Raw genomic sequence first — 56,755 nt, 5'->3', positions numbered from 1 at the left:
TGTAACATCGAACCCACCGGTTAAGAACCACTGGTATAGTTGTAACATTTATGTGACCAACCACAATGATTCTTTCGACTTCACTTTGTCTTGTACACACATGGTTGTGTGTTTCTGTATGTAATAAAGTGTTTGTAATGAAGTGACGAATAAAAACACAACGAACTTATAATAGTACAGGGAGAGTTTTGAACTTATTTTTTAGTGGCATTTAAAACTTCGATGCTGCCGGATTAATTGCTATGTGAGCTTTATTATGTGTGTGTGCGTGTGTGTGTGTGTGCGTTCCTCCCATCCCGCAGCTCTTTCTTTACGGGGTTCGAACCCAGGACACTCCTGGGGACGAATCCCGATCAAGGTCTTTTTTATGTCTGTATGTGGGTCAGGCGCGCCAGACCATTCGGCCAATTGGCCGAGTTTTTTTTTTTTTTTTTTTTCACGGGGTTCGAACCCAGGACTCTCCCGGGGACGAATCCCGATCAGGTTTTTTTATGTCTGTATATGTCTGTAGTTCCAGCAGCGCAAAATCGCAATTGTTTGCATAGACACCATGCGGATGTACCACTTGTCGCATGGTGGGGTTGTGAGTAACCAAGCAATACTGGTTGATTTACATGGTTTGGAATTCATTTTATGTTTATTAAGCAATGTCATTGTCCTTTCCAAGCTCCCTAAGGAAGAGAAAAATGTGACTAGTAACTGCATTGACATTTTCTTCTATTTTTGTCGAGGCTTTTTGCTTGCTTACAAAAAGAAAGCGTAGCTAGAAGCTACCTCAATGTTTTTACGCTTTTGTGGTTACACCTATTCTTTATTTCAGTGTGCCTTTTTGGTTTCGTGTACCCCTTAGAACTGATTCTATGATTCCATACAGCCTTGTTGTTGATTTAACCGACGTTTACGGCTGACTTTTCAAAAATGTTATGTACGAAAAAATTTGAATACAAGGTGACATTTTGTTTAAACATGAAACACATTAAAATGTAGATAAACGAGAGTCGTTTTTTAAGCGGCAGTGGTGTATTGTAGGTTTATAAGCGCAAACAAACTTTAAAATTTGCTGTTTGCAAAAAGTGTTACGCAGTTTTGTGAATTTTTAGTTGAAATATTGTACTATGACCTTGGGGTTGTGAAAAACTATCCTATATTACATATTTAACACTTTTACAAGGCAAGTACAATTAAACTGTTTCAAATTCCATTTTAGTTGGTAAATATATAAATAGACTACATACCATTCGACACAGCCAACAATAGCCAAAGAGGCTTTTGTCATGTGTATTTTTGAGTAGGAAAGACCATGAAACGCACGCCAAAAGCAAATTAATTGCACGGAACCGATACTCGTGATAATACGCTATTATGACGGAGTTTTTACGCGCTTGAACTTTAACACTTACTTAAGATACACAGTGTTTCGGTTAACGTTGAACGTAGAGCCTATGACGTACCCGAAACCTGGTGCTTTTGTTTTATATCTTTAATGTATTTCTACGGTAGGAACTTGAAAATAATTTTTAATCTTTGGTTCATTAAACATGTGCAGAACTTGTTGGAAACATTGTGTTGTTAATGGTAGTTTCCATAAGTGCTAATATACGCTTCATAGTCCACAAGCATTTTGGAATTGTAATTCGTTATCTGTGTGTTCAGAAAACGTAAGTATCGTTGTTTTAATTCTAAATACTGACTAGGCCTACATGAAACTTAATCTAAAAGAACACTGACTAGGCCTACATGAAACTTAATCTAAAAGAACAACATGATAGTTATGAAGTATTTTAATTTAACTTATATTTACTGATATAAACCGGGCAATGAAGTTTAGATTTGCTTTAGAACCTAGTTAATGTATTTGTCGTTACGAACCCTTAAAAACTAGCAAATATATATTAAAGTGCTATTTCCCAACTATAAGATAACAATGCGTACCTAGCCAAATGAGTCAACTTTTTGAAATTCAAGGAGAAAAGTTTGAAACAATCGCTTGCCATATGTGCAATGAGTAATTTGACCAAGCAGTTTCGGTTTGAACCAAACTCATGTCCATCCGTCTTTTTGGCAGGCAGTTAAAGTTTTAAACCTCCAGCTAGTGCCAAGGGTTAAAAATAACCTTTTAAATAAACAAAACACCAGTTGACATGACGGATCAAACCTCTAAAACAATGCTCAGTCTAATCCCAAATGGCTTATAACAGGGGTGGCCAGACCTGCTTCACGCTCGAGCCGCGTATCACATAACTTAGTTTTTTGAAAGAGCCGCAACACAAAAAAAATCAAAAAACGAATTTATTCACTCACAACGAAGTGTATGTTATCAAATAATGATTATTGTTGTGTGGTAATACTGTGAGTCTCCACCTGGGCTGCAAGGTGTTTGAAATTAGGCTTATATGATGGGAAAGTTGTGTGTTTAGCTTCGTAATGACGTTTCAAGTTAATAGTTTTGCAATGATTGAGCGAAGCTTGACAGATAAGACACACAGGTTCAAACTTTGCAGTTATTGCTAGTAGAAGCTGCAATACAAATGTAAAATGCATTTAATTTCAGCACTGACTTACAGCTTAAATCTAAAAATATATTTGACTACAATGCACAATCTAGCACGCTTCTGTACAATAATGTTCTTTTCGGTTGGTTTTCGGAATGTACATTTGTTATTACAAACAGTCAGTCTATTGTTAATACGTGATAGAATGCATTGTTTTATCATCTGGTTTAAACAACTGCAAGATGGGGAATGCATGTACAGCATCAAAGAGCCGCAACCAAAGGCTCAATGAACCGCATGCGGCTCGGGAGCCGCAGTTCGGCCACCCCTGGTCTATAATGTCATTTAACAAATTTATACTGTTAGATTGCATGGTGTATCTAGTTTGTAAGAAACGGTGCTTTATATTTTACGTCAACGGCAGTGTCCGCTTTTTACAAGAACTGCCTGCATATATCTGCTTGAAGTGGTGGCTACAGAAACAGGCACAGTTACGAATTAATTTAAAAAACTGATCTTAACAAGGTCAGTGTAAAATTAAACTAACAAATAAGGTACATAGCTCAACAGTATTAATACAATTTATACAACCCTTAAGAATTGGCCGTGCACTATCGCTTGTGAAACCCTGTTTTGAAATTCTATTGTCACACACTTATGGTCTTTCACAAAGGTAACTGCAGCACTTTCGCCAATGTTAAGTGTATTTCCCCTTATTCACACAACAAGATGAAATCAATTGAAAGTAACTTTTTGAACAACCGTAAATGAAAAAGTAAAAAAATATGCGAAATACTGAAGTGGGTTCTACTGTTTGATGACCGTAGTAATGATAATTTAAGAAGTATACATTTGTCGGTAACAAGACTTCTAAGTTACAAGTTGGTGAACAGATGTCAATATATGAATTTGGTTCTCGAGTTCTGAACTAGTGGGTATTTTCCAAAATACACACAAATACGTCAAAGTCTTTATTTTTAAAAACATAAATTTATGTTCGTTTTGCGTGTTTTTTCAAGTTCAAAGTTTTTCCCATTCAATGTTGGTCACGTAGTAATGGAAGGTAACAATCAAATACACGAAATTTCAAAAACACTTTGCAAATCCGATACTGGTTATAATTTGTACACAGTGTATGCTGCAGATTGCCGCAAATGCTGCTTCAAATGTTCAAAAATGAAATTGCACTTGGGCCCGAACGAGTTGGGGCAATACTGCAAACTGTTGACATGATAGGGTTAACATACAGTGACAAACAAATTTCAAGTGGTAAATATAAAAACATACTGATGATGTGAAACAGTGAACGAGGTTAATTCATAAAACTCGTTAGCCTGTCATTAGTATGCTTAACTGAAATAAATACAAATGGTGTGTATTGACTAGACACCGTGGTCAGCTTCCTTAAATGGGTTTTGGGGCAATATTAGTGCGGTCAACCAAATATAACAAAGTTTCCGGCATTCCATTTGGCATTAAAAAAATGTTTTGTGTTTTTTTTTACTTACAATTACTTGCAGGAATTCGTTTCGAAATTTACCTTGTGCAACACGTGGAATTTACCCCGCATATAATCATCAGTTAATATGAAATGTCTTTCAGATTTATGTGTGCCGTTCGTGCTGACCAATTGGTTCAGATTAAATCACATAAAATTTAATCTCTACTTCAATCAATACATGACCAGAATCGATATCAGAACAAACAAGGCAGATCAGATTGACAGAAGACAAATACAAATACCAAACATGTTTCACTTCTTTGGATGATGATTAACGTTGTTTCGTTTTGAACATCCTTAATGCAATTTAAAGGACTGAGGTACGAAGTGATATATGCGAATTTAAAGGCCCATTTAGTAAAATAATGGATATCACCAGTGGTACAGGATCCAATTTTTTTTGTCAGCCCGTTCTATTACAAAAGTCATATTTCTCAGCCGGTTTTCTTACAAAAAGTCCATTGGCAGTAACCAGTAATGCTAACCGGTTCGCTGATCTCATAAAATTTCGTTAGACGGTTCTATAGAACCGGTGCGAACCGGCTGGATCCCACCACTGGATATTACTCTTTTGTTATCATTTTTCCAACATTCTTGCCCAAAAAATCGCGCCAAAATAGAAACATTTGCTTGTTAAACGAGATCTTCATTGAAGTCAAAAATTTAAAACAAACAGGCAAATACACTGGGAGCTAGCAAAGTATAATCGATGATTGGAACTTTACAAATGAAAAAGAGAAATGCTAATATAATTTACAGTAAAAAAACAGTCTTAATTTTAAGTGCTTTGTACGTAATTCCTGGGCACCAAGCCCGTTTGCTTTGTTCTTAAGTTCAACCCAGTCATCCATCCGTCGTCCACAGACGCGCTGGACACATACTTGATGCTATCTCCCGCTTGCAGTGCTATTTCATCTGTGGAGTTTGGGGTGTAATCGTACATTACCTTAAACATGCCTCCTCCTGCGCTAAGAGGGACTTGGTCCGCATCATAATGGTGCCCTCCATTTGAAAGTGGCTTGTGGGTCTCTAAATGCGAAGCGTTCGATTCGTTGCTGCCGAAGGACACGTACTCCACAGGCAGAAGAGGTGATATACAGGTCGATTTTTGCGCTATGAACTCGCGAATGTCAGCAACCTCATCGCATTGTTCGGTGACTGCTCGAATTCTTTCCCGGCTGTCGTCCAACCTACAGCATAAATCCGATACGAGGTTGGTAAAGACCCATACTGTGTTGCGCACGAACTGAATTCTCTCTTCCTCTAGTTTTTGTAAGACATCGCATGATTCCGTGTGGTCACGAACCTGCAATACGTTAAAACAGTTTGTTAATGTTTGTTATTGTAAGGAATGGCTGATCAGCCTGTTACTCAAAACAAACTGGAGTACCGTATTACGACTACAGCAGTAGTACTAATACGAACTTCTACGTCGAAACAGTGTACATGTCAGCGGCTTTCTTATCATGTAATGGATCCATGCTTTCATATTTTTTGTAAGTGTTACTTTTGCATTGGTACTTTTTAAGGAGGCATGCTACCTTGAAAAACAACTACAATGTTTCACTCGACAAAGATAATAATGTATTGGTGCCAGGGTGATTCTTTCAATTTGTGAAAAAATATATGCGCAGGTTAACTCTAGTCTAGAATATAACGTAGAATCTCCACTACTCGTTTATTTTGACATGGAATATATCATATTTTTTAATCATTTTAGCGGCAATACTTTTATATGAGTCCCAATTTTGCAGCGGTGCTTACAAACCGTCTACAAAAACCTACTAGCAGTTACTTTTCAGTAGCAACTCAAGTGTAGATTTTGATCTCTTGCATTAACGCTTTGAGGATTGTGAACTAAAATAGTCTACAGGACTTATGTGGGCGCACGTACAGTAGCATATTTGGCCACTTAACCTGTGCCTACATGCCAGCTTTGCGTGGGACCACGGAAGTGCTGAGGTTATGGGTTTCAATGCTTTAGCTGTCATACACTTTGTCTTGTGCCTAATCATATTTTGTGTTGAAGACATTTTAGGTATTTATGTAGTACAAACCATCAAAGGGTTGCAAGTGGGTCCAGTAAGTGCTAAACCCAAAAGCGACAAAACAAGATTTTCCACTCTGTGTCAGTATTTTTTTGAATAAATTTAACTAGCTAAGTAGCTAGTTCCTGACCTGACCAAATGCCAAACAGCCCTAAAACACCTTGTGCAAGACCAATTGTCTACTGTGTTTGTTGTCTTGGTCTTACTGTGAGGCTTTAATGTATACTTTCGGGCCAAAACGGGCTTCTCAAAAACGATTCGGGTTCGGGCCGGGTTTAGGGCTTGTACTTTCGGGTTTGGGCCGGGTTCGGGCTCCAATTTCAGGCCCGTTTACAACTCTGAGCCAGAAACCTGTCTGAACCCGAATACCTCTTCAAAGCCCCAAAGCTTTACGACAACACACTTAAAAATTAAAGCACGATGTATATTCAAAGTTGAAATAGGACTCGTATTTGACAAAGTTATGTCAAAAACCTAAACCCGAAAACCTAGGCCCCGCTTACATTTTTGAAACATTCATAAAACGACATGCATTAGTTCGAATTAGTGTTGCTTGGTGCAGAAACTACAAGTTGAATTGTCTCCATTTAAAAAATACACCTCGTTGTATACATCGTAAAAAACATGCCATAAACAGCTTTTCAGGTTTAAATAAACATACCTTTGTCTTACGATAAGGTATGATAGGCAACGCATCCTGAATTGCTTGCATGTTTTGTGCGTATGAAGTGTTTGCAGAGTTTGCAGCTTTGCTAGGAACTATTGTTACGCTTCCGTGTGCAAACCAAGCTTTAATACGTAACAAAGTGCGTCACTCAGAAACTCGTTGGTGACGCGCAACTGTCTAAGCACTGCGAAAGTCGTCCGACGCACTGGTCATCCGTTATCTCGTCACAAAAGTGATTACCCAGCCACGTGATGTCATATGTGTGACGTCATTGGCGTTTTTTGTCGCTTGTCGGAAATCGCGGAGCTCGAACATGTGATGTGTCGTGCTCTTAGTTGCGCTACATGCTAATATATGCTACGTAAATCCGAGTCAGTGAATGACCTAAAATTTCGGTTGTGTGTTAAAGCCAAATGTTTTTTTACGTTGAAAATTGCTTGTCACTGTATCCTAGTAAATTTCCCAGGAAGCAGTTTAGCGCGTACCCAAGTTTAATGCAAAATCATTTAGTTTTTACGCAGAACCCTACTAGGCATACATTATGCAAATTTAGCTTAATCAGTTCCTTATTCAAATAGAAAATCACAAAGTACTAACTTTTTTGTTTCGCATCTAGTTGACATTGTTGCCAAGTTATTGTTTCCCACTGTTAATATTCGTTTAATTAACTTGGAATTTAAATGTTTAATAAACTTTGAAAATAAAAATTTAACTAGAAAGGTGGCTTTCCTATATATTCCATTTTATGTATATTTTATGTATCAATTCACTATACACACAATTTGATCTACGAACATGATTGTTTTTGCAAGCAAAACCAAATGGGTCCCCACACACATGTTTATGAGAATTAGTGATGGTAAAAATGTTTTCAAGTTCTTTTTTTTAGATTTTATTTTTAGATTCTTTTTCAGAACGACAAATTCGTAGAAAGCATCAACCCACACTTTAAAAGGATTTGTATTCGCCGAACGACTGCTTAATGATCTTTTGACACGGTTTTTAATAGAATGCAGTCCTTAGTGATTAACAATAACGTTTCTCTCAATTTATATTTAACTTATGTATTGCTTCTGGAGTATATGTGTAAAAACTAAATAAGCTATGTTGTGACAAAAAATCATTCTAAACTGTGTTCTGCGTTACCTACAAGTTCACCTTCAGTCGTCATAAGGCGGCCAACTTGTCAATGACCGTTTAATGACTTTTTATTGCATCTTTGGAAAACATGTATTTTTTTACCTTCGTGTTAATCAACAACGATTGCCTGAATGTACAAAACCGAAGTATCGTTTTAATCACTTCTAAGATAAAAAAAATCTTCGTTAAAACGGACAATACGCGTGCTAACTTAATAAAACCACTTAGCATTACTGCGCTGATGTCTAATCATCAAAAAGACTGCCTCGTAAAGCCCGTCCGTGCGTCAAGAAGCGATCTCCCGCTATGCATTAAATCGCCGTTATTTTAAACCAGTGAATTACTCCCTTGGGCTTTCCATTGTACACATTTTATGGGCTGTAATTGTAACCATTTGGCTGCAATCATTTTTTATTTTTATTTTTTAGCACATATGGCCTTGCATTTCTGACCTAAACGACTGGAAAAACTAAAACCGATTGTTTCGGGGTTAAAGGAATGAAAATGAGTGAATCCAATTAAAAGTTAGGAAATTAATTAGAATACCTTACATTGCACCAACAAACAAAGCATGAAACTACTAGATCAGCGGTTCTCAACCAGTGGGCCATGGCCCACTGGTGGGCCATGGAAGCATTTTGATTAGGCCACAGACCAATCAAATAGAAAGCTTTTTTTAAGAATTTTCATTTGTGTCACTACACTCAATTTTACGAGAATAATGGCTCGGGGAGGAATTGAGAAGGAATGTAAATTAATTTGAATTATTCTATTTACGGTATAAAGTTACTTTGAGTTTCTGCAACCCTGTATGTTTATGATGTAATAAACTACTTTGTGATTACAATAAAGCCAGATAATAGCAGCATATCAATTGTCCAATTATTCGGTCATAACTGAAAGTGCTTGATTAAAGAAGGGAAAGTGCTGTTTTATGATTTGTTTGCATTAACTTATTTTGAACTTATTATCTGTTTGAAATATGTCCTGCATTTTTTTTTGTTCTGAACCTACTTTATAGTTGTTTTATTCATAAAAATTTACTGGGCCACAGAATTTTTGTGCAATGAAAGTGGGCCACAAAAGAAAAAAGGTTGAGAACCACTGTACTAGATCATGTGCTTTGGTCGGTACAGGGGTTTTAAAAATTTTGCGTTTTGGGGGCATGTGGGTGAACTCGTGGGTCGTTCGGGATCAAACTTCAGGAGGATCAAGTAGGGATACATAACTAACATATGTGTAAATTTGAAGCACTCTTTTTTAACCAAACGAACGTTACAAACCAGCGTTAGACAGAAAAAAGAAAAAAGAAAAAAATACGGATAAAAACAATATGTGTTCAGGGAAGGGGACCCATAAATACAAAAAAAATGCTTTAGAAGTGTAAGATTATTTTCGTTTATAACACGACACACACAGACAAGGAACACATGATTCACTTCCTTAAGGAGTTGCATTGCGTAGAGCAACAAGTTAAAGCTTAAGCTTTGTTCGTCATACATATCCGGCTGAGTCACAAGCAGTACAGGACACTTTGTCTATGGTTGAATTAAACTAAATTCTTTAAACCACTTAGCAATGCACCAGTAAAGCAATGTTTGAAACTGCTGGGTCATGTACTATAGAAAGTATAGCCGTTTTTATCTTTCGCGTTTTTGGGATCTGCAAACCGTTGGGATAACTGAAGTTTAATTTTAAAAGACAAGTTTCAAACAATCTAAACAACTTGCTCAAAGAACGACAACCTGTGTTTCTAAAAGGCAAAAACACCGACCTTATTCAAAAATATATGGTTTAAAATATATATGCCGGCGACAAATGTTATTTTTAGAAATTACTTGCAATCTTGCTTACCCATATTTGTCGTGCGTTTTCAACCGCAGCTACAGATGACTTGTAATCTTCATCAGATTTTATCGCATTGCTTCTTGCTTGCATAGCAGATTTTCGCGCCTTTTCCGCATCCCGAGGTTTGCTCCCGAATTTCATTTTTTCCGAGTCCGACTCAGCTTTGTCAGCTGCCTTTGACTTGCTTTCGTACGAGTTCCTACGTAACAAGGAAAGGAGCGAGTAACCATAGCAACACGCTATTACAACGGAATCAAAATTCATGACGAGGCATACACCTATAGAGACTTAAAAGTTGTCTTAGAGTTAGACAATCAACACACACAAACGATAATTCAATAACACATGAGGCTTTTATGAAACTGCGGAATGAATTGATTAACTGAAAGCCGGAAGAGAGGTAATAAAATCCAAAATAGACCAATCGAAAGTGGTTTGACGTGCATTAAAAAAAAGTGGCAAATGGCCATGCCTTTGAAACGAACAGGATCATTTTGTCAGAAGGTAAGGCTTTTGCATCCCCAAAAAACTGTTTTTTGGGCAAATAATTTTGGCAATAGGAAAAATTAAAAAAACTGTCCTTAACGGCAATCTGTTTCCCAGTTTTCCGTAGATTTTATGGCATAATCGATCAAGTTCACAACCATGTCTTAAAAAATTCTTCATTTGGGTGATAAAATTTACAATAACATTTGTTCAAGCGCTCAATGCCATCTGGCTAATTTCACTGAATTTTTTTTCAAAACATGCCAGCACGTTTATGCAAATGTACGCTGGATTTATAATTGGCAACACATTGGCTGTGAGAATTGGTGGTATGTATACAAATCCCCACAGGAGTGTGGTAACCAGCAGGAAGACAGCAAATGGGTGAGTGTTGGTCACCTTTACCAGTTTGCATAACGTTCGCGGTGGTAAAGTATTTGCGGAGTAAGGTGGATCCGTGCGCTCTTTAAAAAACACCACCACCAGCACCACCAACACACTTCACGGGGCATGCAAAGTTTACTTCTGGATAACCCGGAAACTATATGCATATGTATTTTCTTAGCCTAAACTCATCACCAGTTTAGGCTATTGAAGCACAATAGCTGTTTAGGACAAAAAGGCTTGCAAAGCCAACTTGAAAACACAAATTTATCAATTGACCTTGAAATACTTAAAACACATACGTTGCTGTTTACTATGAGTTAAGTATTGTCTTTACCGGTAGTTGGCTATTTAGTAGGTTGTTGATTTTTAAAGTTGCAATTTACACCAATAATGTGGAATTTTCACATAATATCCCCAGAACGAATAAACGGAAAAGGGGTAATAGTTTGTTGCATACCTTGGAAATGGCTAAACATACCTTTCTATTATGTAACAAAAAATACACGCGAAAATTTGCAAACTGATGTTGCTGTAACTGTCCGCATACAGCTAAATTTTATAATATGACAACGTCAGTGAACGAGTACTAAATTCTAACGAATCTAACTTATTTAAACAATTCTTAACTCACTTGCAGGCTTGCATCTTCCGATACAAATCTGCTTTGTTTTTGTGTGCGCGGTGAACCGTGTCCTCATGACGTTTCCTCTCTTCCTTTTGCCTGTCAAGAAAGATTTCGTACTCATTTTGTCAGTTTTGTGGTTTTACATGTTTGCACTGTTAACTACAAGCTTTGTTCGTATGCTTAACAGTTCTTAGTTTTTACGAGGTCTTCGTTTTTTTATGTCGCCCGTTGTGGGTGTTAAAGTTTAAACAGGTCTTGCTAAGCCTGTACGTGTCAACGGATACAGAAAAAATAGGAAAAACAACGTATACAGAAAAACAGGGAAAAAACTGAATGTTCCATCGAAAAGATATACATGAAATGAACAGTTTCTGAAAACGTTACGTAGCCTATATTCCGGCCCCAACGAAACAGAATACGCCATGACAGATGGTTTCTTATAATATCACCCTCAAAATAGCTGTATCTATGCCAATAATGTTTTGACTACAAGAAAAACCTAAAAAGCCCAAATACGTTGATGACATTTTAACAGCAAAATTCACCAAAAGAACGGTTCATTTAATGGGGCTTGCACTTGGCCATAAAATATTTACGCAGGAAGCACTTCCGAAGCATATGTTAAGTGCTTTGCGGGTCATACTACTTTCGCTTCGTTTGTCACTTGAGGTGAAAAGCAAAGTCTCCCGTCAATTTGAAATTTGAACCCGATAAGATTTTAATAGTGCTGAAAGCATTCAAACAGTATGTATATGAGGCGGTTGGTTGGGAATTTTACAAAGATAACAAAGGGAAAATTCAAATTTCCTACTGAGCCTGGTACATATTGATAGCGAGTTGCATTGCACACATATTATGATTTTGACCAATGCTTAAGAAATAGGTTGCCCGTGCAGTAATTAGAGTAAGCTGGAATGGTCGCTCTGGTAAAAGAACTGTTAATCTCATAGCAGAGGAGTCATCCACAATACTTTGTCCCATTATTGTTTCACAGTTACTGTTTCGACCAACGACATGAAATTCGATTCTGCGTTCAAAGCCGTCGGGTATAATTTGAGTGTTTCCAAGCGCATCTGGTAATACCATGCGAATCCGTAGTACCCAGTGCACCTGGCAAAGTTATTGAGGGCTACGAATAGTATTTGTCTAGTGAACTGTCTTTGCTAGCTTGGTTGATGTTCGAATATTCTTTCAACTTCCTGTGTCCGCTTGTATGAAAAGCCCTACGTGACGTATCCACTAGTTCCGCTTTCGTGTTTTGGCCAAACGTCATGACAATCGTCAGACTGGCAGCGGGCTTGAAAACAAATCCACCGCATGTTGTTACACCCCGGAAGTCGCAGCTTTTTTTATCTATGCTGTTTTGTTTTTCTTGAATGTTTTGTTTTAACGTTTTGGCTACGAGTGCCCGTCTTTTAAAGACGTGAATGCAAGTCAAGTTAACAATCAAAGAGCTTTGGTGGTGATGTTGGACAAACTGGACCACATTGCTAAAAAGTGGTTTACTTGATTGCCTACGCGGCGTTTACGAATTCTATCCTCCATTAGAACAGTTTTATACCATATCTCTTGATTTCAACTTCCGCGATAAGCTAATGTTCCATGTAACGGTAACATGGGTTACATAAGCTCCAAGGGTTCCGCAAAGTTGGTTATAAGAATTTTAATTCCTGTTTGTTTAGGTATTACATGACACAAAGTTGTCCAGACTTACTTCTCCCGGAACTCTGTTAGTTTCGCAGTTTCCTCTGATATTTTTTGTGAAAGTGTTGCGTGTAAAGTGGCCTCGGTTTCAGCTTCGGCCCGAAACTCGTCCAAAGTTTTTCTTAACGTGGTGCACTCGCTTGCACCGCGTTCGATTCTGCAAAACCAAAAATGTTTTTAATTTCCTTCATCTTTTTGAAGTTGTTTATTTACATGCGTTAAAAGAGTGAGTTTACGTTAATTTGGAACCACTTACAAAAATTTGCGGTAAAAATATACGCCTCGACACCTTTTTAAAAAAGATGCAGAAATACAGTATAGGCTCAATTCAAAGATACATGCTACAGGAAGATGCTACAATACAGGCTCAATCAAAGTTTTTGATATCATTATTAGTTGTACGAAACTAACTTGCAACATACCACCCAAAGCTGTACATGAAAACAGACCGATTAAAGTCGGACTTTATATGGCGATCGTGAGCCAAGCAATACCGAATTGCTATTGAAATCAATTATTTGCGCACGAGCCGACTGAAGAACACCATTTAAGTCGCGCCATTATGAGATCACGTGACCCTAGATTGTCATTCGATTTCGGTGGTGAAAGGTAGAGAAAGCGACGAACAGGAAACACAAGCACATATGTGGGACTTCAAAGTATCCTGAGCAATAAAGCATCGAGGTACAAACATGGTGCTTTTTCGCCAAGGGCATTTGTGTAATCTAAAAATGTTCCATACAGGTCTACACAAATTTTGCGTTTTTTTGTTCAAAAGTCACTAAATTGGTAAAATAAAGGTCACTTCTTCAGCACAGTCATCTCCAAAATGTTTTATTCATACAGCAAGTTTTTGGTACAATTCAGTTCAATCGATTTTTCATCGTAGATCGTAAACGTTTTATGTAAATGTGATAATTATATGTGGATAATAAATACTTAAGGTTCGGTAAAGCAATTGTTTCAAAACAGAGCCAATTTCGGTTTCAGTATTCGACTGTTTTAGGACGATCTAGTCACCAATAGACCTTCCACGTGATTAAAAGCGTGGTAAATTTTTAACACGACTGATCATAATCGGCGCATGAATTAATAATGTAATGTCCATTAAATTTGCTTTTGCAAGATTCAGGAGCATGTGGAAAGCGTACGAACTTCCTTCTTTCATCAGTGCCATTTTGATGTTCTTGCAATGGATTTTGCATTTTTTCTTGATGTTAAACTCCGTATAATATGTTAGTCTTTAAATTTAGTTACAAACTCTGTTTTCAAACTGGGGCATTTTATTTGATTAACAAGTTTTCTATTGAAATTTTAAAAAATGTGGCACACTATAGTCAGATTTTTTAGCCAGATGCCTTAGTGCAGTGATTTTCAACGTTTTTGAGTCGCGGAACACATCATGCATCAAAATAATCTTGCGGAACACCAACGCAATTACAATCTTATTATTATATCACACAACGAGTCTAATCATTAAACAACAATAAATGAAGCAAATCGCAACAGGACATCAAAGTTGTTAAAAATGGATAATTACTTTCTTAAAAGAATAGTTATATGTACACTCGTTGTGAAAAAATATAGGGATTTTTGACCGCGGTTCCATGGACTAGTAAAACAACTAAATTACTTGCAGAAGACGATCTTTCACGGCAGCGGAGCACCGGTTAAAAACCACGGCTTTAGTGTACGTTGATGATCAAAATACCAGGTTTGATTTTTCTTATGCTGGCCTTTTCTTATGTAAAACTTGCCTTGATATTTTTAACAGCGATTTTGAGTATTCCTCTTCAGCTTTGGCTCGTTGTTTCAGATAATCTTCAACCCATTTGCACGACCTCTGTCCTTCTTTCATGTGATTGACAAGCGTCTCAAATCCGGTCTGGGAAAGGAAATCTGCTTCCCAAAACGCACCACGGAACATACCCGGGGGATTATTATTCATTTTTATATTTTTAATGCAAACTTCTCTGTGAATGTAAAAATCAAATTCTTTACCTTTGGGGTCGACAAAGCGCTTGCTAAAGTATTGCTTTTACGGTTAACAGTTTTTTTTTGAAATGCAAAAATCTAACAAAATACTCAGACTGTCTAACTTATTTACGTTCGTTTTAATTAGTCGCCATGGTTCGATGCACATATCTCTCCTTTAGGCTTTTAATGTCGATTTACCGCAAATCTAAGATTGTAGTCGCAAAATCATGGTACAAGTATAATGATAAGAAGGTGAAGTAACGTACGAGTTTTACCCTTTTTGCTGCCTTAACACAAGCTTACCGCAATTTCACATTGAACTTGGACAGTTTGAAACTAAACAGGTCTTGGATCCAGCATTACAAAACCGCCGACAGTCTGGTTACAGTTACTCTTAAGAAACCACTCGACTAGCATAACTTTTCCAATGTTACGTTCCACAAAAGTCCTCAAGAGACGGCCTCAACTTTATATGCCCTTGAGGATAGGGCAAAACTAGAAAAACGTGTGTATTGGCAACATTTGAACTGGAGATGAAAATTCCCTCGTCGGTTTCTGGTGTTTTCTCCATGCTACACGTCAGTAAGTTGACTTAGTTTGTAGTTAAATCTCTGCGTGGCATCAGCACTTTTGACGTTAAGGACCCAAAATCATCAACGCAAGTTAAACCAGTCTTAAATTTGGGGTAAACAGCGGTTTGAGAAGCTGAAGCACAAACATCAAAGCTAACATCACGAAACAGGAGTTGTATACTGCACGACGTCTATGGCCCACAGGCGTTTTGATTGATGCGCTTGATAAATACGTTATATTTATCACTACCAGGCCATGGAGAGGCTATTTGAAAAGACACGGTTCGTGGGAACCCTATCAACTATAAACACCTCGTATTGTTGTCGACACAGTGACTTTTGTATGACACACTATGTAGATAAGCGTGAAGTTCAAGCTAAAGATTTTACGAGCTAAAACTGCAACGCATAAGCCTCAACCACGCTTCAGTGCCTTTTTGCCCTGACTAAACAAATTGTTTGTTTGCGCCTCAAAAAGGGAGGCATTTTTGATGGCACATGGCGTTGCGGCAAACTGGCAAAGGAAATGACGTTTTTTTCAAACTGAAAGCTGCCTAACGTCCAGAACATAACAAAATATCCTGAAACATAGTTAAGTTAACTCAACTTCAATCTGACAATCCTAAATATCACCATTAGCGTTTGAAATAGGTTTTCTAATTAGCTGAAGATAAACAATAGTAGGAGGTGATAAAGCTGACCAAATTAAGCGCACACCACATTTAGACAGACTTTGATGTTTACGTTCCTTACACAATGTTTCCTATTGAATATCTAAACTTGGTCTTCAATCTGCCTTGCATGTACATAATACAGCCAGCTAGCTCTGATTTCGCTGGCTATCGACTTAACAGTCATTACATGCCCACACACATCTCCACACAAGCTTCCGCAATCAACATAACCCTTCCTTTCTCACAGATTGAAGACCTTTTGGTTTTACTGATAGTCAGCATGTTTCAAATTGAAAAACTGGCGTTATTATTATTACAATACTCGCTTTTTGATGACGTACATAGTTTCATCATCAATATATGGATTACAGCATACCTGTCGTCCTGTCAGCACTTGAATTCACTCAGTAAACGAGTTTTATACCTTAATCTTGTTTCATCTTACCAGCCATTGACAAGCTGTATGCAGCCTAGCTTACCAAGGCTGTCAAAGCGTATTCGTTCGGTAGTAAAGCCTTTTGCAGACTTACAATGCCAGTAAACACACATTTTTACAAGGCAACGTTCGCATTCAAATACGCTGAACATGCGCTTCGCCCAAGGGGCCTGACACAAGTATTTTACGACTGTATAAACGGCGGTCTTCTTTACTGCCATTGGTCTGTATACTTACATTGTACAGATCCTACAGGCTTAAAATTACTTTTGTGACGACACGTTAAGCTAAAAACGCTATTAAAAGTGTAAACACTGTTTATCGCATGAAGCCAGGACGGAAATTTACTCATGCGTTCAAACTTGTCATGTAAACAAATACCTATTGTTCACTGTCTGCTGCTGTGGAGTAAAACTGACTAATATTCACAACACAGACGCATAAACTGAACAGTTTGACGCCGCAGCAGCCTAACCAGCTTTTCCTGTAATTGTTGGGGCAATGAATAGGCCCTATCTGAATCTAATTACAGTCCTGTCTCGGCGCGTATATCAGCTGATTGCCAAACGCTTCATTGCGCTCGCAAAGAGAAAAAGGGGCGGGTCGGGTTCGGGCCTTTTTATAATAGGCTGCTTTACGACAAAATAATAAAGGACTGTTGTTGGGCAGAATTGCTGTTCAAATGTTTTTCCTCGTATAGGTCGATATGTTTGGGTCGCAACTAGTTTTTCTTTTCGAAACTGGCGTTTCATGAGTTAACATTTATGCTTGCTTTAACTGTATTAATTTGATTTTTTTGAGAACTTTTTTTCTTGTTTTTGAAGCACTATATTCATGTTTGGTCAAACTGTCTACCATCTGTGCTTGTCTGTCAACAAGCTTTTTTTCGGAAAAAAAGGACAATAGTCACAACATAATCGCTATTAAATCGTTTGGTCAACAGTCGTTGGTACAAAAGTGACAAGTACTAAATCACTTTCGGTATTATATGTTTATTTTAAATGAAATGCAAACACAAAACTGCTTTCAAAAACAAACTACAAAATCCACCTTAGCTATCCGCATGCTAAACGAGGATTGAGTTTGCTTAAGATTTTGGCATGTTTCTCAGGCAGTTTTTCGTGTTCTAAGATCACATTTTAATAATTCATGCGACCTCATATGAACAAAATGCCGACCAGCATGAATTTTTCACGCATACCTTGTCAGCCAACGCTTGCTTGCTACGCTTAGGCATGTACTTACCTAAGTTGGCCTCGAAGCCCCAACCGATTTGAACGGAGTGAATGCAGAAATATTTAAACGCATAGACGTGTTTGCATGAATGCCTAAAACAAAATAGGAACTAGCTAATTGTCTTTTGAAATAGGGCCTTTGTTATGCCCAGCTTAGTGAATGGATAATAGCACTCCAAAACTGCCATTGTTTATGTAAGTTTCGCTAGTCATGTTTAAAAATAAACTTCAGGAAGCTGATTATTCAAAGTAATAAACCCTAGGAGGCTAATAAAAACTTAACAATAGGTACTGGTTTTTGAAATGATTGTTTGTACGATTTTTCACATTGACCAAAGTCCAATAAAACTGCTGAATGCACAGATAAGCTAGTCCGAAAGTGAAAGTGGTTGATGAAGCTAACAATGAAAACCGTTAAAGTATGCACGGCAATCACAATAGCATCTGGTGTATCATTTACTGTGGCAGAATGGTGGCTTTATTCTTCTGTATTGGTACTTATGAGTTTGCCGAAATATATACATTATAGGCTAGTTTTATGCACTTCACTTTATACTTCGAACCAAAACTGGGAAGCGTTGCGCAAAGAGCAAAGGTTTGTTTGAATTCAGAGCAGGCATCTTGTGGATACCATAGAAACTGGTCAAACCATTATTTACTCTAACGCGGTTTGTTTTGAAAACAATAAAGCACAGTATGTAAGCGTATGTACAACATACTAATCGTAAGTAAATAACGTTTATGATGCGACCCTAATAAGTACACTGAACAATCACAATTCCGTTTGCTCCCGAGCTGTTAAAGCAGAAATAGAGAAAAATGTCGTATAGCCTATAAACACAGAACCCCTGGGGGGCCATGGGCCCTGGTTGAGAACCACTGATCTAACTCATTATACAGTCGGCTTGCATAAAATTATATTATTTGACTTATTCTCGTTTTACGTGACATTGAGGATGGAAAACATTGAGGATGTAGGATGGAAAATCTCTTAAGCTAGTGTACAACAATTAAAAGATACATACCATAAGCATACCGGCTTCTTTAACGAGAAATATTTTTAACAATTTTCGGTGTCATTGTGTTAGCACAAGAGCGCTATCTAGCGGTTTAGCGTAAACAAAGTTTTCGTGGATCGATAATGCGAACGTATTTTGGCTTTTGATTTTTTAGTGATGCAAAATAGGTTTTGGATAAGTTAAGTTGGTCACAAAATGTGCAGTAAAGTATTAATTGAGCATTAGATGTCGTCTCAGTGTAGATGCTTACATAGTTTAAACGAATCAAGCGGTTAAAAAGCCAAAATTTACAGACCGAATATTTGAAGCAATTACAACATTGCGTACTGTTGTTTGGAGCCCTTACCAGTCGTTTAGTGATACGTTTGTAAGACTGTGTTGTTACGAGTCGGTGTAACTGCTTTGTCCCGAAATGAATATTCACATACCTAAGCATTCATTATTGTGCATGATTCAGCTACGTGTGTCAACAATGCCTTTGCAACCCATTGAACAGCCCCTGGGACTTTGTCTTGTCAGCAAATAGAGGGTATGCATTCCAAGTACCTCTGGGAAGCGTCTGTTTATCTGCTGACATTTCCCCGTTCCCCGTTGAATCTTGCCTGGCGCAACGCACTGCTGTTTCGCCAATGACGTGGTATTTGCTCGTGCTGTCAACCTTCCAAAGTGGAATAGGCTGATGACAAAAGGCTTTGTGTGCACGTGATTGCCCAAGTGCTGCAGTTTGAGTTAGCTTGTGTTATTTTTAGCCCCATTGAAGAAACATCTCTTGAAAGGTCATGGTGCAGTATTAATAATCTGTTAGCAGTGTTTAAAAACAACTAATATGACAAAATGTAGGAAAGTTGCTCAAGTCATCATTATATGGACGTATGAGGTAAGTGGCGTAATAAAGACGACATTAGGGACAGCTGAGTAAATTCTCATGGCCGTGTAATTGGGATAACAAAGTTTATAGTTAGACCGTGGGTTTAAGAGGGCTTTAGTTCTTACGCTTTTAGGCAAGAGCATTTACAAGGATAACTGGTTCGAAGCGAGTGCTGTGCAATAAAATGTAAACAGTGAGATTGGACATTAGACATGACTTTACTTCTATAAACAAGTTTTGAGGTGATTGGAAACAAACCATTTAAAATCATTTTTATCGCGGCAATCAACACGTTATAGAACGAAACTATTCAGTTTTAATATGTTTGCTGGACGCTGTAGAAATAAACGTAATACAGAACTCATGTATTAATTAAACTTGGCTTGAAATGTTTAACATTTCGATAAGCCAGCTAGTTGGAGCGTTGACTAAACTCTTTTTTGTAACCCTACAGTACGGCAAAGTGGAAAATACATTTGACACCTTTTTAAAAGTCATTTGCTATTATTTGTGTCAGATCAAAGGCACATTCGAACGAGCTCTCAGCTGGAACTGTCAACGCGTCATCACTACGCAGTTAAATGACGTTGCGTGGTACCGACCCTGTAAAAAGAGTAGCTACAATAGCTAGTCTGGCCATTCATTAAGTGGTCAACTTGCCAGTGTTGTTAAATTGATTTTACGCCAGTTGATCATTTGTGCAGTTTAAACTTGGTATAGGTGTTAGCAACTAAAGTTTGACAGAGCATGTTTTCAATGAATGGACTTTACTTTATACATAAAGTAAAACATGAAGTAGATATTTTGAATTGACGAAGACATTATTTTAAACCATTTTGGCTTTGTTTACATTTAAAAATGTGTATTGGCATAGTTATAGTCAGTTGGGAAATGGCATCTGCGAAGAAAGATGCTTAAAATTTTGGAAAATATGAAAGCAACCTCAATAGAATGAAGGGCAACGTACAGTTTCAAGGTGTATTTGCCTTAGAGTCCGAAATAGCTGACAATTGTCATCTAAGCAAAGGCGTAGGCATAACGCCTCTGATAAGATGTGTATTGATCAACCGATAAGTGCCTTTGTGTGTCAACAAATCAGTCAAAAGGGTAAACGAAGACCGCCGACTGCAAACAATTCTTTAATTATTTATTCCAATGGTTTTAGCGAGCGAGCGTCAATGTTTAGCAAGTTTTCGCGGCCAACGAAGCCTTGTTCATTGATTTACCGGCCTATAGAGTTAAGTTACTTGCTGGGCCTCTAATTTATTTTATGGTGGGTATTGAACTGGCAATTTCAAAAGCATGTCATGCTGAGAACGGCCTCTAGACTAAGAAACGTCTAATTGGTAACATCAGTCCAACGCTCTTAAAAGTTAATACTCTCCTTTGTTTAATTGTCAGCTGAAATGTTTTAGTATTATATCCTAGCGTACAGAAGCACTGTTGAATATGTTAGAGTTGTACAAAACATCGCAGAAGTTATGTTTAAGGTTTTAAATTACCTGTTTAAGGAAGCTTTAGTCATCGACGCTGAATACATGAGAAGGAACAATGGTCACAGAAGTTTGAGAAATGCAAACTGCTAAAGTTAAATTGAGAAAACACTATGCTGGTCTGAGTAATGATAAAAAAGTTAGTATTTGCAGGAGCTATTGACTTATAGCTGAAAGTTATATTGACAATGTTAAGCCGCCATTTTTTAGTGATTTGTGAGGATATATGTTTTAAACTTATAACTTAGCAGACAGGCGCAAAACATACAACTTCGAGTATAGACTATCAAACCTTTCTTGCTTAAAGAACCTAAAATCGTTTTCTGCTGTCAAGTCAAACTGGTTTAAAATATGTCTAAAAGTGTGGAGTGAATGATAGGTGCACTCGCAGTCACACTGACATGGCAATCAATTGTTCAACAGGCGGCCTTCCTCGATAGCATTAGTTCTGTGTTGTTAAATATTTATGCGATGAAGTGCCCTGAGTATTGCTGCTTGCTGCAGGATAGCACGTGGAATATGCGGCTACTATGTTTCGCCGGCCTATTATGTTTACTGCTGTGCAATGTCGTCAAGGCTTCAGAACAAACAGTAGGACCTACAGCGAGAACCACGTACGTATAAATCATTTTATGAGTTGTAAATGATTACTAGGGATTTGACTAGTAAGTCAATTACTTTTAAATCAAAATTGAATGCTTTTTATTGGGACTTTAATTTTATAAGGCATTTTATAAGGCATAGGGAAGCTACTATCATAAATGCGATCGACTAACTGTGCCGTTATCGCTGCTGACATGATTGAAGACTATGATTAGTTTGATTTGGTTTATTTGGAATTTCCTGATGGTTAACAGGTGTTTTTTGGGACTCACAAGCTATTTGATTGTCATTTGCGACAATTTAGTGACTGTGCAAATACTGTCGGTTTTCCAGTTGACATACAGTCATGCAGAAGTGCGTCTAAATCACTGGTGCACAACTATTTTGTTATTGACGGTGGATCACTGCAAATGTTTGTTTGATTGTTTTAGCACAATAAGCGTACACGAAGGCTGATGCGTGTGGCTACTTGGCCGGTAACAAATCTTTCTAGTCTCACAAAACTAATTCGGACCAGTTTTTATGTTTAGCTAATATCTCTTTTTAATTTACGGCCACTAGTACTATTTTATTACAAATGTTGTAGTAGGACCGGGCTTTTCGGTTCGGTTTAGGGCGTTAAGCAGCTTAAGTTTAAATAAAACGGTTTTGATTACGGCCTGACGTTGCGCTAGTCACATTTGCATCTAACTTTTTAGCCCTCAGGGGTTTAAAAATAACGGGTCCCCTTACACCTTTTTAACTTATATATTGAAAATCACAAGTAGTCAAAAGTATGTAACGTCCCGTGAACGCGCCCCGGTTAAAGGGCGGAACATCACACGAGGAGAACATTAGCAGTTAAGTTTGCATTCGTTATAGTAATTCACAGTTAGAGTCATTAAACACATATGTACAAAGTGACTCACCAATAATCGTCAACACGAAAATAAACGGCTTTTCTAATACAACCGACGCAGCACCGTGCTCCACGGAAGTCAGCAACGAAAAGAACTAAACCACGTTGCGTTGTCACACAAAACTGGCAGTAGATTATTACGTCACACTATGCAATAGATTGCAACACAAGTTGCTATGAGGGAAAGCGGGAATCCATAGAAATCGGCAATTACTGGCAAATATGATGCAATTGAATAAAGTAACATGAAGTCAATAAACAAATAAATAGCATAAGTCAATATGTAACATTGAAAATAACGTAAGCAGTTTAGCAAAACTTAATGTCAAATTGGCAGACCGTGAACTTATAAGCTTCAAAACCTCATCACTTGTTGTACAGACACGGATCTGTCCAGGGAAAATTCATGTCCGTGGATCTTGGCGCATCCGGGCAGCGTGAAGTCTCCGTATTTCTAGGCATACCCTTTGGGCGTCCACCAGTCGGAGAATTACGTTTCGCTTCTCCGCAGCCGGCGCTCTCATGGGATCCAGATATACGCAAAGCCGTCGAGTTTGGGCCGACTTGCATCCATGATGATGACACATACTTTCCTGGTTTTCGGGGTCAGTAATGGTGAATAGAAAAAGCATTTTTTATTTATGAATTTATTTGGAGATGAAAGGTTAAGGTCAAGTATTTTTGATCTAATCGTTTGCAATGTTGGCTATGACTCCAAGTTGAAATGACGGGAGTTTTGTAAACAAATGACACATAATTCAGGGCTGCAGTATATTTTGCCGAACATGTTTTTTACAATTTAATGAAATAATAAAACACGTTTGGTTTGCTTCATGCAGACTGATTGGTGTAAACTCCAGAGCGGGGGTTCGCAAATACTTTTTGTCGCAAACCATATAAAGTTGCAATATCTCGCAACCCAAATAAACTGTGACATATAAGGAACATAAATTGACAAAACTTTGCGAGAAATCAATGGAACATAAGAAATCTTTGAGTTTTTGAAGTTTCCATGCAAACCAGAAAATAAAATGTTGATAAAACGACACACTCAAGTTATTCTTCACCCCAAGTTGGCTGTATTTGAGGCCATATTTAGGTCGCGATCCATTATTTGCGGACCCTTGGTTTAGAGTAGTGATGCACCGAACCCGCCTAAAAAAGTTCGGGCCGAAACCGAATATTCGGCCACGAGGCCGAATAATTTCGGCCGAATCAGGCCGAACCTAAAATCCTCGTTTCTTCGTATATTTTCAACTGAACCTTGTGTCGTTGATGCGAGTGAATTGAATTAGGACCAATCAAAATCAGTTTCACAATGCGGATCAGATTTACTAAACTTGTAATATTTTGCAGACAACGTGGCTCGTATTTTATAGACACAAAAATTAGTTAATTTGTGACGTTTTGTATTGGCGATAATGATAGTTTAGGCATTTATTCCATGCAATCAAAATTTCGGTTTCGGCCGAATTTTTAAAAAAGTTCGGGCCGAAACCGAAACATCGAAAAACAGCGTATGCGGCCGAAATGTTTCGGCCAACCGAAACTTCGGTGCATCACTAGTTTAGAGTACTTTATGAGGCCTTAATGAAAAAGTAAAAATTACCTACAAAATAAGACAGTCGTAAAGCTTAGGATAAAGTCAGTAAGAATGGAAACAACTATTGCTTTTATATTTTACCCATGTATAGGAGCGGAAATGTGGAACTCACCAAACAACAAAAGTGAAGACTGTCTTTATCTCAACGTGTGGACTCCGTCCGACTTAAGTTCGTACTCACAACCACTTTCTGTGATGGTGTGGATATTTGGAGGGTCGTTTTTCAGCGGCACACCCGCCCTTCCCTTGTATGATGGACGTTACCTGGCTGCTGAAGGTGACGTTGTTGTCGTATCGGTAAACTATAGGTGAGTCCACGATGTTTGTGTGTATCTATATAACGTTGTACGTGTCTTTGACATGTGTTAATTACTGCTGACTATGCATAAAATGAGTTCTTTTCGGTTTATTTCATGTAAATACAAATTACCTTTTATTTTATGTTTTTTTTATGGTAATTTCAGACTTGGACCGCTGGGGTTTATGCCTCCACTCGCTGGGGAATATCCCGGGAATGCTGGATTGCTTGACCAGCAGCTGGGTCTGAAGTGGGTGAGGGACAACATACGTCAGTTCGGTGGTAACCCTGATGACGTCACTCTGTTTGGGGAAAGTGCGGGAGCAGCTTCGATTGGCTTACACACTGTAGCGCCATCCAGCAGAGGACTGTTCAACAGGTGTGTAGCTTATATTGTCTGTGCAAAGCCGGTTATTTTTCACCACTGGGGTAATACATAATAGTATTGAGTTTAAGATAGGTTAAATGTGCTTATCCCTAATAGCAGTTTCGATACAGCATCGGAAACCTGCGCTAAATACATAAAAGGTTTTTTTGGGGGCACGAATTTGTCAAAAGCCGCCGAGAGTGTGATAAGTGACAAAACAAGCTGTTCACCGAATGATTTGAAATAAATTACTTTGCATTTGCCAGCTATAGTGAAATCCGTATGAAGGTTTTCGTTTTCCGCGTTTTGTGAATGTTACGTACAACACAGTTTTTCAGTTTTTTGTCGTTTTTCCTAAATTGTTATAATTTAGATTTTCCTGCATGGCAAAATGTATTCAAGTATAACAATGTTTACTATTTCGTGGCGAACATATAATGTAAATTTTTCAAACCAAGGTGCTTTAAATTCCGTTTTACTCAATTATGCAATCCTGCATTTAGTTCTACACACAGCAATTAATTTTGTGACCCTTTACTTTTGATATACACAGAGTCATTTATCAAAGTGGAAACCAAATGACCCCGTGGTCGACCAATACGCTGGACGTGGCCTTAAAACGGGCTCGACAACTTGCTAAAAATCTGAGTTGCCCCAACACCGAAACCTCGAGCGAAATAGAACTTCTTACTTGCTTGCGATCGAAGACAGCTCAAGAGGTTTTCGGAGCTTCGTGGATAACTGCTGAGATTTTTGATTTCCCATTTGTGCCCGTTCATGGAACCGCGTTTCTGCCTTTATCTCCACAAGAAGTAAGTTTCTTTGTTGTTCATTTTCTCTGTTGCCCTTTGCACCGTCTATATAATGATGTATTTTTGGTTTCGGCTAACTGCAGACTTTGGTAAAAGACATTAAGGGATATTATAAATTGTGAGGAAGTTTGATTAGTTGATGACCTAGTTGTTCATTGAAAAGCTGCTTCTTTGTACCCCAACGCTGGTTCGACCCGATCTCTTGACTTTTGATAATCTTTAAGCGCTTACACGAACGCCAGTCACAATCTAGAAGACAAAAATGTGTTATAAAACTAACAGTATTATGTATTATATATATTGCAGATAAATTTTTTGTTATTTTCTTTAGGTCACGAAGCAAGGACAGCATGCTCCCGTAGATGTATTAGCTGGTTACAACACAAACGAAGGCTCATATTTTAATATTTACACTTGCCCGGGATTTAACATTTCAACCGACAGTCTCATTACCAGGTAGGGTCGCGCAGTGCTGATGGTCTTGCTTTACACTTGCTAGCACTGAATTTTAAACTTTTGTCCGCTGGCCCACCAACCTTGATTTACACACAAGCAATTACAATACGTTTTGTAAACCACCATTTTGCTGAAACACTCCCGCATTTGCATTGAAGTCAATAGAACCCCTAAGCGATGCCTTGTTTTCTTGAGACAAAGTTTAAAGAAATGTTGTAAAATATAAAATAACAATATAGTCAGCAAACTTGCGAGTTTGTCAATTTTTGAACGGATAAATATTATTAAGAATGTGTTTTTTTTATTGGGAAAGTATTTGACTTGCATGTGGATTTAGTGTGGTTAGATTTCGGTATACTCGGGGTTTGACACAAAAGCGAGAATTGTTTTACAGTACTTGGTTATTTCAGAAAATAATGTTCGCAAAACTTTTCAAACTTGAAACACTGTCTTGAAACATTTTTGAAACGATTTAACACTCGATTTGCCGTTTCTGTGTTAAAATGAGAATATTTGCTAGAGATGAATACATCAAAGGTATAGAACTATGTGGATTGCGAACAAACGCAATGGGAAGATCTGCTACAGCCTTCCTCTACGCTGATTGGTCGAATCCCAACAACCCCGCCCAGTATCGGGACGCACTTGACCGTATCGTGGCTGATTTTCATATCGATTGTCCAACCAAGTCTATGGTGAAGTAAGAACGGTTTGGATTGTAGAATAAATATATATTAGCCTAAATATACAAAAGAATAAATACATAATATATATGAGGATGTAAAATTTAGTACGGAGTTGGGCCCTATTTTTGAATATTGTAAGAAAAATCTCGGACAAGGGCTATAATGAAAAGGGTCCTTGAACAGTAAAGCTTATTCCAGTTGAGTTATCTGCCTAAAAATTTTTCAAGTTGTCATGTTTGTTATAACATAAGTTACTTGTTTGGAAATACTGATAATTGTTTTGGCATTACCCCATGCCAGAAACCGATAATAAGTAAAATAACCTTATTCAATCAAAAAATAACTGCCAGAGAACTTGTATATGTAGAATACATCATGTAGACGTTTCAAGTTGTCAATCCAGCTAGAGCCGGCCTGCACTGATGATGACAACAGCGATTGTTAAAACGTCTGCATGATGTATTCCATATACAAGTACTCGGGCAGATATGTTTTTGATTAAATTAATTTTCAAGTCCATGTATAGTGTTCCTAGCCTTTTAGTTGTTTGAAAACAGCCGTATGGCACATATTTCCTTCAAACAACGCCCGTTTTACCAAACCCGTCCTCTTTACCACTAAAGCATCTCTCATTCACCCAACATCTTAGATCGGACTCCAGCAATAGCACTGAGTTAAATTACGAGGCCACCACGACCTTCTCGCGCTACTCGCGTTGCGTAACCGCATTCCACTTTACTCAAAGGTCACATAATCACAACCCTGCCTAAGTGACGCCCCAAACGCGGCTGCAACGCAAGGGCAAGAAGTCAATTAGATAACCACAACAGCTTGCGTACAATTACGCGCTTTGTCCTGGGACGCTGTATAGCTCTTGCTAAACGGCGCTGAAAAAACTACTCCTTTTGAGTTTGAGTGATAAGTGGAAAATTCATTGTTTGCTTTCTTAAATTGCTTTAAGCGTGTACAAATATTACAAGGGAACGGAAAATAATAGATCTCGGAATGAAAAAAAGTTGTATTGCATAAACACACATTGGTTAATAATGTCATCAGTGTTTTCATTGTAGACCACACTTAAATATCTCGACCCAATTCTATTTTCGACATATCGCATGCTATCTAACAGCTCAATTACGTCTTTATTTTCTTGTCATTATATGTTCTTAAAGTGGTGCCAGAAAATAGTTTTGTGCGGTCAACCTTGAGGTTGTGCTGCACTGATCTACCACAACTGTTTCGAAAACTGTCAGTTTTTTGTTTGCAAAACGTCGTGTTTCCATTATGAAAAGCATGATTATATGCATTAACCTTCCTCTTTATTGAACACAACATATCTTGTTTATACAATGTAACGTGTACACGGTATATCACTTTTGTAGCATTGCTTCAAGCTACTTTCCTGCTTGACAGATTACATTCGCAACACTTCTCCAATCGGCGTGTGTATCTTTACCACTTCGATTATCGCATCTCCAACAACGCTTGGCCTTCTTGGGCCGGTGTAATGCACGGTTACGAAATCGAACTTATTTTTGGCCTTCCATTTTTCGGGGATTTTTCCTACGCAAGTGGGTATGGTGACGTCGACAGACTGGTGAGCCGCCGCATGATGCGCTATTGGACCAACTTTGCGAAATATGGGTAAGCAACCGTAGCTGATAGTTATTAGGAGATTAAAGACTAAATTGAGTTGTTTCTGATTGATTTGTAGTTAGTTGATATATATTTTGTCTGTGGATAGAATAATGCTAAATGGGATTATGTTTTTCAATGAGTCGTAACAAGCTGAGCGTAAATAATACATTTACCCAATCTATGTTTTGAAGTTTTATTTTTTAACGAATTTAGTTCAACTTATTAAAATAAGAAACATAGGTGACTAAGACGCAGTTTAAACCAATATATTTACTATACTTTTAGCAACCCAAAAGGTTTGGAGCAAACTGTTTAACCAAGTTTAAAGTTTAAAGTAGCCTAAAGTCGTCTTTAAAAGTCGACAAAAGCAAAAGTAAACTAAGGTCAATGTGACAAACACAAACATTTATTACTAGCATAAACCAATCAGTTGTTGTTAAGATTGTCGAAAACAAAAAGTGGTGTAAATACACTAAAAGTTGCAATGTATATGTAATGGAGCGAAATTGGAAACTTGGGCTGACTTGACACTTAAACCTCAACTATGCCAATAAGTGAAGAAATGTAAAACTTGTTTTGTTACGGTTCAATAACAGCAAAATAACCCTAAACATGGGTATGGTCAAAACGGTTCTGTCGAATACAGTGATTTGCCCGAGACCCTGAATTTTTGATACATTTTCAGCCTTCACTAAGTGTTACTTGCATAAAAAATATACAAAAAATATACTTCTCAATTTTTGCCGCTTCACGAATACATCTAAGAATCAGATCTTAAAAACATTTGTTTTTTGACAATTTTTTTAACAGTATACATTTGTAAAAATGTCCTTTGCTGTGTGATAAGTCGATCCTGTCATGGTATTATGTTTCCATCGCGATGTTTTGACAGTTTCCGCTATGATTAACAACGTACTGAGCTTGTGTGTAAACTTGCTAGGTACCGTTTGAAGTTTAACCACGATTGCTGGTGTCGGCTTACGCCTCTTGTTTTCCACCGCTTATTCTCATGTTTTGCCGGGTTTTAGGGCGAACGTCGTGCGCAAATTTTGCCGCCAGTGTTTTTTTAGTTAATCCACCTTTTGCTCTGACGGTCATTGCCCAAAAACAGAGCTTTCACATGTGGACTTGACAGGCCAACGAGTCGAGTCACATCTGCTGGTTTTCTCACGGAAAAACTGTTTTGAATGACAGCACGGACGCATGCGAAACGACCTCCCATAATCCCCACATGTTTTCAGTGAAAAGCGATAAACTAGAAAACAAAAAACAAGTGGGTTGACTGGCCTACAGGTGTTTTTTTCTGCGATAAAAAGAAACCCTTAGACAGAATAACACATAGTGATTTCAATTCCCAAAAAGCGTTTGTAAGTTAAAATGGTTTAAATCTGCCTTTGGGGGTCTTTATTGAAACTCTATTCGCCAAAATGGCTGGTCTAACTTCGACAAATTGCATAGTTGTACGTTTTGGTGACAAAAAATATTGAACTATTTGTTAAGCCTAACCTCAAACTAGGATTAAACAATCCCCGAATCACAAAAAGCAACGAAACTTTTTCATCCCTAACCAATGTCAATACTTGCTCTCGAGGTTGAACTTTTGATGACAAGGAAATAATTAGGCCCTTTGTCGGATTGCGCTGACTTTCAAATTAAGGTTGAACGGTTTTGAACCCTTGGTGCAAAACCTTGTGCAGAAATGTAGATTTTGCTGCTTTGAATTCAAAATCACTTTTTGCTTGTGATTTTGTTTTGAATATGTACATAACTTTGCAAATATATATATATATCCAGTATAGTGGGTAATTTTTCGACAGCCGGTTCTATCATAAAAGTCATATTTTTCAGCCGGAGTATTGACAGTAAATCCAATGAAAGTAACCAGTAATGCTATCCGGTTCGCTGATCTCATGAAATTGCGCGAGACGGTTCTATAGAACCGGTGCGAACCGGCTGAATCCCACCACTGTATATATCCCGATGGCATATACATACAAAAACTTATTTTTTTTAAAGAAATTAATAACTTTATTCAATATACGAGTGCAACATGAAGCTGTTTGAATTTCCAAAATTCTTTGAACTTTGACACTTGCAAAATATTAATGCAACAAGTGTAACTGAAAAAAATATTTTTAGCTGTACTCCAGTTGGGTCATCACTTAATGTAACTGAAAAATATGGTACATGATTGTATTTGTTTCGATTTACCTTTTGCTTGTTCTACTAAAATCAGTTTAAAATTGTAGGGCAATTCAAGTTTTTTATTTGTGAAGTCGCCTGCCACGCTACAAAGATGTCAACCACGTTTTTTTATTTGTTTGCAGAGACCCCAATGGTGATCTTGACGAAACCCTTGAAAGCGACGAATATTGGAGTCCATTTGATTCGTCGAGGCAGCAGTACCTCGAAATATCAGCGCATGAGGATATTATTCGATCCCCACTAACATACCCAATGCAATGCGCCTTTTGGGAGGATTATATACCGGGCCTTAACCTAGCTACAAGTAAGTTACAGCGTTTGAACCGGAACTGGAGGTGATTTAATTATCGGTTTCAACAGTAATCCTGTTTTTACAGTGCTGTGTTGAATTCCATGCAGTCTAGAATCGTGAACGCTGCATTAACGCTACCCTAAGTGGCTACAGTTGATTCTTTGCCATTGCAATCCACAAAAGCACAAAACGTATGCGCTGAAGTAATTGGAGAAACAAATTTAAGCCGGTTTCCCGCGAAAAACGTTTTAAGTTCGGTTTCGTTGCAGTTTGGGTTCCATTACAATGCCTTTACAGTCTTGGAGTATTGTTTTTATAGGATTGAACTTCGTGTGGTGCCATAAATAGCGTGTGGTTTGTAAACGGTCGTTAGTAGCTTTCAATAACGATTATCATTCCAAACTGCTTTTAAAGTCACTGGGTGGCGCCAAGAGCAAGTCCATATCAGCAGATGCCGATATTAAAATATTGTTATTAACTGACTTAAATATTAAAAATTAATTAATATTTTCACACAATTTCCAGTGGGATTTCTATAGTTTGCGATAAACCATTAATAAACGACATTTTTTGTTGGAAATCTTTTTTGACTTCAATTCATGTTCTAAGCATCGCAAACACCCATTATTTCTTCAGGACCTGAGACAAAAATATTGGGGTTGTCGGTTTGCCTAATTTACATGGTATTCCAACGTCAATTCAGAAACAATTTTAAATCAACAAGTCAAATTTGACATCGAAAATAACATTGAAAACCTGTAGAAAATTAAGTACCACAAGAACCAATACAATATGACATTTTGAAACATAAGTTTTTGCCATTGTTATAGGCATTCATCTATTCTGAGCCTTCAGCAATACAACAGGTGCACAAGCCTGAAACTCCCGAAATGGCTGAGCCCGAAATGTTGTAAGAATAAAGCTAAATCCGGGTCAAAGTCTTTACCAGAATAAAATTACAACCCAAAGCCAGCCCGAACCCGACCCATAAAGCCCAACTCTGCTGCGAACGTTTTGACGCGGCTATACACACTATTCTGTTTTTCGTGATTAAAACATTATTACTTTCAGGTGAAATGGATGAGATTGAGGCCGAATGGAAAATGGGATTTCATCGATGGAGTCAATCCATGGATTCATGGGATCGAGCGTTTCGTTCTTATTCACGGGATGAAAAGTCGAGATGCCAAGATTGACACAATTTATTTTTTGTAATTTCTTTTTCATTTTTTTGCCATAGAATGATTGCATATTTTTTATCGCCCTTTTTCTGCTGGTATCAAGCGATTGCGAGTCTGAAGAGAAAAAGAACACATGCACGATCCTACCTATATTGCGACAAGTAACGTTTATAGAACGTGATATTTTAATAAGACAATATTATAATGGTTAACGTTTACGCATGGTATGCATCTTAAAACTTTGGTGGCCTTTCTTAATACTTGGTGAACGGAATGTGTTACATTGTTGTTTTGAATAGTGATTTTGTAATAATTCTTTCTCTCAAACGCGTTTTCCTCATGTGGTAAAAGGTATCTTTGTAATGTTACCTATGAGTGTGTTTAAAGTCTTAGTTGTATAACACACTGTTATAAGCGCTGGTCAAAAAGGTGGTTTATTGGTGGCTTTGTGAAATTGATAAATATGTTTCTGAAAACTAATCTTTGATTTAAAACTAGAAACTCGAGTTCTTTTTGCATCAAACTTATAGGTCGTGTGTTTGAAACATTGCGTAAGATTTTTAAAAATATAAATGATAACACCGTATTACCTCAGCACTACATTTAGTGTACAAATTTGCACTCGCTTTATTTAAACGCTTTAGATAGGTTGGTATTTTGTGAAAAATTGAGTAAATTTAACAATTAGTCAATATCAGTGGGGACTAGAAAAACATGTTTTCTTTCTTTGATGAAGTTTCATTTTCACCTCAAATGTGGTTTATGTTGCGTTTTATTAAACTGACTTGTTGCATTTATTAAACAAGACGGATTTCATCCAAACCAATGTATTTTTTTACATGACCATAGCATCGTCAATTATTTGACAAATGTTGCCTTATATGTAAGTTATGATTGTAAACCTGTGTAATCTACAAATAACTCTTTGGGAGCAAAATAGTTGACGAAGCAAAAGTGCTTCGTAATCTGCTTCGCCAACTATTCTTACAGATAATTCCATACAATCAGTGATCGTTGACATAAGATATCTACTCTTTGCGGGATTTTGTAATAAACAATTGTCTTTGGAAACAGATTTTTTTTATGTCGTAATACTTTTGGTTACAACAATTCACATTTAGTTTGCAGTTCTAATTTTCCTATACTTTTGGATTTTTAACTCCAGCATACTGTGTTGACAATATTTCACATTTTATTCTGCAACGAAAAAAGCGACTACAGGGCTCTGTATAAAAATAAAAACACTTGCGCGAATACTGAAGTGAATAAAGCCAATAAAAAACGAAGAACGGGTTTCATTCGCAAGTTGGAATAAGAAACGATTTGTTTGTCTAAAAGCCATTTTGTAAAATATGGACATTACACATCATATTTTAAAAAGATAAAACTTCTTTTCAAAAGTGGAACTTTAGCAATGATGTATAAACAACACAAATGAAAAAGTCTAATTCAAGCTTAAGTATATCAGAGTACCATAAACGTATTCAGTAAAAATAAAGTTTAAACCTGTTTTTGGTGAAAGAATCTAGCTGACAATCATATTAATGTTCAGGGCAGTTTACATATCCAGTCAAGTTGTAAAATGCCGAATACTTTTAAGCCGTTTTGCAGTAGGAGCAATTTGCTAAAATCGGCGATTTCAACCCAACTGAAGTTTAACAGCGTTTTCGCAAACGAAACACTATACAGCATAAAGCAGAACTTTTAAGGAACGGTTGCTTAACTGTTAGAAAAAAGAGGTTAAAATAAGCACCATACAGATGAATGTGCTCATAGATTCATAATAGGCATGGAAAACTTGAAACTATGAATTATTTTGCAACAAAAGGCAACGCAATATTATGGCCTCAATGGTGTGGCAAATTTTTTTATGTTGTATTATGAAATAGACATTGTTAAAAATGTAGAAAGAACGAAGTTCTATGATCCTTGGAACAGAAGTATTTGCAAAAACAAAACCGGTATGATTCGAAACATGCAGCATCGTCTTTGTATGTGTTAAATAAGCTAGGGCCACTATGCTAACGAGTCGTAAATACTAATTACAGGGGTCCCCACATGGGTCTTAAACCATGGAAGAGGGGGGGGGGGATGTGGGGTAAACTGTACAGCAGGGTGCTAATACAAGGAAAAAGTCGGACTTAAAACAAGAAAAACTGTTTGCCATCAAAAACCGACCGCGGGTTCTGACGTAGCCTATGACGTCGCTTTTTCGCCCAAAGACGCTGTTGCATCATTTTTCGGTTCGTCATGCGACGTATGCGAATCAGTCTCTGACGTAACACGGTGTGAAGAATTCGGCGGTCGTGTGGACGTAACTTTGAGAGCGCCTTCTTTATGAGCTCATTGGGTGCACGCTGGTTGTCTGATAATGACAGAATCTTGTAGAGACTTGAAATCAGGCTGCTTATGTCGCAAGCACATCCAGTACTGTCCCTAAGAAAGATATCATACGGTTATAATTTTGGGTTGGCATGAAAATGTTGGCTATGATTGGTTGTGAAAAGGATCTATTGAAACAAATAGATGTAAATTGTAAATTGTAGACTTAATCGAATGCAATGCAGAAAAGTTTCAAAGCTTTTGTGGGTTTAAAGTTAATGTCTAGAGGTTTATGTTGTGCTATTTTCATTAGCTTTGACGATGTTATTCATGTTTAAAAAAGACAAAAACGCACAAGACTACAACGCCATTTAACCTACCAATTATGCAACAACGGTACAAAATTACAAACTATACTTTTTGGCAAACATGTATTTCATCTTGCAGAAGTCTGGTATCTCTTTCAAATTGTTCTGTCATTACTGAATGAAATTAAACTAGCTTAAGACTCGGGCAATTGCAAAGAATTTTAACTGATTACAATGAATCGAGGTTGACACTTACCCAGACCAGAGACAGCCACAACCCCCACCCATCGATGTGTCAACTGCCTTTAACATTTCATGAAGCAGAATTCTTCTTCGGTGGTTCTCATGACCACGTGACACGCTATCTTGTACTATCGCCTCCGCTACATTTCTTTTCCTGCGAAAAACAACAACATTGATTTAGTGTGATGTTATTGTTTGCTGGCACAACTTCTTTGCGTGGTTTCTTCTTTTTTATAACATGTGTTAGTTCGGATGTGGAATCAGTTTACACGCAAATTGTACGGAAAGCACCAAAATTAATGGAACTTTTCGTTGCATGAGATTGCGTAGCAACGAGTGTTGTGGTTTGCAGGACGGAAAGCTAACAAATACTGGAAACTTGTATTGAATCGGAAGATTGTTACTTTCCATGTAACGTCGCTATTTTGAACCAGTAATCAGTTTGGATACGTTGCCCCAACCAATTTAAATTCTATAGCTTTAACCTATTACAGTTACCGCCTTTGCAAATATCAAATGAAATAGGTTTCCTTCGACCTATAATCGAGTTATACATCTGTTTGCTTGTTCGGTCAATAAGTCGCAAGTTTACAATCCCGCCTCACAAACATTACAAACTTTGCTAATTTAGCTATATGGTATCCCCAAGGCATAACTACCCTTGAGTGGATTGGACGTTGAATCTGATGTCACTTGTTTTTGCAACATGAGAAGATTGCGTAACGCGGTCGATGTTGTTTTGTACAAACTGCGCGACAACATGGTTATGCCTTAATGAAACTGCGGTATCTAGGGTTTACTCAAAGCAGATTGTGGGAAGGTCGATTACCTAGTTTAAATATTTGCTCGCCAGGTCGCCCACAAACCACAGTTCCTCATTGCAGACGTCAGGGTGCAGAATTGAAAACGCGAAAACAACTCACTGAAATGGTGAAATAATACATGACGCTGATGGGAAATAAAATGTGCAATTTTAATTGGAAATTTGAAACCCTTTCGGGGCCTGTGAAACTAACAATGAACCTACAGATAAATTCTGAAGGGAATTGCTTACGATTCAGAGAGAAGAGTGGTAATTTAATACACTTTACCTAGATTTTGGGGGTTTAGAAGGTTGACTACGTTTAGCTAAGTTTAGATATATTACATTTTTTAAATAACTAAATAAAACAGTTTTTGTGAGCGATCGTATTGCAAACTATACTATCCACTACAGGTTTGCAAAAAGCGTTAAAAGACATGACCGTTTGACCCCTTTAAACTACAAACAAGTTTCTAACGACGGGTGTTAAATTCACAAGAGGAGCACGTTTTGTTAATGCGCTAATAACTATTTTCCGCCCCTGCAAAAAGAGGCGGTTAACCCCGATATTTGCAAGGGTTTTGCAATGTTTGCTGTAGAAATTGACTGGAACAAGCTGCGTGACATTGTTTGCTCGCGGCTGTAAAATATTTGTTGGGAAGCGAAGTGTGGGTATAGGTTCTAGGGTCCACGTATTTAGGCAAACATCCGCAAAGATACTAATAGTGTGAAAAAAGCCTCGAAATAGATCAATAACAGTTTTACGACAATAAATGACAAAGTAATGAAGTAATTCATTCACTTTGCCTGGAATGGGACTTACAGTATTATCAAGTTTGGCGTATCACAAATGGATTACAATCTTATTTGACCAAGGAGCTACTGCTGCTATGCTTTCGAACTTTCATTTCATCCTATTCCTCTGCTATCGCGACCCATTTTGGTAAATTCCAGGCCAAACCAAAGCGAGACTTTGAGTATCAACAAAAGCGTACAGATCGATAGCGGATCTGCTGTTTTTTCGTAACTCTTTTAGCTCTCATCTATCTATAGTTTCAATTTTGATCTCACAAAAGTATTATAACTCGACTTAATATACATCAAACGGATTTAAACAAGGGTGGGTGTACCTTAAGGTGCGTCTAAACCACTTTAAAACAACAAACGACTTTTTTTATGGATTGCCCAGGGACACATAAAATCTGTACAGACCGAAGTAATTCAACCAATTATATATCGATTATATGTTCAAAATTGAATCCACATTTTTACGACATTGTTTCACGTTTTAAGGCAAGATGTTATATTTTTACTTAATACGTAGATCTCACGGCCAATGTTTCCGGGCCTAGAGGGCGTTGGGAATGACGATAAAGTCAGCGCGTTGGTGTTGTATGCCACCACGCAAAAACTTGTGACATGTTGTGGTAAATAGAAATCGCCCGATCATGATTCCGAACACCTTTGTCACAGCAAACAACAACAGAAAAGTGTCGTCTGGTTCGCATTCGAGCTTAACTGTCCCTTTGAAATTGATAAAGACTTAATTTTTGAAATGGACAAAACCGTCGATGCTGTTTTAAGATGCGGAGTTTGAAGGTGCGGAAAACTGTTATCTCAATATATATCCGCATGTTTGTGGCAAACTGGAAAAGAGACAATAATAGAGAAAGTGGGGAAGCAACCTACATGAAAAGTAAGTTAAGTATATTCTTTCGCAATGTTGTCAGATCTTTCAGGTTCATAAAATGAGATTAAATGATGATTTGTGCACATGTAACGACTATAGTTACAGTACACCAATTCCAACCAGATTCTGAATTTGGACACATTTAAAGCCAAACTTCTGGTTTAGTAGGATCTTCTGTTTGTTTTATGATTTAGTACGTTTCGATTCTTTCGTCACACGTGACGTCATGTCAAGACTATCAACAAGCTAAATCAAAAGGAAGTTTATGGTTTTTTGAGACACATTCGTCTTATGCTACTCCACATACAACTCATTTCAAGCACGGTATAAGCTTTCTTGACCCGTCGCCAAAGAAAGCTGCTTCGAGTCCTGGGAATGCAAAAGTCACGTCCAAGGCAGTTCGTACTTTGAACGGTCAAGTGCAGCCATTCAGAAAAGATCACAAAGTCTAAAGGCCGTCTGGCAATCCTCTGTAATTCAACCTTGAGATCTCGCCTAATTGCCGAGTATGTGATGATAGTAGGCGCGTGTTGTTACTACGAACGGTAATTTCAGGTCTCCAAAGACTCCTTGGGCGGCGAAAGCATCATAGTCGTTCCACTACACTGCCTGTCGCGGTTGTGATACGGGATTTCATCATCCTTCTGGAATTCGGGTAGTGTGATATCACAATATACAAGTATATTCCCGCCTAAAGGATTTTTTCCGGGCGCGGTACAGGTTTCTACTGCTCTCCTTTCATCAGTAAGACGCACCTAACGTGTCCGCTTTGTGCGGTTTCGTAATGTATTAATATGCCTTTGTATCCTTCCTATAGTCCGGTTTAGTACAGGCTAAGCGATTTTTGAAGCTGATACCACGTCAAGCAACTTTTTCGTGTCAGTGTTTTCCGAAGGTGATGCACCGTTTCATTGCAAAATTTACAATTCAACAAACCAAATTAATTACTTATCAAGGCGAAATTTCTAATCAATGTTTATGTATAGTTCCATGGACGGACATAAGCATTGATTTACCTATTTAGAGTTTATTTTGCTGCTAAAAACGGTTGAACACATTAGAACAAATACGCATGGCAAAACTTTTATAACTTCAAGTAGTTTACCTAAGTACTATTTCCAACCGCAAATTCAATAGAAAGGTACGTTGAATAACTTTGTGCGAGTAGTGTTGTGCGATTTCGTGGTAAAGGTGAGGACTTACGTGTGTTGCAGGACTTTACTGTTACCAACTAATTCATGACTTACATTTACCGGAAATTAGTTATAGGTTGCGACGTCAGGTTATCTTTAATGCTGCGCAACTATCTGGCTTGGAGATTGTTTCAGTGCTTATGGTCCTGATGGATTTTGCAATCAAAAGATCCAAAAAACTTAAGTTATTTAAACTAAGAAAGAGGAAAAACATGATTGTAAATAGAAAACAAAAAACTCTTGGTCTTGTTGCCAAGCTAAAAAACTAAACTTTATTCAAGTCGGTGGACGATTGACTTTACGCTTCAAACACACCTGAAAAAGACTTGGCAAAAACGATGTGATTTACAGGCGTCGTTTGCACCATTTAAAAGTAATAAAACCACCCTCGGGAGTTTGTACAACCATTAACACACTTAAGTGAAAGTCATATAAGCGGTTGCAAACGAAAGTAAATTTCAAGTTGTAAAAAATAATGTTGTCTTTAACTACTTTATATAGCCAACTGATCGAACTGTTTTGGTTGGCCCGTATTTAAAGAATGGATCGAAATGTTTGTTTTTCGTTGTACAAAATCGTTGAGTCTGTTAATGGGCAATTAAATGGAGTTTCGTATTTGGCCACAAAGGGTACAGTGAACTTGACAAACATGTTGATTGCAAAGGGTTTTGCAAATTGCAACCGGTATTTGCCCCAATTCTGTGCAAAACAACTTCAAAGCGTTTGGAGGTAAAAACACATTTATCTTTTATCGGAATCTTGCAAACCTACAAGCCGTGACTAACAACTGATTAGCAAGCACAACAAACAAGTTATTATCCATCAACGAAAAGCTGCTGGCATTTTCAGTCAAGATCCACCATCATCAATTACAACGCCTTGGAGCAGGCGAGCCTTCAGGGTCCTCTAATGGCCCTAGGAAGGACGGATGGGCTTCCGTTGAGTGCTCAAAGCCATTGATCAACAAACACTCAAGTAGGTGGATCCGTCATCGCGGCTCAAGTCAAGAGCCAACTGCACAAATACGATTTTGGCGTTGAGTGCTAAAGTTTGCTATGAACAGACAGCTTAAGTTGTTTCACGTGCCAACTCAAACCAGGTTTTGGGGCTGCACATACCGCGTGTGTTCGTTGCGAGGATAGTTAACATTGCTTTGAGGTTAAACTGCCTGATGAAAAATTGATCTGTGCACCTGTTTTCCCCATGAAAGAATGTTAAAAAAGATGAGTATTTTCTTTCAATCCCTATATTTGTGCACTGACAATAACAGATAAAGTTGTCCAAATATATCCAGAGCATTTCTGACGATGAATGCCTGACACAATGGTCTTCGGCATGACTAAGCATTTTGCGTGTCACCGTTAAAATGTGATTCTACACTTTTTGTATCTCATAATTTAAGATACATTCAAAAAAACTATACACGAAAAACTATATTTAGGACTTGAGAAATTGACATCATCATGACTCTCGATCGTCTTTGTAGGCAAGTACTTGTTACGTTGCTATTGCGTCATTAATTTCATAATCTTTGTCATCATTTTTTGACACACAAATGTGTTTCATGAGGTGATTTTTATCAAAAATATAAATAGGTACAAAGACATGTGATTACTACGTCATGGCTTTCACAGCCATATTTGGTCTTTTTCTGTGACAAATTGCCTGGAAGCAAAGCACTTAGTTTGGTAATTAGGCGGATTAGCGAAACCCAATCAATCACCACACTCCCTTCTGTTCCTGCGGCAACAGAAGGGAATAAGGGAAGTTTGACGTCCTGGTGGAAATCGTTGGTTCAATTACAACATCCACTATGCCGAAGCGGAACTGGGAGTTAGGAAGAGATGTGGTTAAGTGTTAATTCTACTTTTCTGTCTTTTATTTTCAAAATACATTCGTATAGTTTAATGGTGAAAATAACGGCCCAAATAGACGTAAAATCAGCATGCTTTATTTCTCAAACGTTTTTACGTCTGGACCGTTATTTTCACCATTAAACTTATAAACAAATCCGTATGTGGTGTTCCATTCATAAAGCAATTTAAAGAAAATCCCACAATCAAAGGGGAATTATGCTTCATGTTATCACTATAAAGAGCAAAAAAACGAGCTGGATTGAGAAAACGTCAAAAGTAGAGAATGACTCCAAAGTTATGTTTTTCGCGTATACAAACTTCATAACCTTGATTTAGTTGGTCCACGGTCATGTTCTGACGTCGTAATCAGTGCTTTTAGTGGTTGCGTTAAGTTTTCAGTTTTACTGGAAACCGCAGTCGAACACTTCAGCAACCACAACTACCACACGTTACGGTTTGATGGCCATGTGACGAAGTAAAAGAACATGTGACTACCGCGGCAACTCCGACAAACAGGTTAAGTCCAAAAATGTACATTAGAAAAATATACCTTTTGTTCTACACGTTTGCAGGTTGGAAAAAATTTGAGGATAAAAATGCAAATTACAAAACTTGGTGCAATACAATCAAGTATGAACCAAAACGTAGACAAAAAGTGCAGGGGTCAGTCTGATCACATTTAAAACGTACATATAAAATTGTTCATGAAAAAAACTTAGATAAGCGTGCTGATGTGACAAAGTACCAATGAAAAGAATTGCGCACATGGCATTGACGTGGCCTGTACCGCGCCACGAGTCTTAACGTTTTCTAACCACAGGACGCGTGCTGTCGCTGACACGAGTCAAGTTTGTGTCATTTTAATTCTTGTTTCAATGCACAAATCTGCTGTACTTCGATGACGAATCCTCTTATATTGCAAACACGTAACATAGTGTGACTTGTCGTTGATACCAGAAGTTTAAATTGTGGTCTTGCTTGTGCTTTGTAAATCGAAAAAGCAAATGATTCAGTAGTACATAAGTCATTGCAATTCAGCACCATGAAAACATGTTTCCAAAGTGAAACTGCGTTTAGAATCATGTTTGCCGTGATAGGATGCAACAAATACATCTTCACACATTGATATAAAATTATAATGGAAAAGTTATATTACCAACGACTAAACGGCATGATGTGTTTTGAGTTTAAAAGTCTGGTCTAAACAATATGTAGACTGGGAAAAGTTCTTTAAAGTTTAAATCTTCCACAAACGTAAGATTAAACCAAAGCCGTTTGAAGGCTAAAGGCCACTGAACATCGGCGCTAAAAAATCGCGTGTTCGGCGAAAACGTGTTGACGCAGCCGCCAAAGTCAACAAACGCGTTTGAGGTCTACTTCTGCGCATATCCAGACTTTAAGCCCAGCTAAGTCGGCTATAGAGCTGACCAGCAAACTGGATTAATACTAAGCAAACAAATTCACGCGAGCCAGCTCTAACGCCAAGGGAATGTGTCAATCATTTGTGAGTGTCTCGTATTCAAACCAACGACCTACGTCTAAATCTTCACAAAACAAGGGCACACTTTCGTTCGATCCTAACTTGGTAAAATCAGCTTTTCGTTAGAGTTTCGTGGAAACGTTTTTCGACACTAACTTTCTGGTATTTACGTTGTTTTTTTTTTATTACATTTTCGTTGCGAAAAGACCGAATGCAAAATAGGAAGTAATTCAGCCATATCTGCTGTTTAACATAGAAAATAAATTGGGGACTGAAAATTTTACCGAACAAACAGTTTTAGGGTTTCAAAAATTGTTGTACTAACAAACAATAAATATTCATTACTGGAACTGAAATGCACAACACTCATGCGAGGCAAAGAATGGAGCAAGCAAGTTAAGGGTGATTCATTCTATCTAACCCTGTTAAAACGTTTATTTTGGCCACCGAGGGTAAAAACGAAATCAACAAACACTAATTGAAATGAATGATTGATTACTTTGGTAAAACCATTTGATTTAGAGACGAAAGTCAATTACGGAGACAGCTTGCAGTCCGAAATGCACTTAAAGCCGATAAAATTAAATCTCGAAGCTTTTAACTGCATCCGGGACTTTGGACAGTAAGTGGCGAGTCATTGTTTTATCAGTGACTCATCAAACGACAAACAACTTCAACAATTTTTCACACTTTATCAGTTGCAAAGTCGTCTTAATGGATTCTTATCATTCTTTGGACCCAAATTGGCCCAAAAGCCGGAAATGGAACCAAATCTATCAACGGGTCAACAGTCAACACCTATCCACACAGAGCGCCTGATTTTCGCAGACGTCAACACGTTGTTTAGACAATTTTTTGTTGATGGTCACAACCCTCGACTCGCCCCATGCAGACTTGTAATGTCTGTGGTATTTTGAACTATTTTACGCGGGTGGACATCGATGGCACTTTTTTGGAATTACGAAAAACAGAACAAACATTGCAACATTTGCCAAAGTTTAGACTGTTTGTTATGTTAACAACAGTTTTAGGAATGTAACGAAAAGACAAAAGTTTGGCGTGTCATCAAATAACTTTTACAACAGTTTTGCATTCCATAAAAAGTAAACCTTCGTTCAATTGGTTTTAACGCCATGTTTTTTAGTATTGGTATACAACATACTGTTTTTGACACAGAAAGTACTTGAAAAACTTCAATTAGATTGATGATTCGTTGTGACCACATGTGTACGCACACACACCGCTTGGCCCAAAGCAAGAGATGGTCCCTACGTCAATTCAAAATTCCGCAAATTTCCACGTAAAAGACGCAAGTTCCATTTCTCGGAAAGTAAAAACTATGGATAAAAAGGTCAGAAAATATGAAAAAGCCAATTTAATTCGATAAACCTATGCATCGTTACCCATTCAAATCGTGTCTAAAATTTACATATTTCAATCGGGTTTTGGAAGCTAGGGCATTAAAACAAAATACATATACCGAACCAAGCATCGTTGTCCTAAGACTGTACTAAATCGTAAACTTGGGAACTATATACAATATGTGGTACGCCCCAAGAGGTGTGTTGCCCAGACAGCCAATCACCAACAGTTACGCAAAACGTAGACTGAACAGACGCAACATATAGTGCCTCCGTCCGACCTTAGTACTACATTAACCTGTTCTGCCTGTTTCTGCAGCCTTCATATGGATTCTTTGTTACGTAGTGTGTAATTTGGTGTTGGTTAAGCACTCTATTGTCAAAGTATTAGGTAAAGTTGAAATCACCGCAAAATGCTTTAAAATGAATGGTAATTTGACGTTGACTGTTAGAGAAAACCATAACACACTTGAGTTTAACTAAGGTATCCCTACGTTCCTTTTACATTGCCACTTGTCTATGGCTCAGTCGCGTTGCACACTGTTAAAATAGACATCTGATTTTCATTTGTGGGCCAATATCTCTTTCATGTGTCATATTCGTGCATGCTTACAGTTCATTCAAATGATCCAAATTAAAAGTCAAACAGTGCTGTTGGCAAACCTGCAGTCACCGTTTCGGAGTTGGCCACCTGTTGGTAAAAAATGAAACACGCAAACTCGTATTTGATGTTTTTTTTCGGAATAATACTAAGTGTAAACGAGTAAATAAGAGTGAGTCTAGCTCGGAAATATCCAGTTTGTCAAGTCTTGTATCACATTCAGCGAATGTAATGGCATGCTTAAGGGGCGGATCTCTCAAATTTTCCACTACATCCATCAAAAGTAGGTGACACACTTTTTTTAGAAGTCGTAGGTAGCACAAAACTTTACCGATGCGCAATTAGCAGCTAAAATCACCTCCTAATTTGATGTGGACTTGCGCCTAACGATCCTTAGCTAACCTCATTTGGGTTGCTGGAAACAAGGTCTTTAAGTTTCTTACTCGAAACTCAATCTCAAAATCAAGCAAGCAGTATGCAGTAACGTGCTGTTGGGTCAAAATATTGGTGCATGACTAATGTTGCCGTTAAGCGAAACCAAAAACCTAATGCGAAACATTGAACATTTTGAGCCTCGACTAAAGTCAATTATCTCTTGTTGAATGATGTATTTGACGCAACTGTAAAAACTAACTAAGGAAACATTAAAATAAATGGAAATTTACCTTTTTAACGGAAATTGATGTGGTGTTCGAAATACGATAGAAAATATTGGCTAAATTTGTTTCATTTTCGTAAGTTTTGAGAAAAATGAAAACGAAGAAAAATGGCCTATAGTTTTATTTGGTCGTTTTTAATGTGCATAAAACGTTTTTGTATCGGGTAAAAATTCCGTTGCGAGCCATTTCGCCAACGCCAATGCGAAATGCACGAAGTCATCGTGGAAATTGTTGCAATACTCATGCAAAAACGCTAACAACTACTTGCAAAAAAATTGAGTGAGCGTTTATGAGTACATGAATTTTGTAAACAACGAAAACCATTATCTGGTTTTTAACAATTTAAAACGAACTGCGCTTAATGGTGCGTGGAAAATGTAATAAACACTATTGACGGAAAGACGAGCTAAAGAAAGCAATTCAACCGTCGAAGCTTAGCCAGGATCTATCAACACGGAATTAATAAACGTTTATGAAACGTTGTCCAGGAAGCTGGTTGATATACATTTGGCTACATGTTCCGGTGTAGGGCAACCGCCCTTTAACACACACTGGCATTCTATGAATAGGATTTTGAAGGGACCCGAATGCGTTTACGGTGTAACGTAATACTAAACCAGTTCAATATATTTATTGAATGGATCATTCAGGACACTTTTTGTTACTGGATACGCCTACCGTGGCGTAAAAATGCAAGGAATGTAGTGTAGAAGCGGCATGGTGGCCATTAAAGTCACGTTTTTGAGTTGATACGCAGAAATTTCGTTTTGTCTCGTCGTTAGACAGATTTCTAATTGACCGTCAACGCAATGCCATTTTCAAGCCGTTTGTGGCCACCTGGCAATCGGCATCTAACCATAACTACGCGGTTTTAAAGATAGCATATAAAAGACGGATTGCTAACTGCCGATCGCCACAAGTTCTCTGCAACTATTTTTGGCATTTACCTTTATCAACATATTTTGAACATCAAATACGATTTCTTTATGTTAAAAAAACACGTTAACTGTTTAGAATTGTGATTTTTATTTGTGTTTGAAGGGATGGTTGTGTTGTTGCGTACTAAACTTGAAACCTTCGTAACAAAATACCACATTTATAGCCAATCGAATTTTATTGATGTTGAATTTTTTTATTTGGAAACCTGCAAAACGATTTAAAGCTCTGTTGACACCTTTAAGAGTCTGTGTTCAATTTTTTGAGCCTCACGCCCAACACGCACCATGTTTAATTTGACAAGCATCATGAAAAAAGACCGCAGACCAATTTAATTTTCCTTCATGTTTACAATTTCGATCCAGGAACGATATTGCAGACGTTTTCAGAAAGGATTATTGTCTGCATAAAATAAACCCAGGTTCAAAGGCGAAAAAGAAAAAGGAACAAAAGATATAACGACCGCAGGGATTAATGATTACATTCTTCACATTTCGCTTCATACACAATCTGGGCTAGATCATACAACCCAATAGTGATTTCGCCAAACTGACGATCTCATTACGACTTGACAGGCAATGTTTGCCATGTTCAAAGGCGGTTTACCACACAATGTTGACCATTGAGAGCAATTTCGTAGCGTGTTCCCACTCAAATGGACGCAATTTCAAACCGGGGTATACTTTGGACCTTTTCCAGATGTTTGATTATCGTCGCCATTAGTGGTTAGTGTTCACGCTCGGTTGCAATAAACGTCAAAGTTTTGCGGGAACTAATCATTTTGAGTGCTTGGTTTCAGCCACTCGTGGATTGAGGACTTTGACGGCGGCGGGAGGGGTGTTTAATCTGCGTTTCCTTGGGTCAACAAAAGTCGAAAGGGAGGATTTATTCAGTATACACGCCTCGTAAAGTATTGTCTGCACTGGTAATGCAACCAAATGCTAGTTATAGGCCAGAGATGTCAAATACTTGAGTAAATATGAGGATACACCATGTACCTAAGAGGTTTAAAGCCAGTTTTTTTTGTTTAACTTGACAATGAGGAATAAGTAAATTCAAAAATGAAAATGTAATAAAACATTAACGCTTCCGTTTTTTTTTTTAATTTAAGTTATTTTTGTAGGTAAGTTAGTCTTCGCGCGAAGCGTCTTTTCAAAGGTCACTGGGCATAACTACAGCTTTCCCAGGGTCCAGTCGACTCAAGAATCCATTTTATCCTAATTCCTAAACAAAAAACCCAATCTAAGCCTTTCGTTGTCTTCCGGTGTACGTGCAGACTTGTCAGTTGCTATTGTCTTGTCCCAGAAACCCCAGAAAACACGTTCAAAAACTAAAAGCACCAAGTCACTTACCATGGGAGGTATTTCGTTAGGGAACAAGTGATTCTAGTGGGAACTGATCCGTGATGAAGGTTAAAGGCGTCCTGACTAGGTTTCATTCGCACTGCGGTAAAAGGTGGGCGAAAGCGGCAAAACGTTTTGAGGAAATAAATAGGCTTAACCTCTCGCGGAGAACCGAGTGTCAAAACTTAATAGGCCACAAAACCACACACAAACTTAGCAACTCTCTTGCAAATGCTGCGATTATGAGAAATTGTTTTTGTTTTAGTGTACTGTGTTTATGCAGCAAAGCAAGTTTGATTTTGGCATTTGTTTAAAAACATAAAGATACAAGTCCGAAAAAATGTTGAACAAAACACGCTTTGCAACAAGAAACAAATTTGGGTCTTTATTCAAATAGAAAATCAATAATTGTAAATTGTTGTGTGTGCCTGATCCGACCAAAGTCGCTCGCCATGTAGCAAGTTTTTTTGCAGTTTTAATACGCGTGTTTTTGATACCGTATAGGAACGTATTACCTTACCACACGCAAAACGACATAAGAGATCAAACTCTACGGAGATGTAACGAATAATCCACCAGACTTTCAGCCCGCCAATCTGTTTAGTGCAAGGATTTCGTCAAAATGGTATTAGCATTACACATGCATGACTTTGCTTCTACAAAGCGGATTGCAAAGGTTTCCCAAGCAGATACCCGTAAATTGTTTTCAAATGGCTTAAATGCAGATGCAATTGTACCATACAGGACTTTGTTTTAAAAGCAATCGGAATAAGGTTTTCGTAAAGTTAAGGCCTTTTTGCAAACAAATTAAAGGCAGTCAATCACAGCTATGTTACAAAGCAAAACGCACAAAAGCGGCCTAAGGTTTTTGAGATTCATCTCTTTGGGATTTTGTTTCAATGCAATTGGTATGGATAACACGGCAAGCAACTCAATCCACTAAACCGGTCGCATATCCGAGATCAACTTTGCATTGCAGCTAAACCATTGACCTTTAGATTGGCGGTACCTTTTAAGGCAACAAACTTTTTTATAATAATCATGTTAAAAATGGTTGCAAACATTTTCCCAAGTTAAAATCACTAGTCTACTTGCACAAAAACTTGATTCAACTCAATATTAGCTTGCTATATTTTTGTTATAAACAAGTCGTGTATTGTGGGTCGTATTTGCTGGAGAACCGCAAACGCCTTTGAACTACTAGAAAAATGCAACCTTCGCCCAAAACAGGCAGTTAATTGACACCAGATAGGCAGAAATGGCGAAGAGTAAGCACAAAAGACCACAGTCGACTTAGCGCGTAATCCGGGTGTATAAATCCCCACAGCTGCGTGTGTGTTCCATACGCGAAATAACATTTGCGTATCAATCAAAATCGTAAGTATCTGAATTACGCAGGGATTTGGCGTAGCTGGTTCTGACTTCATGTTTATTTTTGACGCTTGATTTCAAATTTAACTGGATCAAAGTACGATACCGCAAAGGACTGGAGGTACCAACTGTCACGATTTGTTTTTCCGGTTAAAAGTGGGCTGACTATATCGAAAGAACAGTAACTCACTCGCACTCTGATCGGCAATAAACCTTTCATTCTCCTATGACATATATTTACACTTAACCATCCGGTGTAAGGCTGTACTGGGTTCGTCAACGATAAAGGGGTGCCTATGAATATAAAGCTCATGTGACGATGATCTGGGTCCGAGAAAAAACGACAGCATATGCAACAATAAATTTAACCCCTACACAAACTGTCTATGCACCGTACGATAACTAGGCCGCAGGATATCGTCAAAGGCGTTCTAGTAGATTTGTGACATTGACATCAGTATGAACGAAACTTTACCTATGTACAAAACTTGAAGAAGGAGAAACGTTAAACTTCCAATGTTAACCAATTGACTTTCCCATGTTCTAGTCACATTCAACATTGAGCATACGTTGAGTCAAAAACCGTCAGAAATGTCAACCAGTCGTCGCGCTTGGGAAGTTTAGGTAACTCTATTCGACAGGTTTACAAATATGGCAAGTTCGTGTTAACAACGTGCCCAGATTGCTCTTTAACCACAGTGATGCCTACACACAATTGCGCTCACGCTAGGTCAGGGTTAAGACAACTCGCTGAGACTGCGGCTATAGCCTACAGTTGCCAACATTCTCTACATTTACGGCTTCTTTGCTACATGGGGATTGCGTTCTGTTTTGGTATATTGCAGTGTCTACATTTCGTGTGTAGTTCTTGCGTTGCAAGGGCGCGTTCATTTTTACCCAAGTCTATGCAATTTGACTAAGTGTTTTACGTTGCAGGACTCGTTTAAAAGTAAGACATATATGGTACAGTGTAAAAAAACAAGATCTGTGCAACATGTTTCAATTTGTGTGTACATAAAAATAGTTAAATCTGAAAAAATTAAAATCACTATCGTTTGCAAACGCAATTTTAAAAATGTTCAAATTCGCGCCTATAGAATGGAACGCAATGTTCCATTAGCTTCGCTTGACAGCGTATATATATATGTAATGCAGCGGGATACGCTGTGGAGTTATTCTAATGCGGTTTATCTTTCACTTGAAATTGCTGGAGTACCGACCACCCGCAAAGCCTTGCGTTAACCAGTCTCTCATCGGATTAAAACCGAACCAAAAAAACTCGAGCGAAAACCAGGCCTAACCCTAAACTTTAAGCAGATTTAAGTTTAGCTTGGATGGGAACGAAAAAGCGAAAATGATACCGAACAGTCTGACACTCTGGGGTTGGACTTTAAAACCAAATAGGTGGTGTCGTCTCAATGCGTGTTAATGGTACGGGACGTCGTTATGTGCTAGCTTTCAGCAGAAATATTAGGGCAAGTGCACATGGGATAGCAAGAGCTACGTGACATACTGCATGTGATGCTGATTATAAGGGCCAAAGTATCGAAAAGCCACAAACCTAAATACATACTGTCCTGGCTTCATTGTAGAAACTGCGGCCGGCGAGGCAAACACCAACCGGCCTTGTCAAGAGACAAAGTGCCATAAAAGGTGATCCTCATGACGTCACACTGATGTAACACACGGGTGACGTCATCTGTTCAAATACGAAAGCCCTCTGAAAAGTCTTAACAGCGCAAGAACGTGCTAGGAACTCCTTATTAAAATACACTTTATCGCCATTTTGAACAAAAGCAGTACTCGTGACGTCATAGAAACAAAACCCATATACGGCTTCGTTAATACTCATTAAATTCAAATCACAATATCAGTTGCAGCACAAATTGAACACTTGACTGATCAACATACGTGTTAGATTTGACATTGAGAGTTCATTAATGACATCACGAGGATTTAATAGAGCAGTGACGTCTTGTGTTTTAGAGTCACGTGAGCTTTAACGAAGAGTCATAAAAGGGTGTGACGCTCTTAAATCTGGCACTTATTCAGAAATGAACTTGTATCGATTTGACCCTGTGTATGGTAGACATCGAATATACACCATGGTCGACACAAAAATATATCAGACAACGAATACACCCTGCTTAAAAACGATAGAACTTCAATGTGTTTGTGCACACCTATTTGATCTATTCACGCAAAATAGTTAAACTGCATAACTCGTCCAAAAATAACTATTTTCCATTTTTTGCACGTCTAAAAGATACTAGGTAAAGTGGTTTTTTTGGCTTGTATTGTTGTGATTGTCAGTCAAGGGGTGTGAAGCATTAAGATGTTTTCGCTCAACCGTACAAAGGTTGTAAAATCGCGTTAGATATCGAGCTATTGTGGTACGACTGAGTTAAATTGTTCCGGGCATCTGAATGTGTTGGGATACAAAGAAATTCGTTTGACACTGACACATAGTTGCAAAGTCGTACCGATGTATAATGGCATGTCATTTGCCACAAAAACACTGCAATGCGTTGTATGTATCGTACGTCTATAGTACAATATCAAACGTGGCAAATTTAATTTTCTAGTCGTACATAAACCACATAGTGATATACACACGAGTAATAGGTCCGTGCGGAATTGACCATAACCCACAAATAATACGCCATCAAATATACTCAACAGTATATTAGTTTTAAATTGGAAACGTAACCCGATAGTGTGTAATGAATCACAGTTCTGAAGACTGTATCCACGCAGTCCCGTTCGTGTCAAATGCATCGTCAATCATTTTATATCAGCTGGACTCCAAGAAACGTTTTTCAGAGAACTTCTACCTAACCTGTGTAGCTTAGCTGTTTTGAAGGATTGAAAGTGTCGACTTAGCCATTCTGAATTAGATTAAAGCGAAAAGTGACGTAGTAAGGTAATTTTATAACACGTGTGCTGAGCCTAAAGTGTTTTTGTCACGCTTGGTTAAACACACGTTGTACAAAGGCCTTCCCTAAGGCTTGAACATTCCCTACAAAGACCGACAACAAATTCACGCTGGCATAGTAGAAATACGACCCAAGAGCCTAAATGTTGTTCAAATGTTTGCATACCTTATGGAATGTGAGGCTTTGTCCACGAAGCTTCGTTGTAGGTTTCGTTTTCTGATAGCTGTTGAAGAAACCAGTAAAAGTTGACTTGATAGAATCAGCAGCCAAACGCACGTCGTCACTGCAATTGTGTTTTGTTTCGACATTTACTTGTCATTGGACATTCAACCAGCGGCTTTCAGCGAAATGCGATCTGTGTTTTGGACTTGACTCAGCAGCTGCACCACAATACTGTTCTGATTTTCGTGTAGCCTTATTTCAACGTTGACAGACGTTCTAAAGAGGGCACCACTTAAAAATGGATTACCTGCTTGACAAGAAAACAAGTTAGTTTAATCACTATTAAGTTTTCGCTACGTTCAAACTAGATTTCAAGTTGCTGCTATCTTGCACTACATTTTTGTGACTGAGAAAAGACAAAGCTTTTGTCAGGTGACTAAAACTTTTTGTGACGTTATAAACTAGCCGTTAGCGCAGTTATGTTTCCTGAAAGTTCTAGGCTCTGAAAGTAAACATAAAAGATAGTTTTTCTTTCTGATTCATTTTCACATAAACTTTTATAGTAGCCTTGTAAACTTGCAAACACAGCAAACTGTTTTAATAATGCTGAAAGAATGTAATACGTATTACAGTTGCTACTACGAATTGTGCCTCATGGCCCGATCGTTTCCACTCAAATAGGCGAATGGAAAATTATCGCGCAACTTATGCGAGTAACGGGAAAAAGGCAAATCGCTAATCTGTCTACGACAAAAAAATGCCTGAAATCCCGAGTGGTTTTAATTTGTCGCCAAGAAAAACTCTGATGACTCTGGCATAAAGAAGTTCGTGATTGTATTAGGCTCTACGTTTGATTTCAACTTTCAAAATATATTGTCATATGTTAAAAACAGTTGGTAATCAGTGGCTTTATATGAACGGAAAGGTGCCGCAAACTAAGCCCTTTTTAATGTTTGCAATACAGTAAACCTCGGTTAAACCTGATTCGGTTCATCCCGATTTTTGCCTAATTTGGACAAAACTCGAGATACAAATGATTTGTAATGTAGTAAGGCTTGAACTAATCGACATCGGAAAATTCCGGTCTTTGCCTAGTACGGACAATTTATTGGGTCCAAACAGGTCCGGTTAAACCGAGGTTTAATGTACTTTTAATACTTACTTTTAAAAGAAACCTGTGTGAGTACTTGGTTAAGAAAATCAGACCAAGGACATACCATATGATTTAAATTTGACGTTTTTCGTTTAGTAGTTTTTTCCTTTTTTCCCATATAACCTGGCGAAGGAAATTAACTGTGTGTTATGAACTCGTCAAATATTTCACCCTACTTCCCTTACTTCTGCCATACGTTAGCAAATCTTGGTTTACAACGCAAGCATCCTTGTTTACCCTTAGCCCGAGTGCCTGTCATAGTTAATGTTTGATTTGCACAGTGGTGTATCTTTTACTGGTTCTTTATTTGGCACATTGGCTAACAAGGTTACAGTCTTATATGGGGTTGTGTTGCGGTTAATAGCAGAGTGTGTGCTAACATACTTTAGTTTGTGGCTGCATTTTGTTGTTACATTCAAGCAAGACCTACTAAGTTTAAGCTTGTGGCTGCCTTTTTATAGGGTTTCGGTTCTACTGTTTAAAGTAATTATATGACTACTTCTTAGAGTTTTAATGTGAAATTAAAAGATTCTATGTGAGTAAAATAAATGCACATGTATAAAAACCTAAAAACTATGAGTTAAATCAAAAGCGATTCTAAACTGATACTTAACGAAACAAAACGGCTTATTTGGTGGCGCAGCACTTGCAAACGTTACTAAACAGAAAATTATTTTGGAATAAATAAATACTTTCATAACACTAGTCGTAAAACAACAACACACTTTGTATTATTTCAAGCATCAAAACCTAATTGGCTTGAAATTCCTACAGCTTGCGTATGAAACATTCCCTTATTACCGGAATCGATAAGGTCAAAACTTTGGGCCTTATCGCAAGCATTTTGTAAACAAACACACAAACCACAAAAATGTCCTCTGGTTTTAAAACCTTTAACTCCCTATGTAATGCAGCTCACTTAATTTATCGCCAATATACTGAAATCTCTCCTTTTGTAACGCCTGTTTTTTCTCTATAGTTGTACGTATATAATGGCTTATGTTGTAGATGTAGACGCTTTGGGCCATATATCTCCTAATTTTCATTATATGTTGCAAAGCAAAGTTCAAAACGTATTCAAACATTACAAATATAATGATTTCAAATGCAATCCTAACTATCTACTGTATCTGTTGAATTGGTGTTAAAACTTCTAACAAAATATGAGGGTGTTCTCATGTAAGATTTTAAGAGCCTTTCACACCATTCTCTTAACTTATCTGCCTGAGATTCTATATTTATTATTTTTTTCGTTTCGGGTAAACTATAAACATTTTGTTTCTTTTACGACCAACACGAGTTAATAATTCTGCCTGGTATTTTAAAATTATTTTTTTCTTTTCGTGTGAACTATGAGCATGTTGTTTCTTTGACGACCAACGCAAGTTAACACGAAAATGCTACAATTGACTGCAAAAAGTTTCTTCACGATGCAAAGCTGTTTCTTCATGATGCAACGTTTCAATAGTTAAATGCACGAAGCTCATTAGATAACCTGCTTAGGTAATGCATGTTTATGCTTCAAAAGCGAAACAATTTACTGCACAAAGACGTTCTGTCCTCCGGAGTGCAAAGTGGTTTAAGTAAACATAAGAATTGTCTCGCCTGAAACGTGTTGGAATTCCAGTTCTACATACAATACATATTTTACCTCTTCTACTCCTATCAGTTTTGTGGAAGACTTTTATAGCTTAATTCGCGTTTAGGCAACACTACATAGCGCACGTAGTAAGCTTTAATTATATGGAGTTTTTCATTCCAGATTGGTTAAAATATTTCATAGCCTGTCCGCAAAACTAAATTAGAATGAGTCAGCGGATAAACCGAAATTCACGGGGGACTTTAATTGTTAAATCAATTTATCTTTACAAAATTGAAGATTGTATTATAAAAACCTCAGCCATATGCCAGATTTCCCATGTGCAAAATGACAGGAAAATCGACAAATATTAACCTCAAGGGGATTAAATTATATTTTATCCTGAAATAAGGGGTTGGGAAAAAACATTATTGTTTTTTGCATTAACTAATCGGAATAGGGTCTAATGGTCTCAATACTTCCAATTGCAGTGTATAGCAGAATGTGGTACGTGATTTAAGTCACATCAGAAATAAACGAAAGTAAATTTCCGTTAATTACCTACTTTAAGTAAGTAGAAAATGATATCATTAATGCGAACGTGATTACGCCACGTTTTTATTGATCTGGCCTATTTTGGGCAAACGCGAAACTAAATTTAGACAAATGATTCTGACAAGTAATCTGTGTTAAATACATGAACACCCAGAACAAAAGAAAAAAAATGCTGAATTTTTTTAAAAGGTTGCTGATGAATTTTGGTTCCATCAACGAAACATTCCAGTAAAATGCCTTTACACAAGGTAAACAAACATAATTTGATTTAAAAATCTGAATTCCTTTCCCCTGAATTCCGTGGCCACTGATTAAATTTCCTGATTCGATTTTATGCTTAGTCACATGACCTGTGCTCCCCAGTTTCAATTTGCGTTAAATGGTTAAAGCCAGCTGACAGACATTCATTAAAAAGGCAAAACAAAGATGTTCTAGTCCCCGTAAAGAAAACAGAAAGCAAATTGTCTAAACAATCTTTTTTGACATCATACATTACATAAGTTAGAGTATGTTTACAGAATAGGTTTATATCCGTTTTTCATTTTGTCCCTTCGGTTGCCTTTATATTGTAAAAAATCGGACTAAAACAATGCTTACAAGGCATCTTGCCACTAAACGCAGTCCAACACATTTCATTTCAACAGCTGTAAAAAATGTCTACATAATAAAAATGTGCTAAACTGAAAAACAGCTTTTAAAGAAACTGAAGCAATAATTGCTTACCACTGAGCAAAGCGGCATCAACTCATAATGTACACTGATAAGACAGGTTCGTATCTAAGCAACAAATATTAGCTCTTTCGCTTCGTGCATTGTGAACCCATTACATACCTGATACCCTTGTTTTCTTATGATTATGACAGGGGCTGATATCACCCAAGTAAGAGGGTGTTTTGAACATATGAAGCAAACGTATATAGTTGAGAGTTTTTCAAGGGGGGTTACTCATAATTTTTTTTCCTTATGGCCCAATGAATTTTAAAGAACTTATAACTAATTTCCTAAACTATATCTTGCTTTGTGGTGTTTTGTGATTCACTTAGATTCTCTATTAAGCTATGTGCTTTAAGTAAAGTAAAACATTAACTTTCAAAAAGAACTTAAACTCAAAAATTCGCAGGTAAAATATTTTTTAAAGATAACAACTTGTGCACAAAATTAGTAGCTTAAAGCTGTGAAAAAATGTTATTTAAGAAAAAAGTGTCGTATTTTATATGTAGTCATCAGTTATTCTAAATACTTTTATCATTACCATTTTTGTCACACAATTATCAAAAATAACAGACGCACTTGGGCAAAAATGTATTAATGTTTGCAGGTACCGATAGTTGTAAGGTTTGTGAACACTGAGTAAAAATCCAAACTATTACCCTTTTACAAAAAAATGTTATGAAACAAAGGATCTTTACTCCTTTTTTTCCCGTCAATCCTTCGCAGTCTGCTACAACTGTTTACTCTGACACAGGTGTTGCGGTGGGTGATAATATTTGCTGCGGTTTGAAGGCAAACTAAGTTTAGTGTTATTGTGGTGTGCGGTGTGTGGAGCAGAGTTGCAAGTCGGGCCGGACTTTTCGGGCCGGGTTCGGGCTTAGGTATTTGTGAGATAACGGGCTTAAAACGGGCCTGACTTTACGTTCCGTGTTTTTAAATAAAATCGCTCAGCTAAGTAACAAGTCTCTGGCTTTGACCTAATGACCACTCTACTCTGAAACGTATTGTTTACCCCATTGTCTACTATTGTTCATTGTGTTTGTTGTCTTTCTCTTTTTTCTTTCTCATCCTTTGTTGCAAGGCTTTCGTGGATAGGCCTGTCAATCAAAGGTTCGGGCTCAGATTTCGGGCCCGCTTGCAACTCTGGTGTGGAGTCGGTGTTACCGAACAGGAAACATAAGTTTAACGATTATATGAGGCCTGCGTTATAAACATGACTTTTAGAAAAAAATACACCTTGTGTTACAGGTTTAATAACTTAGATATCTCGTTTATTGCCAAAA

The 56,755-nt window shown here is 37.7% G+C and overlaps 3 protein-coding genes across 3 annotated transcripts; 1 reads left to right on the top strand and 2 right to left on the bottom strand.

The window, feature by feature from the left end:
* Positions 1-3,450: 3,450 nt before the first annotated feature.
* On the bottom strand, positions 3,451-14,906 carry LOC145233204 (proline-serine-threonine phosphatase-interacting protein 1-like). Its single transcript, XM_080097881.1, has 5 exons — positions 14,656-14,906; positions 12,909-13,055; positions 11,201-11,290; positions 9,703-9,895; positions 3,451-5,299 (listed from the first exon to the last, which is right to left on the bottom strand). The coding sequence occupies exons 1-5, from the start codon at positions 14,844-14,846 to the stop codon at positions 4,772-4,774; spliced, it is 1,149 nt and encodes a 382-aa protein (XP_079954007.1). The 5' UTR covers positions 14,847-14,906; the 3' UTR covers positions 3,451-4,771.
* Positions 14,907-21,529: 6,623 nt separating this feature from the next.
* Positions 21,530-33,286, top strand: LOC145232014 (cholinesterase-like). The gene is made up of 10 exons (XM_080096500.1): positions 21,530-21,786; positions 23,055-23,278; positions 24,368-24,584; positions 24,741-24,953; positions 25,495-25,753; positions 26,085-26,209; positions 26,730-26,909; positions 28,309-28,539; positions 30,861-31,042; positions 32,102-33,286. Exons 1-10 carry the CDS (start codon positions 21,545-21,547, stop codon positions 32,224-32,226), a joined length of 1,998 nt encoding a protein of 665 aa, XP_079952626.1. The 5' UTR covers positions 21,530-21,544; the 3' UTR covers positions 32,227-33,286.
* A 99-nt stretch (positions 33,287-33,385) lies between these two features.
* Positions 33,386-51,781, bottom strand: LOC145232016 (uncharacterized). Its single transcript, XM_080096502.1, has 3 exons — positions 51,478-51,781; positions 35,098-35,238; positions 33,386-34,647 (listed from the first exon to the last, which is right to left on the bottom strand). Exons 1-3 carry the CDS (start codon positions 51,618-51,620, stop codon positions 34,353-34,355), a joined length of 579 nt encoding a protein of 192 aa, XP_079952628.1. The 5' UTR covers positions 51,621-51,781; the 3' UTR covers positions 33,386-34,352.
* Positions 51,782-56,755: the final 4,974 nt, after the last annotated feature.

The sequence above is a fragment of the Phallusia mammillata genome, chromosome 6, assembly GCF_965637545.1.
Source record: "Phallusia mammillata chromosome 6, kaPhaMamm4.hap1.1, whole genome shotgun sequence".
In the NCBI taxonomy this organism is placed as follows: domain Eukaryota; kingdom Metazoa; phylum Chordata; class Ascidiacea; order Phlebobranchia; family Ascidiidae; genus Phallusia; species Phallusia mammillata.
This window is presented reverse-complemented; position numbering and strand designations above follow the sequence as displayed.

Bases quoted from the DNA above. Each gene is read 5' to 3' on its own strand.
- LOC145233204 (XM_080097881.1), bottom strand. From the start codon at position 14,846: ATGAATAATAATCCCCCGGGTATGTTCCGTGGTGCGTTTTGGGAAGCA. The intron at 11,291-12,908 runs GTAAGTCTGGAC...CTTTCTTGACAG, and splicing joins CTAACAGAGTTCCGGGAGAA to GCAAAAGGAAGAGAGGAAAC. The intron at 5,300-9,702 runs GTAAGCAAGATT...AACGTATTGCAG, and splicing joins AAAACGCACGACAAATATGG to GTTCGTGACCACACGGAATC.
- LOC145232014 (XM_080096500.1), top strand. From the start codon at position 21,545: ATGATAGGTGCACTCGCAGTCACACTGACATGGCAATCAATTGTTCAA. The intron at 24,585-24,740 runs GTGAGTCCACGA...TGGTAATTTCAG, and splicing joins GTCGTATCGGTAAACTATAG to ACTTGGACCGCTGGGGTTTA. The intron at 24,954-25,494 runs GTGTGTAGCTTA...TGATATACACAG, and splicing joins AGCAGAGGACTGTTCAACAG to AGTCATTTATCAAAGTGGAA.
- LOC145232016 (XM_080096502.1), bottom strand. From the start codon at position 51,620: ATGTCGAAACAAAACACAATTGCAGTGACGACGTGCGTTTGGCTGCTG. The intron at 35,239-51,477 runs GTATGCAAACAT...TGTTTTTCGCAG, and splicing joins AAAGCCTCACATTCCATAAG to GAAAAGAAATGTAGCGGAGG. The intron at 34,648-35,097 runs GTAAGTGTCAAC...TATCTTTCTTAG, and splicing joins TGTGGCTGTCTCTGGTCTGG to GGACAGTACTGGATGTGCTT.